The sequence below is a fragment of the Papaver somniferum genome, chromosome 9, assembly GCF_003573695.1.
Source record: "Papaver somniferum cultivar HN1 chromosome 9, ASM357369v1, whole genome shotgun sequence".
Taxonomy (NCBI): domain Eukaryota; kingdom Viridiplantae; phylum Streptophyta; class Magnoliopsida; order Ranunculales; family Papaveraceae; genus Papaver; species Papaver somniferum.
In genome coordinates this window covers 146310286-146382374 of record NC_039366.1, presented here as the reverse complement: position 1 = coordinate 146382374, position 72089 = coordinate 146310286, and the positions used below count along the sequence as shown (strand labels likewise).

The following is a 72089-nucleotide window of genomic DNA, read 5'->3' as shown; positions in this document are numbered from 1 at the left end:
AATATACTCTTTTCCCACTACGCCACATGACGGACTAAACCCAAATTTGGTCTTTTTTTTTAGTCTTTGGTCTTTGGTTATACTCGCACCACTGTGGACGCTCTTATCAACCCAAATCGAGAGGATACACTCTCATTTCTTCTTTTCTCTTCTTCTTCTTCTTCTTCTTATGTTCTTCATCTGTTGAGAGTTCGAGTATAAAAATTAAGGATTTTGAGATCGAATCAAAGAGTAGAAATATCAAGGAAGGGTTCCTGGTGGTGATGATTGTGTTGTGGTTGGTTCTGAGTTAAAAGAAGTGACGAGTTGGAGAGGATTAAGTTAAGGTTTGAGTTTGGGTTCAAGCCATAGAAGAATTGAGTAATGAAATATATATTTGAGTGATTGGTGATGAAGAAGAAAAAGGGTTGGTATTAATTTGTCGATGTGAAGCTGTTCTTATGAAGAATCACAAATCAGGCGAATTAGCGTTTCATAGAAACAACTTAGAGAAGCTATAGAAGATGAGATTTATGTTCTGTAAGAATGATTCGAAATGAGAATTGAATGATCGAGTGAATTAGAGTGGAGTTATAGATGAATTTAACTCTCAGAGGATGGAATTGATGATGATATTTGATAAATTAGGGCTTCGGTAGAATTGTCTTGGTGAACCAGTGATTCAAAAGATGTTAATGTTTGGTTAAGCCTTTAATTGTTTAACTTTGGTATTTTGAGTTGAATTGCTAAGATTATTTGAGTTTACATGTTTGTGTTTGAAGCTGAGGTTGAGATGATTAGATAGTGGAACTGTAACTATTGTTAGAAGCGGTGTTGATAGCAAGTTACTGTTGAATTTAAAGTACAGTTGAAATTGGTGTATGCTGAGAAGGACCGAGTCTGTTCTTGTTGAAATTGTTATAGGTGAAGATTGAATTGTCTTGGGTGCAGGTGTTAGTGAAATGATATGCTGGATGCTGCTGTGATAAACAAGGTGGCTGGGTTATATTAATAATTTGTTATTTGTTTCTGGGATTTGATTGAGATGGCGGTGTAGAGGAATGTTAGGTTGGTTATAGATGGAATAGACTTGGTGTTGGTGGATTTGAGTTGCACATAATCGTCTTATGTTGGATTAGTAGAAATATTGCTAAGTTGCAGGGAGGAGTTGAATCTGTGGTGGTATGAGATTGAGGTAAATGTTGTGAGTTGATATCAGTGATTGTGAACTACAGTTGGGAGTGAAGTGTAGAGTTAATAATAGAACTGGTTTTGATTCAGTTTGGTAGTTGTGCAGTTGAATATGTTAATTTGTCAGAGGTGGAGGTTATATAGAACCTGTGGTTGCAGGAGAAAGTGAAATAACATAGAAATGAGATGAAGTTATTAGTAGTGGATATGCAGTGTTAATTGTGGTTGCAGTTGAATTGCAGGCTAGTAGTTGGTAGTGTTATTGTTGTTGGAGCTTGAGTGTACTTATGAGATGTTTGAACTGGAGTTGATTGTAATGTTGTTATAGCAGAGACCTTAGTAAAAGCCTGCAACTGCAGATCTAGGTAAGCTTAATTAAAATTGTTCTGATTTATAGAATTATGTTAATTTGAATAGTTTCTGTAAAATGAATAGAACCAGGTTGGTTAAGATTATAAAGTTGTATTTGAGTTTTTGGCCTATGCAATAGCCTGCTAGTCATCCCAGTCAGCTCAGCCGACTTAGTGTATCTGACTGAGTTAGCTCAGTGACCAAACCTGACTCAGTGAATCTTGACTGAGTTGAATTCTTTGACCGAGTTGACCTTTTGACCGGGACATTGACTATTAGTTGACCCTTTGACTGTTATTGACCGTTAGTTGACTCAGGTAGACCGGGCCTTAAGTTAATGGAGTGGTTTAGTGGACTTGGGCTTTTGGACGGAATTCTTAATTAGAGTTTTTGGACCACTTATGGTCCGAATAGCCTTTGACTTCTTCTATAAAGTTGTAGATATTCATAAGAATAAGCTAATGGATTATAGAACCAACCTAATTGGATTAATAAACCTTAGATATGCTAAAAATAGATAATTAAAAGGTGTAGAACCATAAATGGGCTTAGAACTATATAATAGACTTGTATGATTCTTGTATGAGCCATTTTGGCTAGATTCTTAAATTTCTTGTGTGATTAACAATTAGTCTTATTAACAACGATCGATTCAAAGGATGAACCAGTGGATCATGGATCTCGAGGTAGGCGTGGCTTGTCATCAAAAGAGGTGGGAATACTTTTAACTCTTTTGAAACCATTGTTGTTTCTTTTACAAAAATTTATGTTTAACAAACTCATGCATTGTCTTTTTGTGCATTTCTTACATTGTTTAGTTTGTATTATGATTGCTCAGTTGATTCTTTGAATCTTTCCATGAATTGGAAAGGACCTGTAATGTTTTGTTGTCAATATGAATTGTTATGGGAAATGAGAATTTCCACGTGTGGTATATAGGATACGCTCCTTCATTTATATCTACATGAATTCAGCTTTTATGCTTATTAGGTGTGGAACAACCCGGCATCAATATAGCTATGTAGGTGTGGAAAAACCCGGCATCACTAATATATATTGTTTGAAGAAGGGGTTTCTCCATATACATGTATGTTTATTTCAAGTGACTTGGTCACTTGTTGTTGTTTGGGAAAACATGTATTGTTTTCCAAATCTTGCTCATGATTTCTTTAAAGTTAAATATTATTCCTGCTGGGCACCCCTTCTAGGGATGATGTGCTCACCCTTTCCCACTTTCAGTTTTAGAGACAGATCAGAGTTGCGCAGCGAAAGCTTTGAGGAGTTGACTCCGTTAATTAGTTAACTTCTACTATGTTTATTATGTTGTTTATTCTATTTGCAAACGAAATGATTATTGTATATGCATCATTTGAGAGAAGTTCTTGTATATATATATTTCTGAGCGGGGTTAGTTTTGGGTTAAGTTTAATAGCATATATCTTAATTGATTGTTTAAGTAAACGATTTAGATTCTTAGTGCCTCTTTGTTTAGTTAATCTCTTGGATTAGTCAGCGGCTAGCTTTGGGGGCGCTACAGTGTTGGTATCATATCTCACTATTAGATCTTACATGGGAAAGGATAGAAATAGCCAGTGCAAGTTAGGTTATTAGATTAGTTTATAGCTGGGTTGGGTTGTGAGATAAATCTTAATCACTAAAAGCTGTCAATAACTAAAGGAATTATTTGATTGATTGATTTGGTTGGTTAGTTGTTTGTTTGTATATGTAATGAAGTAAAAATTGCAGGGTACACCAATAACTTTAGTTAATAAGGATTGAGAATAATTAATTTAAAAAGTATGAACACGAACATAATTCGATATTAGAAAAATAGTGAGATTAGTATTATTGATAAATCATTAAAGCTATATATAAACTTATTGAGCACCTTGGCTTATACTAAGATTCAACAATTTATAATTACATAAATGTTAATAATATTTTTGGACTCAATAATATTTGTAAGAGTAGTTAGAATAATAGTTCAACCAGCAATTATAAAAATATTATAATAGTAACTATAAATGACAATAGTAGTAATAATAATTTTGATAAAGTAGTGTTAAAATTATTGAATATTATATTAATAAGAAGAAAACTAGTCATAAAAACCCAAGGTGACCAAACTTGTGGTACAAAAACCCCACTCAAATGTTGGGATCCATTAAAACTCCATCGTAAACAAAATTGATACAAAAACTCCAAATTTTTAAAACTTGATACAAAAACCACAAATTTAAATGTTGGTTTCATCAAATTTTATTTTGGTTTCATCATCAAATTTGATGAAACCAACATTTAAATTTGGGGTTTTTGTGTTAATTTTGTTTTGATGGGGTTTTTGTGTTACTTTTGTTTTGATGGGTTTTTTGTGGAAGGATGGCGACACCTCTGGGATTATAACTCGCGGACCGTAATAAGAAATTAGAAATATATATTTTGCGTTTAAACTAAATAAACAATATAATACTTATTAGGCGTTAGACTTTAGGAAGTGAAGATATAATGTATAACATACAAAAAACTCAACTTGTTAGTAATTTTGTACCGAAATTATTTTTAAACTAATAAATGACCCAGTAAATCTCTAAAATAAAAGTAGTAATAATAGTATTTGGATGCTTAGAGTAATATTAGAATTAAAAGAAAATAAATTCGTATAATAGTATTAATAGTAATTAGGTTAGTAGCGAATTTATAGTAGATTATATTTGGAAAAAAAATTTATATATGATATTACACTAAAGTTAAAATTATTAAATATTATAAATTGAAGTAAACTCAAATTGGGATTACTTGTATTGGTGAAAGAAACAAATAAATAAATTCAGATGACTAAATTGTTTAAAATGATGTAAATTACTTATATATAAGTTATGAAATAAATTTATTAGAATTACACCAGCTATGATAGAAGTTTAGAGATTAGTTAATTTTAATAAGCTAATACTTAGTTAATCCAGCACTCGGGAATAGTGAAGGTTGTGTTTTCTCTGTTCGTAGGGAAGCATTGTTGGGAATAGCCAACCATAGAAGTTTAGTAAAATTATTTAGGAAACCAATAACTATAAATTCACCTAGAAAGATTCGTAAGAATCTCCCTTATAATTAGAGACTGGTATTTTTATAAAATAAAAATTAGTGTAAGGATCTTAGAGACTAAAACTTATAGTTTTCCATTGTATAAATTAGGTTAAGAACTTGAACTTCCCTATTTTATAGAACTTGACTCTACGTAATTGAACTTAGAGCTACAAATTTTAGATTTTAGTTGTAGAGACATGTAGGTTTGTGCTTTGTTTGTTGTTATTTGCGCTTAGAAAAGAGATAAGTTTATTCTATAAGGTGGGGGGTTTTGAAGACCAGAAGGGTGGTTCGATTTTCGAGGACGAAAATGAATAAGATGGGGAGAATGTAAGGATCCTCAAGCTCTTCAACTCTATTAGACTAGTCAAGAGACGTTTTAGCCGATAATAACTCGATTAGTTTAATACGAACGTTAATTGATAGAAATTAATCTAACAACGATGTAGATACGAAACTAGTATCACTGAATAGGTCTCGAAAAGTTGTGCGGAATGGACTACTCGAATGTGTCAATCAGATACCGGATGAAGAAGATTTATCAAATTGTTTACAGAGGGTAAAATAGTAATTTTGGATATTACCCTTGTGGGTGCACGTGTCGAAGCGAGTGGGCGTCTCAGCAAATTTGGTCGGCCTTATCAACCCAAATCGAGAGGATAAACTCTTCTTTCTTCTTTCTTCTTTCTTCTTCTGTTGAGAGTTCGAGTATCAAAATTAAGGATTTTGAGATCGAATCAAAGAGTAGAAATATCAAGGAAGGGTTCCTGGTGGTGATGATTGTGTTGTGGTTGATTCTGAGTTAAACGAAGTGACGAGTTGGAGAGGATTAAGTTAGGGTTTGATTTTGGGTTCAAGCCACAGAAGAATTGAGTAATGAAAGATAGATTTGAGTGATTTGTGATGATGAAGAAGAAGGGTTGGTATTAATTTTTCGATGTGAAGTTGTTCTTATGAAGAATCACAAATCAGGCGAATTAGAGTTTCATAGAAATAACTTAGAGAAGCTGTAGAATATGAGATTGATGTTCTGGAAGAATGATTCGAGATGGGTATTGAATGATTGAGTGAATTAGAGTGGAGTTATAGATGAAGTTAACTCTCAGAGGATGGAATTGATGATGATGTTTGATAAATTACGGCTTCGGTGGAATTGTCTTGGTGAACCAGTGATTCAGAAGATGTTAATGTTTGGGTAAGCCTTTAATTGTTTAACTTTGGTATTTTGAGTTGAATTGCTAAGATTATTTGAGTTTACATGTTTGTGTTTGAAGCTGAGGTTGAGATGATTAGATAGTGGAACAGTAACTATTGTTAGAAGCGGTGTTGATAGCAAGTTACTGTTGAATTTGAAGTACAGTTGAAATTGGTGTATGTTGAGAAGGACCGAGTCTGTTCTTGTTGTAATTATTATAGGTGAAGATTGAATTATCTTGGGTGCAGGTGTTAGTGAAATGATATGCTGGATGCTGCTGTGATAAACAAGGTGGCTGGTTTATATTAATAATGGTTGTTATTTGTGTCTGGTATTTGATTGAGATGGCAGTGTAGAGGAATGTTAGGTTGGTTGTAGATGGAATAGACTTGGTGTTGGTGGATTTGAGTTACACATAATCATCTTATGTTGGATTAGTAGAAATATTGCTAAGGGAGGAGTTGAATCTGTGGTGGTATGAGATTGAGTTTGAGGTAAATATTGTGAGTTGATCTCAGTGATTGTAAATTACGGTTGGGAGTGAAGTGTAGAGTTAATAATGGAACTAGTTTTGATTCAGTTTGGTAGTTGTGCAGTTGAATATGTTAATTTGTCAGAGGTGGAGGTTATATAGAACTTGTGGTTGCAGGTGCAAGTGAAATAAGATAGAAATGAGATGAAGTTATTAGTAGTGGATATGCAATGTTAATTGTGGTTGCAGTTGAATTGCAGGCTAGTAGTTGGTAATGTTATTGTTGTTGGAGCTTGAGTGTACTTATGAGATGTTTGAACTGGAGTTGATTGTAATGTTGTTATAGCAGTGGCCTTAGTGAAAGCCTGTAACTGCAGATCTAGGTAAGCTTAATTACAATTGTTCTGATTTATAGAATTCTGTTGATTTGAATAGTTTGTGTAAAATGAATAGAACCAGGTTGGTTAAGATTATAAAGTTGTATTTGAGTTTTTGGCCTATGCAATGGCATGCTTGTCATCCCAGTCAGCTCAGCCGACTTAGTGTATCTGACTGAGTTAGCTCAGCGACCAAACCTGACTCAGTGAATCTTGACTGAGTTGAATTCTTTGACCGAGTTGACCTTTTGACCAGGACACTGACCTTTGACTGGATGTTGACTGTTAGTTGACCTTTTGACTGTTATTGACCGTTAGTTGACTCAGCTAGACCCAGGTAGACCGGGCCTTAAGTTAATGGAGTGGTTTAGTGGACTTGGGCTTTTGGCCAGAATTCTTAATTAGAGTTTTTGGACCACTTATGGTCCGAATAGCCTTTGACTTCTTCTATAAAGTTGTAGATATTCTTAAGAATTAGCTAATGGATTATAGTTACAACCTAATTGAATTAATAAACCTTAGATATGCTAAAAATAGATAATAAAAAGGTGTAGAACCATAAATGGGCTTAGAACCACAGAATATACTTGTATGATTCTTGTATGAGCCATTTTGGCTAGATTCTTAGAGTTCTTGTGTGATTAACAGTTAGTCTTATTAACAACGATCGATTCAAAGGATGAACCAGTGGATCATGGATCTCAAGGTAGGCGTGGCTTGTCATCAAAAGAGGTGGGAATACTTTTAACTCTTTTGAAACCATTGTTGTTTCTTTTACAAAAGTTTATGTTTAACAAACTCATGTATTGTCTATTTGTGCATTTCTTACATTGTTTAGTTTGTATTATGATTGCTTAGTTGATTCTTTGAATCTTTCCATGAATTGGAAAGGACCTGTAATCTTTTGTTGTCAATATGAATTGCTATGGGAAATGAGAATTTCCACGTGTGGTATATAGGATACGCTCCTTCATTTATATCTACATGAATTCAACTTTTATACTTATTAGGTGTAGAACAACCCGACATCAATATAGCTATGTAGGTGTGGGAAAACCCGGCATCACTAATATATATTGTTTGAAGAAGGAGTTTGTCCATATACATGTATGTTTATTTCAAGTGACTTGGTCACTTGTTGTTGTTTGGGAAAACATGTATTGTTTTCCAAATCTTGCTCATGATTTCTTTAAAGTTAAATGTTATTCCTGCTGGGCACCCCTTCTAGGGATGATGTGCTCACCCTTTCCCACTTTCAGTTTCAGAGATATATCAGAGTTGCGCAGCGAAAGCTTCGAGGAGTTGACTCCGTTAATTAGTTAACTTCTACTATGTTTATTATGTTGTTTATTCTATTTGCAAACAAAATGACTATTGTATATGTATCATTTGAGAGAAGTTCTTGTATATATATTTCTGAGCAGGTTAGTTTTGGGCTAAGTTTAATAGCAGATTTCTTAATTGATTGTTTAAGTAAATGATTTAGATTCTTAGTGCCTCTTTGTTTAGTTAATCTCTTGAATTAGTCAGCGGCTAGCTTTGGGGGCGCTACATATCTGCTCGGTCTGGTGAGATATGACCAACGGAAAATGATAAAGGAACCCTCCCAAATGATATGGGAAGTCAGGTCGATCTAAGTTATAAAATGACTATTTTGCCCATCATATGTATCTGATGATATCTTCTCCGACCGGTATCCGAATGACACGTTCGAGTAGTCCGTTTTGTAACTTTTCGAGATTTATCCAACGGTACTAATTTCGTATCTGAATCGTTGTTAGATTAATTCCTATTAATTGACGTTCGTGTTAAACTAATCGAGTTATTATCGGTTAATACGTCTCTTGACTAGTATAATGGCGTTGACGAGCTTGAGGGTCTTTACATATATTTCCTGAAAGAAATTACGAGAACCTTGATAGCAGAAAAACAAGATCAGGATACACAAACTATCAAGGTAAAGATAGTCGTACTTGGCTTCACGAATCCCCAAATGAAGTGAAGTCCTTAAGTCGCAGGCCTAATTATGTTTCTTATAGGAAATCTAAGTCAATAGAGGATGACTCTAGCAATCAACTAGGATACAAAGTGCTAGGGATTTAATTTCCCAGTTGAATGAGTCCAGCTACTTATAAATGTTCAAAACTGAGGGTTGCTTAGAATTCAAGTTAAGATAACTTGAGATTCAGGCAAACACTTTCTCTATTTAGATGAAACTCCAATTAGGGTTTCAAGTAATCATGTTAGAAATTTGTATTGAAATCACGTAGAAGACTATACACAGTGGTCCGGGTACGTGAACCGTGTATAATGATAGTTCTTGAAAAATATGCCTTTTGAATTAATAAGCAAAATCATTTTCATTTAAACACTTAAAAATTTAATCGTGATGCACATACACAAAGGGTTTTAGTGACCATAGATGTCTTAGAGGTGTTTATGAGAGTCATAACAATGCTAAACATGTTTAAAAAATAAGTCTTTGAGCATCTGATAAAAATCCATTGGGACCATTAGTGAAATGGTTCGCGAACCGTTAGACAGTTCATGAGTCAGGGTGCTACAGTTCGTGAACCGGGTTAGGCAACCATTATTGACTCCTGAACTCCGGGCGCTATGGTTCGTGAACTAGGTTCGCTAACCGCTGGACCTTTTGTTAGAGCATAGCTCGATTGAACTTACCAAGCGTTGGTATGTCAAGTTTGGTTTCCATATTTTAGTATCAAAACCCATCTAGAGTCGCTTGATAAAATACTAGAATCAACTTCGTCTAGGTTAGACTAGAAAGTCTAGGAATGTTGAGACATACAAGTATTAATCCGAAGACCTGAATAATGTGAAGAACTAGTGAACTACAATGACGTCATCATCCTTCCACTTGAGGTTAGTAATACTGACTTGAACTTGTTTCATTCCTAACGTATCTTTTAAGTCGTGCTATATTGAAAATATAACTGCGAAGCTGTATATACTGTAATATTGTATAATACTCTACTGATGTGACATGATCATAATAGTATGATCATCGTATTAGGGAATTAGACTACGAAGTATAAAGATTATCTTTTGAACTTCGTAGATATAACATCGACGTAATCCTGTATATATTGTTATGATTATGTGAATAGGTTATGGTGAAGATTTCATCCTAGGAAACAATGTTTTACATTTGTTTAAAGGAAATACATTCATGAACTTGTTTTATGAATCGAAAGGAAATCATGAAGCTTATTGGTCCGGCTATTCATTGCAAATATTTGGATGACCAATATATGTGAGATGTTAGAACCGATCTTAACTTATGTTATGTATCTTGGTATAACTAATCACAATGCCTGACTTATGGTTTGGTATGAATAGTTTTTATTTATTGGTGTAACCAATCCTAAGTAATCACCATGTGATGGTATGATCGATCCTTGTAATTGGTGTGACTGATCCTAGTAATTGGTGTAACCGATCCTAGTAATTGGTGTGACCGATCATGAGTATGTGTAATCGAACCTTGTAATTAGTTTAATCGGTTCTGGTAACTGGTGTGACCGATCACAAGTAATTCCATGTTTATATGGAACTGATCCTTGTAACAGGTGTAACCGATCCTATTGACTGGTGTGACCGATCACAAGTATTTCCATAATTAGGTATAACCGATCCTAGTGATTGGTAGAACGATTGAAACCATGTATGTGATTTGGTATTTGATCGATCACATAGTAGTCTTGGAATACAGGTGAACCAATTCTAAACTTGTTTGGAAGTGTGGTATAACCGATTCCAAGAATGAAAATCCATGCAAATATGAAATAAGAATTTGCAGTGAAAAGATGTCAACGTACGTTAAACACGAGCAGTAACTCTGATCATTTATTGTTCTAAGATATTCCTTAGTACTCAAGTGATTCTATGCCGAAATAAATTGAGAATCTTTTAATTAAGGTTTTTGGTTTTATATGCTTTAATTACCAGCAATTAAATACATATCTCTAAAGAATAAAAATTAGTAATGTGCATTTACTAATTGGAGATTCTCAATTGAGAGATTTCAGAAATATTGGAAAAGCATTTATTGGAAATTTGAGAACCGAATTTTGCCATTGCAAATCTTGAGAATATTTTCGGTTTTGGAAATTCCTTAGTGTCCGAACATCCTTGGTCTATAAATACGTAAGTTTGCATTTCTAGCAAACTATCCTAAGAGCCAGGCAAACTTCATTTCTTGTTGTTTCTGGTGGACCACTCTATTCGGAGAAGAAAGTATCCTAATTAGTTGAAATCTCTTACGACCGCTCGTTTGAAGACTTCTGTGGGATCAAGAAGCTCTACGAGTACCGTTGGTGGGAAACTAGATAATTGCAGTGTTATTAGTTTTCGATTGATTTGATTGTATAATGGTTGTTGAAACTTTGATTGAACCTAGTTTGTTTATTCTTGGGAATCTTCTCTTCTGATATAAGATTCACTCAAACTAGATCGAAGTATCGACGGGATCTTTAGAACTATATGGAGATTCTAAAGACATCTTGTGATAATCCATTGTTAATAGACTACGTTCTGTGCGTGATTGATCACAAGAGATTCAAGTGGTGTTGTGCAGGTTATTGAAGATTAAAGAAGACGAAGAAGATTTCTTATTGGTTTTCGTATCTTGTGAATCTGTGTGCACAAACCTTGATCGGCTGGGATCCAACTAGAATCGGATTTATTCGATTGATTAGTTGCGTGAGATCGGCATTCTCAATATATATCTTTGAGATTTATTTTGATTGAGTGTGAATCTATACTTGACTATTTTGGTAGTTAAAATTAGATTGAATTAAAACAAGAAAAAGGAGTTTATTATATTAAACAGAAGAGCCTTTGTCAACGACTCATCTATATCTTGTATCAAAGATTGATTAGAGTGGTTACCAAACAAATTCTTCCTTTGCTGTTTGGAATACGATACAAAGGACTTGTTATTCACGTGCGTGACTCTAGAAGTCGAAGGCGCGGGGATACTGAAGGAACTAAATAGCGAGGGGTAGTCTTCTTGGTCTCAACTATACGAAGTTGGTTTAGATTTTGTATAGCGGCTTAATTCTGAGAGTATTCAAAACTGGACTAGGTCCCGTGGTTTTTCTGCATTTGCGGTTTCCTTGTTAGAAAAATCTTGTTGCGTCTTTTACTTTGATTTCCGCATTATAATTGTTATTATAATAAAGTAAAATACACATATTGTTAAAGCACTTCTCGGTCGAACTCGCAAGCGTTGCTATCTCAAGCTTGTTTGTCAAGTTTAGGTGATCAAAACTATAAGCCTTGATTTCTAGTCTACTTATAGTTATGTCTCGGACTAGGATGGAATGTGTAGTTGAGCTTTAGGCTTCACGACGTTTATCGATTGAAGACGAAGATCTACTAAGGAGAGCTTGGAGGAACTTCATCAACAAAAGGTATGTGGAGACTAAAACGTATCTATCACTCAGAAGTCTATTCTATTCTATCTCCTATTGGGACTAAGTCGTATAGCTATATAGACTTTTACATTATACACATTTGATATCTTTCTCGAGCTAAGTTTAATTCGCTTATATCTTTCTCGAAATATATGTTGAAAGCTTTTTCTTTAGCTACGTTCATCATTATTCTTGACGAGTTTAGTTGGAAACAATTTATTTGTCGGAAACTAAATAATAAGTCAAAAGATGATCATGTGATAATTGCTTTGAAACATCTTACATGATTTGTGTGAGACAGTCATTTGATGTCGACTCGGAATGTTTCATATTGATCATTCGATCACTTGAAAATTACTTATAAACTAATAGTTTGGGTGAGACAGCTATTGTCGTCTTCTAAGCATGTTTCAGTGATTGAAATGGGAGTTTAGAACAATTAACCATTGTCTGGATATAACATAGTAAGCATACCAGTATGCAAACTGTTGTGGAATGATTTAGGTCTGGAAACCAAGTTTGCATACCAGTATGCGAATGTTTTTAACTGTTAAAGTCTGGGAACCAAGTTTGCATACCAATATGCGAACGGTTCTACCCGAGTTAGGCCCGGAACAACAGTATGCATACCGGTTTGCGAACTGTCAGACATGACCAAAGTCCGGAACTTAAGTTTGCGTACCCGTTTGGAAACTGAGTTGGTTTAAGTTCTAAAATCGGTTAAGTATGATTTCATACTCATGAACAAATACATTTATAAATTAAGGAATGCAATCTCTACAAACCGTGGCTTAATGTTCATGAATATAAACAATTGAACAACTCTATGAGTAACAGAATTAGATTCATTTGATTATCATTTGATATAGAAGTGTTAGATAATTGTGGTTAATACAAAAGTGTTCATATGGCTAACTTCGGTTAATTATTGTTGAGCCAACTCAATATACACGTTTAGGTACGGTTAACCATATCTAAATGAAGGTATATTTCATTTGTGTGTGACAAGCTAAGACCATCTAATGGTGGAGAGATATTTCTTTGGTTTTAAGCAAACTTAGCTTGAATCTTAAATCAGGTTTTCATCTAACGATGAATATTGATTGGTTTGTTTCAAAGCTATCAAACCCTGATTTGAAGACTATAAGGGAGAACTCTAGCAACTGGGAAACCTAATCCCCACACCTCATGTGTGATATTAGTTGCGTACTAGAGTCGATTCTCCTTTAACCTAGGTTTTTCCTAAAACCATTACAGGCTAACGACTTAAAGACTTCATTGGGATTCTGAAGCCAGACCCAACTATTCTCTATGTAGTTGAGTGTATGATCTTACTTGTTCTATCGTATTGATTACTATATTCTCTAAGAATGGCTCGAGATTTATCTCCGATAGGTAAGATATAAAAGTAATCACAAATCTCTTCGTCTCATTCTTTGCGATTCCACAATAACTTCTTCTACTACCATATAGTTAAGTTATTGTGAGGTGATGGAGGTTTCTAGGCTGTTCTTCGGGAATATAAGACCATATTATTAATTGGTTCCTGTTCACCTTGATTTATCAAAAGACGGAACAAAAACTGCGTAGGTATTTTTGTGGGAGACAGATTTATCTATCAGAATAGACTTTTCTGTGGGAGACAAATTTGTCTCTTCGAATTTGGGTCGTAGCAACTCTTAGTTGTGGGTGAGATCAGCTAAGGGAATCAAGTGTGTAGAGTCCTGCTGGGATTCGAAGGCGTAAGGAATGCGATTGCACCTTAATCGGTGTGAGACTTGGTTAGGGCTCAACCACATTCCAGTCCGAAGTTAACTTGTAGTAGGCTAGTGCTTGTAGCAGCTCAATATAGTGTGGTATTCAAAATTAGACTAGGTCCCGGAGTTTTTATGCATTTGCGGTTTCCCCGTTAACAAAACTTCTGGTGTCTGTGTTATTTCTTTTCCGCATTATATTTGTTTATATAATTGAAATATCACAGGTTGTGCATAGTTCAATCAATTGGTGAATCCAACCTTTGGTTGTTGATTGACACTTGAACATTGGTTTTTGATACCGTTCAAGTTATTTCTCATATCAATCAAGGCTCACATATTTCTATCTGTTCGATTGCAGATTGTATTGAGAAATAGAGATACAACTCTTAGATATATTTCCTTGATTGAGTCTGACTGTCTAGTTCATTCTCACGGAATTATATTGGAGTTGTCCATACAGATTGTCGAACGAAATATTGGGTGTGGTTGTTAGACCCCCGCTTTTTCACATACATTAACTCCGCATTACTTGATAGTGATCCTATAGAGTCTGGTTATTACTGAACCTATTATCAAGTAACATACTTCGTTGTTGTATTTTCTCGATCTTGTATCCATAGTCAATTACACAAGTTATATTGTTGTTTATTGTCTCGATCTCGTATCCATAGACGATCACACGAAGTGTGAACCGAATTGTCATATTGTCTCAACTCTGTCCATAGACAATCACATTCGGTAGAGGACTTATAGGTTGAAACAAAATGATTGTGGTGTATTTGGGTACCCTCATATTTTCAATTAGTATCAGAGCAGGAAAACACGAAAAGATATAACAATATGTGCTTGGTACGATCCAAACTATAATAATTGAATCTAATGGCTGATTCAGTTAACGTAATTGCAAGATTTGATATCCAGAGGTCCCATGGATGGTTGAAGACACGAATGAAGGATATGAAACTCTTTGCTGGAACTGTTTCAAAGTTTGTTAGAAACTTACGGGTTCTCAAGAAAATGTCTCTTAGATCTAAGAGACAACCCACTGATTTCCTCATGTGATTGATCTTTCAAACAAGGAAATCAATATAATTCAACAAGGTTCCATAATGTTGACTTGGATGGGTTACGAAATATCTCCTCGGTTGCTTCTGTTTCTCACTGTGAACATATCACTAAAAGAAATTGTCATACTAAAATCTTAAGATTTGTGAATCTTACTTTTGGTCCTGTATCATCAATATTCACATACAATCCTGTTGGATTAGATTTTAGAAGCAACCATATGGAAAGCTATTTTGAAATAGAGAATCAAATAACTCGAGACGTTACTAATAAAGTAAGAATTCTTATTGTATTAAAAAACAGTATTGTAATAAAATCCTATTACAATATAATTCAAGTTAAGAAAATACTTCAATCTTATGGATTTAAAAAAAAAAAGTTTTTCTCTACTTCTCTATGGAAAGTAGTCACATGCACTCTTCACACAATGGTTTCTTTGAAACTGGTGATAGGCTAACCTTAATAAGTTAAGTTATTTTATGCTTAAAATTTCCCATAACATAACATATAACTTATGGTTCGGTTTCAGGGCCTATGGACAAATTCGGGTCTTAAAAACCCATGTGTGGATCGGTATCACGTCAATCAAAAGGGCTTGTTTCCGAAAATATGTTTTCTTAATAATAGATATATTTTCAATATCGGAAATACAAACTTGGGTTATTCTGCAAGTTTTTGAAATATTTTCGAACAAGATAAATATTCTGAATTCTCAAAATATTCATCTTAAGGTTTTTACAAGTAGGCTTTCAAAGATGATATCGAATGAAGATATGAGGAGGATATTGACATCTATGATTCTCACCAACAAACTTGCTCACATGTTTGAAGGAAAGTGTTATCAAATTCTTTATATGGTGAATGGAATAGTCCGCGGGGAGTTTGCAAGTGCTCACTGTCTTCACAAGATTGAGAAATATCTCGATTCTTTAGAATCTGGCATACTAACTCTATGCAACAAGACATGCCACCATTGAATTCAACTCACTTCCTATTCAAGGGTTCATGCATCCAGTTTACTCGATGGTGTACTAGACCTAATCTGAATAAGAGTTTTGCTTAATGAAAGAGTTGATGCTGAATGGAAACGAGTACTCTCCTATAAAGAGTTACTGAAAACAGCCCATGAGAACTCCTCAAATGATGTCATACATCTTACTAACATTCTTAATCATTATGAGGATGTTTCGACGAGTTCAAGTTCAAGTCTCTACTCGACGAGATTTCCTACTAAACGGAATTTTCGCTAAGGGGATTAAAAGAACTCTTGCATGGAAGCTAGTAGAAAACAATAAAAAATAAGATTAAATTATTATTTAGAGAAAAATAGACATCAATGTTTTGATTTATTTCAATCATTGAATAAGGTCTTTTTTGAAAAACTATAAATTATTTATGAATAAAATTATTATTTTATAATTTTCTTGTGATAGTTACCGATTACGTAGCCTGTGAATGAATGCTTATACTTTTGCTATGTGTATTCGGTTTATGAGATGTATGATCTCGGTTTTCATTAACCTTAATATTCGATCTCATATGAATGCGACCCTTATGGTTTGTGTGGCTTTTTGATTTAACGGGATTAAGTTCTAGCCGTGTTAGTTAGCCCATGTTGGTAGGCTTTATCAAAGGATCATAAGGTGTTCTGATTGAAACCCATATGTGAAAATTCATAATATGTTGAATCAATTTATGTTTACATGAATTGTGTTTATCATAACATATGTGTTTCGGGTTTTCAACTTTTGCTATTGGCACGCATTAGTTAAAATCGTTTCAACCTTTCTCTGGTCAAGGTTGCTCTTGTTGTTGTTCTTTTGTTCTTGTGAGAGGATGACAACACACTGGGGGAGAGTTCTTATTTGAACTTGAGCTTAATGATATATCTTTCTGGGGAGAAGAGGCTGCGGAATTTGAGGTAACGAATTTGTTCGTTAATTGTTTTCATGTTTAAGAAAAGCCTGTTTATATTGCATATATTTTGCTTTTCCTAAACAAAATTTCGGTACAATTGATATGTTCCATCATATTATGTATGGATGTGTGTGTGATTCAATTGTTTCCGGTTAAGAAAAACTGTGTCAATTTATTTGGCTTATTGTTTGGTATCTTCTTTATTGTTGGGTATCAAGTGTTTTTGCTTAACGAAATTCGGTAATTGCGGTTCTATAATGTTTATTTTTGTTTCAGTTGTTTCCGGTTAAGAAAAAACTATGCAAGTCAATTTATTTTGGTTTACAGGTATTGTTTATGGCTTAACAAAATACAGGATCATTTGTTTAGTCCAAATTGATAAGAGAAACTAAGTTAATTTTGATCTTATGACTGGTGTGACTGATCACAAGTATTTTCATAATTAGGTATAACCAATCCTAGTGATTGGTAGAATCGATAAAACCTATATATGTGATTTGGTATTTGATGAATCACATATTAGTCTTGGAATTCAGGTAAACCAATTCTAAACTTGTTTGGAAGTGTGGTATAACCGATTCCAAGAATGCAAATCCATGTAAATATGAAATAAGTATCTGCAGTGAAAAGATGTCAACATACTTTGAACACGAGCAGTAACTCTTATCATTTATTATTCAAAGATATTCCTTAGTACTCAAGGTGATCCTGTGCCAAACTAAATTGAGAATCTTTTAATTAAGTTTTTTAGTTTTATATGCTTTAATTACCAGCAATTAAATACATATCTCTAGAGAATAAAAATTAGTAATGTGCATTTACTAATTGGAGATTTTCTATTGAGAGATTTCAGAAATATTGGACAAGCATTTATTGGAATTATGAAAACCGAATTTTGCCATTCATTGCAAATCTTGAGAATATTTTCGATTTTGAAAATTCCTTGGTGTCCAAACATCCTTGGTCTATAAATACCTAAATTTGCATTTCTAGCAAACTATCCTAAGAGCCAGGAAAACTTCATTTCTTGTTGTTTCTGGTGGACCCGTCTATTCGGAGAGGAAAGTATCCTAATTAGGTGAAATCTCTTACGACCGCTCGTTTAAAGACTTATATGGGATCATGAAGCTCTACGAGTACCATTGGTGGGAAACTAGATAATTGTAGTTGTGGATGGGGAAAAACGATTTGCTGGTTTTCATGGGATTGATGAGACGAACGTATGGAGGAGACTCCTTGAACCGAGCGAAATGTTCAACCTCTAACAGATGCACTGTAAGAAGGGAGTGCTTTGAATTCGAGAGATCAATCTGTAGTACTTCGGCCGAAACCAAGACAATGGTCGTTCCAGAGTAAATTCGGTCACAAGAGAGAATGGGTTGATCTGTAGGAGGAAAGCTGATAAATGTGTGGAATCAATGGTAATCAAAGATTGTGGGTATGTTGTGAATTCTGAATAAGATAAGTTCTGAATGATTGAAGTTGCTCAGTTGAGAGTAATTGCTCAATTGATGAGGTGTTGATCTCGTGTTGTCTTTGAGACGTGAGATTCTTGTATATTCAATCATGATTTCAGAGACTTATTTATATTACTGGAATTGTAGACACCATGATCCCATGAAGTGTGACAGTTGATGGAATCAAAGAATGGGGAAATGGAAATCGTGTTTGAAACCAGTTGTTCATCGTGCGGAGACTTGGTCGATTTTCCATCCACTACTATGTTAACTCCTTCAACTGATTGCACGACTTGCTCACACTCCATCGTGTGTACGAACACACGTGCCGTAGACCGCCAGACCAAAACCCTAGTTAATATCCCCCATGTGACAAGATTGACGTCTCGTGGTTAATTATTCAGTTGTTGACTTCATGATTTTATGAGACGATGAGTCCATGTATTTGCGAGTTGAACATGATTTTGCAAAATGTTATGAAACTCATGAATTGAACGTGTCTGTTGAGATAGAAGTATAATTCTCACGTTGATAGTTGAGGCGAGCAAGTATTGCTCTGAATTGTTGAATATTGATAGTTGAATCAATATTCCTTGATTTGATCAAATATTGCTTATCTGAACAAGTGTTGCTCGTCTGATGAATTATTGGTAGCATGACCAAAATAAAATGTTAATTAGAATACTGGTAGTTGAACCGAGCATAATTAATAAGAATACTGATCATGAGATCATCGTAAAGTTATTAGTGTTCGAATCTGGAATTATGATCCTTGGACTCAGAAACCCTAATTTTATCAATTGATGACCAATTGATGGTTTATTTCAAAATCAACCATGGAATGAAGGAGGGATCGGCTACATGGGATCATGGATCGACCATGTAGAGCCCATATGCTCATGTGAGCAAATACCAAGGTCTCTTGAAGAGTTGGTGATTTGTTGATGAAAGAATGATTAAATGCTGGTTTAATCATTTATTCGAAAAATGCTCGTCTAAGCCTTAGGTGATAAAACCTAATTAATTCTGAAGAGGTGAGGGACCGACCAAGGGGTCATAAAACCGTCCCTGGGTCATCACGGGATCGACTGACAATCACTTCATGAAATTCCAAAATTATTTGGAAGAGTTTTGGACCTAATACGTGCAATTGCGCAAATTAGGTCAAATCGTGAAAATATGTGGGACCGGCTTCTTACAAGACAAAGAGCCAACCTTGGTCGGTCAAGGTAACATGCTCACGTCGCCAACACGTCCGTGTCTCAGTCCTGAGAATTTTAATATTTTCTGGCGTGCGTTTGAGTAACCATTCGAGAAAATATGACAAAATCAGGGTTTTACTGAAACTGAGGAAACTTCATGAGATGAAGGAAAATAATTATAAATGAAGGAATGTTGAAGCATGGGACCTCTAAGGTCAAGGCATGGCTGGCCGTCCAGTGACCACGGTCCCGTGGTGCTTTTTCTAATTTTATATTATTTTTCATGAATTTATGAAAATATCATGAAATAAAGGAATTTGTTGAAATTAAGGAGTTTCCTTGAAGTGAAGGAGTTTCCATGGTATCAAGGAAGCAAATAATATTAAAATAATAAAAATAAGGGCGTGTGGGACCGGCTAGGGCATGTCCGGCCGGCTTGGGCCCGGTCCCACGAGTTTCCCTAATTTTATGTAATTTTTGTGTATTATTTTCCATGATTTGAAGGAATTTTCATAATTTGAAAGAAATACCATGAAATCAAGGAATTTTATGGGATCAAGAAAACCTTAAAATAATAATAATAAAATAAAAGGACGTGTGGGACCGGCTAGGGCATGGCCGGCTGGCTTGAGCCCGGTCCCACGGACTTCCCTAATTTTATATTATAGTTTTCATGGATTTATGAAAATACAAGGAGATTAAGGAGTTTTCATGAGATTAGGAAAATAATAATAAAATAATGAGGAACCATGAGGTGTGGGGCCGGCCGGGATCAAGGCATGGCCGGTTGGCCAATAATCACGACCCAATAATGTTTTTCCCAATTTATATTATTTCTTTGGTGCGAAGGAAACACCATGAAACTGAGGAGTTTTCTCAAAACGAAGGATATTTATTCAAATGAAAGGATTTTCATAAGATCAAGGAAAATAACAAAGAAAATGATAAAATATAAAACTGGTGTGGGATTGGCCACGGCACGGCCGGCCGGCCGGTGAGCCCAATCCCTCAGCACCTTGATCAATATTTAATTATTTATTATTTTCCTTCCTATTTTGCATAGGTTCATCGTTTCGTCGTATTTTGAAATACTCATTCGTGCGGTGATTGTTAATGTATCATCGTTGAGTACACTTGCACCTTTCGAGCCGGGGCTTACTCAGAGGTAGTTCAGATGCCCGTGCGTTGAATATTTATTACTAACCCATGGAATTATGCTGGGAAGAACCATAGATTGAAGTAACGAAATACGGAGAAAATATTTGAATATTTTCGGAAATTCAGTGGATGAATCCAAGAATTTAAGAAAAATTAACTTATGGCTCTATACTAGCAGAGCAAGCTTTCTAGGAGCATTAATTATTCTGACATGAGCTTGCTGGAGCTTCATATCCTTTATATAGTCAGGGAAACTCGTTGTTTGTATCCTGAAGACGTTATCGCTCTATACTAGCAGAGCAAGCTGTCTAGGAGCCGTCATTCTCGTGATTCTATATAGAAATAATTACTGAAATGTTCAGTGTTCATGAGATATGCCGTTGTCCAGCCGAGAGACTACATATCTGCATGTACTCCGAGAGAAATTATTCTCAGTCAAAGGATTCGATGATAGACCCGTGTCTCAATACTCACATCTGATTGGTGGATCAGGAGTTCGTATAATTATGGGTTTACGATTTTAGCCTTTGTCGAAAATCCACCATCTACATTAAGTCCCCTGCTTAGTGAGGAAAGCCGTGTTCCTCAGTCAGCATTGAATGGTGATTTTCCGGTCATAAACAATATAAGTAATTGAATTTAGTCGTAAGTTAAGACGTTACCGGATTTTGATAGTGCGAGCATACCATGACTTGAATGAAGATCTCAGTGGCATGATAGAGCATCGTTGGATGAGCATAAAGTGGTAGCACCACTGATTTGGTGATGGAACCTTGGTCGTTTAGGATTCGCGGGCCGGGCCCAAGAAAGGAATCCGTTTTAGCACGGACGCTCGTTCGTTCGTTAGTTTAAGAAACAACAAAATAGACCTGAGTCTAATGATAAAAAATTTGTCGATGAGCTTTCACGAAAAACAAAATTTTATTTTTTAAATATGTGAGATTTCACAAAGTGGAATAAACTCTCGTTTCAAAGGTGGATGCTCTCGTACGAGAGAAAAGTTTTTTTTTTTTTAAATAGAAGTGCGTCTGTTAGTAATAAAATTTTGTTTATGAGCTTTCATGAAATTTTTTTATCTCGAGCTTTCAGAAATCTTTGAGAATATACTCTCGCTTCAAAGATAGATGCTCGTGCGAGGGAGCAAAAATATATAGATATATTTTCCAAATTTACGTGAGTTTCACATTAAATATTTATATAATTTGTAAAATCATGTTTTGATTTTGAACAATTGTTGAATGTAGACCATTATACATGGTAAAATAATGTCTATATGTGATTTTTCACAATCGTAGAATGGACGTCTGTCCATATTTTGAGAAACCAATGAATGTTCACATTGTAAAATTTACGTGGGTTGTTCACGGTTTTATGAAAATCATGTCAGAATTTTTCTCGTCTTAGCAGGTTTGAAGGAACTAGCAAGATTTGAAGTATTAACTCATGTATTGTTAGTGGAATCGTAAACAGGTAAGAGTTGAAAGTTACCATTTTTGCAGACGCTGATGTGAGCATCTTTATTCCATGATTCGTTGTTTTGTTGAATCCCGCGCTTTGAATGATGCGCTGAATATTATGCATCTGTCACAGCCACTTTGCAAGAATGACTGACTCCCATGATGACACTTTCAAATACGATTTTTCCAGGGATGACATCTCCGCGGGTGCAACTTCAAGAAATGGTACTTCTGGGACCTCTTAGTGATGGTGAGAGATCCTTCATACTGAGTTGTACTCCTGGTTATTTCATCAACTATACCACAGGATGATCGTGTAGTGAGGTTTCAGATCAATGTAGACTCCTCGGAAATGGAAGAAAGTCTTCGGGGCGGAGCACCCAGAAGTAAGGACTACAGGATGTTAGCAAATAACATGCAGTCCCCAGCCGTTTCTTTGGTGAGTTGTTAGCGCTCCTTGTGTCATGACTTTTTCCTTCCTGTGCAGTTAGGATCACGAGACCAAGGTTTTGTTATTTCTTTTCAGACCTTTTCTCCATCGATTGACGGTCTTCAACTTGTTCCCAGGCGAAAAATTCAGGAATCCAGTACTGATGAAGAAGTCGATGTAAATATCTCTTTCGTGCAGGTGATCGCGGCATCTCCTTGAATGAAATAATAATAATTTTTGTTGATGAATCCAGGAAGAAACCATTGTAGATAAGAATCATGTTGATGAAGCGCACTCTTCTTTGGGACATGGGAATATGGAGAATTCCCGAAATCTCGAACCGAATGAAGATAGCGGTGTTGTCAACGGAGATTCTGGCATTGTCGAGGCTTCAAATGATTTAGAGACTCCCTTAGTATGTATATCTCCTGTAATTTTTCAAAGAAGTATGATATCTCTGATTCGTGAATGAATGAATGAAAATACATGTGAATTCATGGATAACTTTGCCGAAATACGTCACCAGAAAATTTCAGACTTCAGATTTTACTAGAAACTCTGTAGAATCCTCGTACGAAGTCAGATTTTCTCGGTTTGCATATGTATCTTCAATCCCAGGAAATTTCCAAGATTTAGAAAAGAATATCTTTGAAGTTTGAGCATGTTTAGGGCCTGAAAAAGGAGAAATAGTGAACTTTCAGGAGACCTTCAGAACTTTTCCAGATTGCATGTTGTCCGATGTTTTGGCCACATCTGTTAGCTCGTTCATCCGATTGCTATGAAATTTTGATATGTTGTAGTAAACATATATACGAAGAGAATGGTATATGATCCAACCTTAAATTTCTTATCAATTTCTCCCAGTTCTCCGTTGAATACATGGAAGTGTAAAATCTCTTCAGCTGAGCTTGTTTGAAAACGTGTTTCATGACTTCTACACTATTTGCGCATGTCTTGGGTGCATAATAAGGTACTTAGATGATGTTAGTTCACTTACATTATGAATTTTATGGTTGTGTTGGGTTTCCACGCTTGAATCATTCTAATCCCATGTAATCTTCACATTAGGTGCCAAATGCTGAAGTTGGGAATAATGGATCCAACAATGATGACTTGAGAAACTATGGAGCCGTTGATAATGAGACCTCCATCCCTGTAACTCAAGGTCATGGAAAGCTTGTTGTTGATGCCATGGAGGTGACTGAAACTCCAATTTTGCGTGGGATGGTGGAACCCGAATCGAGAATGGAAGAAGCTGCTTCAACCGAAGTTGTTCCTATGATTGTTGACGCTGCTCCAGCGACTGAGAACCGGATAATAGTGCATGAGTATCCCAACGCAGGGACTGCTTTTACTCCTTCATTTGGTGAGCTACTTCCATATCGCAGGTTTGTTGGTGGATTTAGCGTTCCCATTAGATATGCTTCTATGTAAAAGAAACCGTGGAAGACGTATGGGCACATCGTCGTTACCAAGGATCTGGAGCATAGTTATTTCTTGACGAGGCAAGTAGAAGTCATCTTGCGTGTTATAAATGATATCCACATCACAGCTGGAAATACTGTCACCCGGGATGTACTCTTTGATTAGGAGTACAACTTGAAGAAAGCAGAAGAACTTGGCTTCAATCTGAAATGACTTCGTCAAAAGATTGATGCTATCAGGAAAGCAGTGGAAGGTGACACTCCTTTCACCACAAGTGATTCCGTGTTGAAGAAGATGGATGAAGTTGCTGAGTTGACCAAGAAGATGGAGGCGGAGAAAGCTGCTTTGCAAGTCTTGGAGGATGCAGAAAAGCAGAAATCTTATTTTGCTGACTTTCTTTAGTTTTCTTTCCATGATATCTTAAACCTTGGACTTCTGAGAGATGTGAGGTTTTATTCTGGTCTTGATTTCTTGGTTGGTTTTGGATTGTGAAATCGATCGTCTTGACCAGTGGACCGTCAATCCCCGGCATTTTGTTGAATCTCTCTCTTTCGTTTTCCCTTCTTCTGACAGGACCTAAATAGAGGATCCGGGTAGAGAAATTGATGTAAAGACCCAGGTAGTAGAAATTGGAGGTACCTGGATGAAGGACTTAGCGAAAAGACCTGGTGGACACCGATCGACTGTGGAAGTCATGAATCCCGTCTAAGAATTGTTGCTTGCATGTTGTATGCTCAGGAAGCTGTAGGAACCTCATACGACGTCGGAATCTGATGCTTGACCCCAATTTTTGAAGCTAAGAGACTGAGTTGTCACATGAGAAAAGAATCACTCAATTCGGAGTTGTAGAGGTTATCCAACGAAGCGTGCACATTTGTGATTTGTAATCCCGTACAGATTTTTCATATTTCATAAACCTGACTATAAAGGCCATATCTTTCAGCTCGTATGTCCGATCAATGCGCCCTTTTGGTATGTTGTAGAAGATACATAGACGAACATCTTTAGTTGAGGAAGCATTGTCCCATTCCTCACCCATTGGTACGTTTTTGCAAACCCATGGCCTGAAATGTGTTGTATCTCATTTGTAGAGGTGATGAGAACATCTTGTAGAGACTTTGGATTATGCCCACCAGTCGTGCCAGCTTTGGGAAGACTTTCATGTGAGCATGTTATCATGTCTACACATATTGATATGAATCATTGGTTCTTAGAGGAGTCCGCTTCATGTGTAACACTTCAGAGAATGATTAGTTGATGAAGCCCTGAGGATGTTGCTCCTGAGACCGTTGTTGGTGCTGAGACCATGATTACGCTCCAGAGATCCTTGTCGATGCTGAGATAATGGATGGTGTTCCTCTAGAATTATTGTTGATGTTGATACCATGGCTGAAGTTGCTCCAAAGACCGAAAAGGCTAGAACCATGATTATAGATATAATCTTTGCTACTTCATCCAGTGAGCCTTTTACATTCACGAACTAGTTGATGAGTTGAGCGTCTGTAAGATGAAGGTGTACTGAGAGTTCAACCTGAATGCTCCTGAAAGTATAACTTTACCACGAACTGGCTTTGTCAGTGAGTCGACATTGTTGCGGTAGATGGCATCAAGATTTTTCATACTGGATGTGATTGGTGAAGAGAGAAAGTTCCTCAATCATGCAGGGGCTCGTGACATAGCGAAAACCCGTTGATGAAGTTTCAAGGAATCACGTCAAGTTTCCCGGTGTATATTGAAGGAGTTAGCGCCATCCATGATGTTGCATATGCTTCATAAGTCTTATCATGGGATAATGAAGACTTATCGTTTAGTTACACTTTGATCATGCTAATGTTGAATCAATGTGTCATCGTCGAGATATTTATGTTGAAGCTGTACTCTTTGATTGGGAGTACAATTTGATGGCTTTTTTAGATGCTTGAGCGTTGAAGCGTATATTCCTTAAGCATAGAATGTCTTAGGGGTTTGATTGTCTCGGCCCTGGAGTATCTTATGTTGATTCAGCATCCCTTTCGTTGCAGTAGTGGGATTCGACACTTGTGCAGACATCACAGCTTTCTGATTTTGTGGAACACATGGACTTGCAGGAGAAACGCCCAAAGTGTTCTTTTCCATGTTTGGATGTCAATAATGAATATTTCAGTGCTTGATTCGGAGAAACGTCAGATTCAACTACTTGGTAAAATACTAATACGGTGAAGCTACCATTCATAACGTCTTGTAGAGTTGCTAGCATAATTAAGTCCCCATGCTAGGATAGCATGTGCGGAAATAAATGACTTAGACATGGAATGAGACTTTCCTGAGCGCGGAACCTCTTGATGAATGTCTATGCATATATTGCAGGTTCTTGCTTCAACCTCGTCGAAATTACTCAAAGTACTCTGATGAAGGAATGTCCGTCAAATCTTCTGGATTAGAACTTTCTTCATTGGAGATATGTGTAACCAAAGGCGCTTTGTAAGTACTCATCTTTTCATCATGGATCCACGCTCGTCTGAAGGACATGTCATATCCTGGATCTTCTTGATTGATTATGTGAAATTTGGTTTCTGTACAGGTTGAACTTATGTTCACTTTGAGAATGATGTAGCCATAAGTATTTCCGAGCGCTCCTTCAAGGTCTCTGATTAAGATGGAGCATGAATATCTTCTTGTAGATTGATGCATGTGGATCCGATGGTTTTCAGTGGAATGTTGTTGATGGAGGTGTCAGCATCGATCAACGTTCTTCCAAATTCGTTTCTTCTGAGATTTTGACTGTGGTAAGCAGTCCCCAGTCGTACATATCTTGGTATGTGGTTGGAGGCTCAAGAAGTATTTTCGGAATGGACTTCTTAACACGATGTGGTTCAGTACTGTGAGTGAACATGTCTCTCCTTTGTGCCTTCGACAGATAACGCAATTCATGTTCGACCAAGGATTGAGATGCCTCTTTGATAGGTTGTTCAGAGAGTGTAAGGTTTTGACTGGGAGAGGATTCTTGTGTACTCCTTCAGTCCCCAGTTGAAGGTATTGTGGATCAATCTTCTCTTTGAAAATGTGCTTCAAAACTCCGCAGTCGCTTGTGGGATGATTGACGAACCTGTGGAAGCGGCAGTAACGAGGACTTTCCATGTCTTCTTCAGTTGGTTCTTTCTTGACATATGGAAACTTGATTGCACCATCTTGGACCCAGACATCCAGGAGTTTGATTACCTCTTTAATGGAAAAAGGAAAGTCAGGTGCTTCTTTATCAAGAACTCTTGTGCGTTGGTTAGAGGCTTGTGCATCTTGCTTATCCTTCCTTTGTGCTTTTGAAGGAGCTGAGGTATGCTTGCGCGGCGGTTTGGATTTCCATTTTCCCCTTATGCAATAGTGTTTGTGGAAGGATGGAGGTTTTACTTCTTCTTGATCATACGTCTGCTACCTCGAGTGTTTCGCGGTTCTTCAGCCTTTGAAGCTTTTGTTCTTTCCAGTAAAGCGGGTGCAGTAGTTTCCGATATCTTCGCCGCTTCATGAAGCTCCGAGAAGGTCTGGAAACGGATATTTTCCAATAAAGCTCTATAGACCGGGATCATGCCGTTGAAACACAAGTATACCAGTTGCTGCTCCGCGACGTTCGGATCATGGCAATCCAACGCTTGAACTCTGAACCTTTTCACATAATCGTTAAGATGTTCGTTGTTCCTTTGAAACATCCTTCCGAGATCAGAGAGGGTAATTTTCTCTGAAACGAAGAAATACTTCCTATAAAAAGCATTAACCATTTCTCCCCAACCGTTGATAGTTCCTGGTGCGATGTTGTTGTTCCAGGTGTATGCTCTCCCTTTCAAGGATTTTGAAAATTCTTTGAGGCGAACAACATGGTTATGCTCATGTTCACCCAAAGCTTCCAGGAACCGAGAAACATGTTCCCGAGCATTGTCGGTTCCGTCGTACAAAGTAAAGGTTGGAGAGATATAACCTTTTGGAAGAGGAATCCTCTGCGTAGCAGCAGGGTATGGAGGCTGGTGACGATGGACATATGGGGTCTTGTCTTTTCCACGGTTCTCCAGAAGGTGTTCCACATCCTCCCGAGTGATGAAGTTTGATGACTCCTTCGCCGATGGATCTTCTGCAGCTTTGCGGACTTCATCATCATCTACTGTATGAATCGGAATTACCTCAGGATCAGCATCTGAGGATTTTTCCTTCTCTTTTCCTTTTCCTTGGGTCTTCCCTGATATTGTATCAGTGAGAGCCTTCAGTTGATTAAATAGCTCCTTCTGTGTTGTAGCCATATCAGTTTGATTCTTTGCAAGAGTCTCTTGCACTTTGATCAGATCAGCAATGGTAGGTGGGTTTTCTCTGATTTCCTCAAGGGAACGACTAAACAGGGGATGTGCTCCAGTCTGATGAGGAGTGACGCCACCGCCATTGTTGGAAGCAGGAATGGTTTCTGGAATATCATCATTAGTGTCTTTGCTAGTGTTAGCATCATTTATGTTAGGATCTGCGATCTTGCGTGGCCTAAGATTAACCATCTTGTGAAAGCTTGAGATTTCAACCGAGAGATTAATCTCCCACTGTGGTCGCCAATCTGTGGATGGGGCAAAATGATTTGTTGGTTTTCACGGGATTGAGGAGGCGACCGTACGGAGGAGACTCCTTGAACCGAGCTAAATGTTCAACCTCACACAGATGCACTGCAAGAATGGAGTGCTTTGAATTCGAGAGATCAATCTATAGTACTCCGGCCTAAACCAATACAATGGCCGTTCCAGAGTAAATTCAATCATAAGAGAGAATGGGTTGATCTATAGGAGGGAAGCTGAGAAATGTGTGGAATCAATGGTAATCAAAGATTGTGGGTGCGTTGTGAATTCTGAATAAGATAAGTTCTGAATGATTGAAGTTGCTCAGTTGAGAGTAATTGCTCAATTGATGAGGTGTTGATCTCGTGTTTTCTGTGAGACGTGAGATTCTTGTATATTCAATCATGATTTCAGAGACTTATTTATATTGCTGGAATTGTAGACACCATAATCCCATGAAGTGTGACAGTTGATGGAATCAAAGAGTGGGGAAATGGAATTCGTGTTTGAAACCAGTTCCTCATCCTGCGGAGACTTGGTCGATTTTCCATCCACTACTTTGCTAACTCCTTCAACTGATTGCACGAATTACTCACATTCCATCGTGTGTACGAACACACGTGTTGTAGACCTCCAGAACAAAACCCTAGTTAATATCCCCCATGTGACACGATTGACGTCTCGTGCTTAATTAGTCAGTTGTTGACTTCATGATTTTATGGGACGATGAGTCCATGTATTTGCTGAGTTGAACGTGATTTTGCAAAATGTTATGAAACTCATGAATTGAACGTGTCTATTGAAACAGAAGTATAATTCTCACGTTTATAGTTGAGGCGAGCAAGTATTGCTCTGAATTGTTGAGTATTGATAGTTGAACCAATATTCCTTGATTTGAGTAAATATTGCTTATCTTAGCAAGTGTTGCTCGTCTGATGAATTATTGGTAGCGTGACCAAAATAAAATATTAATTAGAATACTGGTAGTTGAACCGAGCATAATTAATAAGAATACTGATCATGAGATCATTGTAAAGTTATTAGTGTTCGAATCTGTAATTATGATCCTTAGACTCAGACACCCTAATTTTATCAATTGATGACCAATTGATGGTTTATTTCAAAATCAACCATGGAATGAAGGAGGGATAAGCTACATGGGATCATGGATCGACCATGTAGCGCCCATATGCTCATGTGAGAAAATACCAAGGTCTCTTGAAGAGTTTGTGATTTGTTGATGAAAGAATGATTAAATGTTGGTTTAATCATTTATTCGAAAAATGCTCGTCTAAGCCTTAGGTGATAAAACCTAATTAATTTTGAAGAGGTGAGGGACCGACCAAGGGGTCATGAAACCGGCCATGGGTCATCACGGGATCGACTGACGATCACTCCATGAAATTCCAAAATTATTTGGAAGAGTTTTGGACCTAATATGTGCAATTGCGCAAATTAGGTCAAATCGTGAAAATACGTGGGACCGGCTTCTTACAAGACAAAGAGCCAACCTTGGTCGGTCAAGGTAACATGCTCACGTCGCCAACACGTCCGTGTCTCAGTCCTGAGAATTTTAATATTTTCTGACGTGCGTTTGAGCAACCATTCGAGAAAATATGACAAAATCAGGGTTTTGCTGAAACTGAGAAAACTTCATGAGATGAAGGAAAATAATTATAAAATGAAGTAATGTTGAAGCATGGGACCGCTGAGGCCAAGGCGTGGCCGGCCGGCCAGTGACCACGGTCCCGTGGTGCTTTTTCTAATTTTATATTATTTTTCATGAATTTATGAAAATATCATGAAATAAAGGAATTTGTTGAAATTAAGGAGTTTCCTTGAAGTGAAGGAGTTTCCATGGGATCAAGGAAGCAAATAATATTAAAATAATAAAAATAAGGGTGTGTGGGACCGGCTAGGGCATGTCCGGCCGGCTTGGGCCCGGTCCCACGAGTTTCCCTAATTTTTGTGTATTATTTTCCATGATTTGAAGGAATTTTCATAATTTGAAAGAAATACCATGAAATCAAGGAATTTCATGGGATCAAGGAAACCTCAAAATAATAATAATAAAATAAAGGGACGTGCGGGACCGGCTAGGGCATGGTCGGCCGGCTTGAGCCCGTTCCCACGGGCTTCCCTAATTTTATATTATATTTTTCATGGATTTATGAAAATACCATGAGATTAAGGAGTTTTCATGAGATTAGGAAAATAATAATAAAATAATGAGGAACCATGAGGTGTGGGGCCGTCCGGGATCAAGGCATGGCCGGTTGGCCAATAATCACGGCCCCACAATGTTTTTTCCAATTTTATATTATTTCCTTGGTGCGAAGGAAACACCATGAAACTGAGGAGTTTCCTCAAAACGAATGATATTTGTTCAAACGAAAGGATTTTCATAAGATCAAGGAAAATAACAAAAAAATATGATAAAATATAAAACTGGTGTGGGATTAGCCACGGCACGGCCGGCCGGCCGGTGAGCCCAATCCCTCAGCACCTTGGTCAATATTTAATTATTTATTATTTTCCTTCCTATTTTGCATAGGTTCATCGTTTAGTCGTATTTTGAAATACTCGTTCGTGCGGTGATTGTTAATGCATCATCGTTGAGTACACTTGCACCTTTCGAGCCGGGGCTTACTCAGAGGTAGTTCAGATGCCCGTGCATTGAATATTTATTACTAACCCATGGAATTCTGCTGGGAAGAACCATAGATTCAAGTAACGAAATACTGCGAAAATATTTGAATATTTTCGGAAATTCAGTGGATGAATCCAAGAATTTAGGAATAATTAACTTATGGCTCTATACTAGCAGAGCAAGATGTTTAGGAGCATTAATTATTCTGACATGAGCTTGCTGGAGCTTCATATCCTTTATATAGTCAGGGAAACTCGTTGTTTGTATCCTGAAGACGTTATCGCTTTATACTAGCATAGCAAGCTGTCTAGGAGCCGTTAATCTCGTGATTCTATATAGAAATAATTACTGAAATGTTCAGTTTTCATGAGATATGTCGTTGTCCAGCCGAGAGACTACATATCTGCATGTACTCCGAGAGAAAGTATTCTCAGTCAGAGGATTCGATGATAGACCTGTGTCTCAATACTCACATCTGATTGCTGGATCAGGAGTTCGTATAATTATGGGTTTACGATTTTAGCCTTTGTCGAAAATCCATCATCTACAGTAGTGTTATTAGTTTTCGATTGATTTGATTGACTAACGGTTGTTGAAACTTTGATTGCACCTAGTTTGTTTATTCTTGAGAATCTTCTCTTCTGATATAAGATTCACTCAAACTAGATCGAAGCATCGACATGATCTTTAGAACTGTTTTTAGATCTAAATACATCTTGTGATAATCCATTGTTAACAGACTCCGTTCTGCGCATGATTGGTCACAAGAGATTCAAGTGGTGTTGTGCAGGTTATTGAAGATTAAAGAAGATTTGAAGACGAAGAATATTTTTTATTAGTTTTCGTAACTTGTGAATCTGTGTGCACAAACTTTGATCGGCTGGGATCCAACTAGAATCAGATTTATTCGATTGATTAGTTGCGTGAGACTGGAATTCTCAATATATCTCTTTGAGATTTATTTTGATCGAGTGTGAATCTATACTTGACTATTTCAGTAGTTAAAGTTAGATTAATCTAACCAGACAAAGGAGTTTATTAGATTAAACGGAAGAGCCTTTTTCAACTACTCATCTATATCTTGTAGCAAAGATTGATTAGAGTGGTTACCAAAAAGATTCTTCCTCTGCTGTTTGGAATACGATCCAAAGGACTTGCTATGCACGTGCGTGACTCTAGAAGTCGAAGGCGCTGGGATACTGAGGGAACTAAGTATCTAGGGGTAGTCTGCTTGGTCTCAACTATACACAGTTGGTTTAGATTTTGTATAAAGGCTTAATTCTGAGAGTATTCAAAACTGGACTAGGTCCCGGGGTTTTTCTGCATTTGCGGTTTCCTCGTTAACAAAATCTTGTTGTGTCTTTTACTTTGATTTTCGTATTATGATTATTATTATTATTATAAAGTAAAATACATTAACTCCGCGTTACTTGATAGTGATCCTATAGAGTTTGGTTATTACCGAATCTATTATCAAGTAACATACTTCGTTGTTGTATTATCTCTATCTTGTATCCATAGTCAATCACATAAGTTATCTTGTTGTTGTATTGTATCGATCTCGTATCCATAGACGATCACACGAAGTCTGAACCGAATTGTCGTATTGTCTCGACTCTATCCATAGACGATCACACTCGGTAGAGGACTTATAGGTTGAAACAAAAAGATTGTGGTGTATTTGGGTACCCTTGTCTTTTCACCTTTCACCAATTTCAGATCACCACGGTATGTGAACCGGGTTGGTGAACTGTCTCATTCTGAACTTGAGGTTCGGGAACTGGTTCATCAACTTTCCTGTATTCAGGAAACTCAGATATCTATGGTTTGTGAGATGGTTCGCCAACCTATCCTGAAATTAAATTACAGAAGTTCTGAATTTCTCTCTTTGATGTTTGAAACCTTCCCAAATGATAAAATCATTGCTTGGGAAATTTTCAAATGATCCACAATATTAATTCTTGAACAATAAATTGTTTCGAAATAATATTGCTAAGGACCAATAAACATCCATTACTTGAATCATATTTCGAGATGTTTATCAAGACAAGCTTGACACGAAATTTCTTTTTCCAATAAATCTATTAGAAGTCATACGACATAGTTTCAAATAGATAGAATGGTATAGCTTGCGAGTAAATAGAATGGTCCAGTCTTCACATACCTTGTTGATGAAGTTCTCCAACTGTCTTCGTTGATCTTTAGTCTTCGAGGGCGATGTCTGATACCCAACTACCAACTTCTATACCTAGTCCGAGACTTGACTTAGTAGATTAGAAATCAAGATATAGTTTTGTTCAACTAACATTGACAACAAGCTTGAGATAGCAAAACTTATGGGTTCAACGAGCAGTGCTCTAACAAATGTTATATACCCAAATATTTTTTTTCAAAAACCTTATTTTTAGGGCTACATGATAAAATGTAATAGGTTATTATGAAGTAAATCGAATAACCCCATATCCAAATACTTTCGATAATAACTAAAATTCCCTCACTTAATCATGTTTTAATGATCTGAATTAGTTGCGTTAATTGAATGTTAGTTGTTAAATCGGATTAATGAGAATTAAATTATAGATTAAGAACTGTGTGAATTTTTAGATAATATTTTTTTTTTTACTTAAACCCATTATGAAAATGCTTATGAGGCAAATTGAAAGTCAAATGAAGTGTATGAAGAATCTAATGCTGCAAATACTCATGTACATCTAAAATGCATACTATCTACATCATAATCTAACGTAAATAATGTGTTATACATGATTGCTGCAAATACTCATGTATATCATTACTTTCTTTATCCCAGAATTGGCTAGGTTGAGTAAACATTCCAGCAGATTCCACATAATCGGACGGGAAACTCAAAAACAACTAGCCGATTATGGATGGTGTTCTTCATATGTGAATTAGACGATCAAAGTCGGCTAGGAATTAATATCTCGACCTGGCCGATTTTAATGTTTTTGAGCTAGAGATCAAAATATTTTTTTTCTAGCAGATTCTATAACTTCAAATTTGTTGCATGACATTTCTTATAAAACCGAAATAAAAAAATATATTTTTCCCATAATTGGCTTTTATATGGTTATGCACAAAAGTAAATATCATCCAAAATCGGTAAGAATATGTCATGCAGAAAAATAAAGCAAGATTTATTTATCCAATTATATCATCAAAATTCGGATAACAATTTGGGAAGGGTGGGCTTCCCCACCTCTTCCCCATTCTGGATAACAATCTGGGAGGGCTTCGCCACCTCTTCCTCATTGGAAGGGCAAACAAAAGGGCCAATTACAAAATGGTCCTACTTTTTATAATTCGTTTACAAAAAGATCATACTTTTATAATTGGTTTACAAACTGGTCATGTTCTGTCCGAGATAACAGTTTGGGGAAAGACGGTGTTATTTGTCTCCAAAATACCCTTCTCCCTAACTCAAGCTCAGTTAAACCACCAAAGCTGGCAACCAGACATGTGTGCAATGCTGACACGTCAATGCTGAATTTGCAGTTGATGGTGTTGCCTGTGAAGCTAACGCTGAAGCCTTTGTAACCGGAGACAATGTTGCACCAAATAGAGTTGATGAGCTCCTTTTCCTCCGCTGCTCCTCCTACTTAAGCTCTTACTTGTACTTGCACTACTGATTTGGAATCCACTGTCCCCGTAAGCACTGCCTTATCCCATCATAGCACGAACATGATCCTGTACACAACGGCATTCATCAGTTTTGATTGTAGAAATATTACTGATATGTTCCTAAACCTATTTAAGTGATTGATTACTGGCTTTCATTAATAAACATGTGACTAGCATACTACAATACGACAACACAAAGGAAATTTCAGAAGATTGAACTATGGAATTCATGGTTTCAAAATGAAATAACAAATAGACTTGAGAATATCTGGCGTACCGCAAACATAGGGAGAACTTGCGATAATCCACGAAAGGCTTGCTTCTCAATACTGGCTCAAACATTCACTGAACAAGTGTGTTATACTAGGGGTTCTTTCGAAACAATATGGCTTGCAAGCATTAAACCGCTAACCTAAGAAGAGATCATGACGAAATTTTAGAAATGTTGTCTATACCTCTGGATTCTTTTGAAACAAAGAATGTCAGCATCACAAAATAGCTAATTGAACCTATAAACACTCAGCAACAAGATAGAACTTACTGGTGGTATTGTTGTAGAGGTGAATTGGCAGGTGACGATGCTACGCGGGTGATGGGTAATAGAGCCTAATCTCTCCATACAGCGCACCAACTACATAGAAGAACATCGACAAGCTAGGTTCTCTCCAACTAATTTTCCATCCAAATTTTCACCCCAAAGTCCTGGAATCTCGAACACAACAAACTTACTCAAACACACCACAAGATCTAAGAGAACTGAAGTTACACTGCGGCCTTAAACTTCAAAATGGATTACATTGCAAGTTGCACAAATTGGTTCTGTTACAAAAAATGGAGTAAATGAGAAAGATTCATCACCAGACATAAGAGGCAAACATAATTTTGGTTCAAATCAAAAGCATGAGTAGCCAAATTTAACATGCGTCAAGTATCATTTCCTTTTGTTTACTAAAGCTTGAGTACCGAAATTTAATGAAAATATAAGGCCTGCGTCAACAATCATGAGTTTCAAAATTTAACATCTAATAAAAGGGAAAACCACAATTCATTTCCTTTTTTTTACTAAATCAAAAGCAAATGGAATATACATGACAGATACATCTGAAATCCAAGTTTTTAGGGATCGGAATGAAACTGGTAACTCAGAAATAACCATTTGTCATATGAGTTTCTTCTTAATCTGCAATTTCGAATCAGGGACAAACCCATTCTCCCAAACTTACTCAAATACACAAACACCTTAAATTTTTATCATTCATCACCAAACTTGTAATCAACACAACCAAAAATTAGGGTTTCAGAAAATACAACTTACACAATTAATTATTAACACAACAAACAATTATGACAGTAGCATTTAGTATTAATCCCTAATTTATAAAAATTAGGGTTTATAAATAAAATCCCTAAAATTCAAAAAATTAGACTTTCTGAAAATAATTCAAAATGCACAATATGTTAGCAACCTAGAATAAAAAGATAGAAAAGTGATAGAAATCCTTTGATTGGGGATTAACTACCGTAATAACAAACTTAAAACTGATTATATTTCTTGTGATAATTCAACCCTAAAACAAACTATGAATTTATATAAAGAATCCTAGCTTGAATCCTAAGCAAATAATAAATAAGGAAACACAAACTCATTCCTAAAATAACTAATATTCCTAATCGGTGTTGGTATCCCAACATCCCCAGCCTCATGAAATGCAACTTGTCCTCAAGTTGGATTGGTTGAATAATTCATTACGATAACATCATTAGCGTCGGCTCCTTCAAAAAGTAGTAATTGACCTTCTCATGTTCCTTGGCACCGATGACCTGGCCTGTAAACTTGGTCACAACCAAAACATAAACCTTGCTTGCGCTTTTCTTCTTGCTCGAACCTAGAAATTCGACGAACAGGAGTTGTGGTAGACGTAGTTGCCACAATGGGTGTTGATGCATTTTTTGGAGACTCTGCAGCTTTAAAACTTGATGTTGCATTAATAGCATCCTCTTGAAGAAGTGCCAATTCAAAAGCTTCTGATAAGCTTCTAGGTTGACGCATTCGAACACCTGCTCTTATATCTTCACGTAGAGCAGAAAGAAAAATACTAATTTGATGCTCTTCGGCCATCCCATGAACAAAATTCAATAACTTTTCAAACTCAGTAATAAGGTTGCGAACAGTATCTTTTTGTGACAATATAAATTACTACATGCATCAATATGTTGTCGATTACCGAAACGAGAACGAAGTGCATGCGAGAACTGTTCACACATTAATTATCCTAAAGAATCTTTGATCCATCGATACCATGCATTAGCATCACCATCAAGATGTGCTGCAGCTATTGGTACCTTTTGAGCGTCAGCTACCGCATGAAGAGAAAAATATTGTTCAACTTTAAAAATCCATCCTTCCGGATCATCTCCACTGAATGCATGGAATTTCAGATTGATAGTACCTCCACGATTGATAGGACCACGATTAGCCCCATTGTTACCTTGATTAGCACCACCATTATCCCCATTGTTACCTTGATTAGCACCACCAGCAGGTTGCAAACGAAGTAGAAGAGTTTCAATGTTTTGATTAGTAGTTTGCAGTTCCGTGAGGAGGTTCTCTTGAGTTTCCTGGAAGGTTTCAAATCTTGTGTTGGCAGCGGTACGATCTTCCCGCATCTCATTAATCAGCGTCGTCAAAGATGTGTTGACAGTTTCAATTCGCTCAGCTAATTGAGTATTAGTTACACCAGTCATCTTCACGGATCAATATGGTTGATGGTAACAGAAGCAACACACAGTCGTTGTCGAAAACAAAATCTAGTATACTGACGTATATCTTATGATGCTTGTAAGTGACTTGATATAATTAATTAATGAACCAAAAGACCACAGTATACGTGGCAAATCTTAAACACCAGAAAATACTCACCCGAATCAGAAAAAACCGATAATGCCTTTCGTGTCGTCGTCCTCTTGATGTGAGCTCTCTGCGGCTGCAAACTCGGATAAGGATTTTTTTTTTTTTTTTTTTTTTTTGAGAATAAAGATTGAATGACGTTTTTCGATTGATAACGAAACGACAATCACACTTTTTTTTTTAACGGCGACGCTTATTCGATTGATAACGAAGCGACACAGTGATAATGGTATTGCAGCGGAAGGTAGGAAAGAAAGAACCGGATCTAGATGCCATATGGTAGCAACCTAGACTAAAAAGATAGAAAAGTGATAGAAATCCTTTGATTGGGGATTAACCACCGTAATAACAAACTTAAAACTGATTATATTTCTTGTGATAATTCAACCCTAAAACAAACTATGAATTTACATAGAGAATCCTAGCTTGAATCCTAAGCAAATAATAAATAAGGAAACACAAACTCATTCCTAAAATAACTAATATTCCTAATCGGTGTTGGTATCCCAACACAATATGGGTTCAAGATTACCAACCCCATTATGTTTGTAACTATGTTGACGGTCTTTTGTAAGAAAACTAAGGTTTTCAACAACCAGTTACCTGTTTTCAACCCGTATCAGTCAATCAAATACCATGAGAGTGAAACAAAACCGTAAACACCAACTATGTGAATAAACACCTCACTATTGATGATCAACCTCACTCGAAATCATTTCTTCTTCACTCAATCGACATTGTTGCACTTGCAGAAGGTTAGAGAAGAGAAATGGAGAAAGAGACGACGGCAAATAATGAAGAAGAGATGAGATAACCTACCTATTATATGCAGATTTTCTTGTGGCTAACTGATAGGTGTCTAAAACACCTTAATATTTATCTACTGTTTATGCTTTCTTTGTTAAGTTTTCTTGTAAAATATGTATCTTGTGGTTGCTTTTGAGTGTTTAGGTACTTTGGAGTCATTTGAACAAAAGAAGAAGAAACAGGGCAAAAGGTGCAAATGTTGTTGGCGGATTATTTCTCACTATATGCTTTTATTTTTTCATCTCTGGCTGAAAAGCATGTCAGCTTTGGTGATGCAAATTTTGTCTGAAAAGCATGACAGCTTTAGTGATGTATAGAATTGAAGGAAAGAAGTGGATCTGAGAAGTAAAGGACGGCTGCTGCTGGTGGAAGAATTCAAGAGAAGAAAAGAGCGTTCATTTGGAGCAAGGAAGGCAGAATCATCGTTACACAAGCAAGCACTATTGGGAGTAAAGCCAAGGACAAGTGGAGGATCAGCTGAGTCTGCTTAAAGGCTGTTCATTTTGGCAGCCCTTATCAGGGTGATGGTGTCTAGATAAATCCCACTCATTACCAGGCCCTAGACTTCAGCAGAAAATTGTTTCTCAATCATTTTCTTTTGAGTTCAGAGAAGAGTGAAATAGGATGAATGGTTGCGGAGAGAAACGAGATTAAAAGGGGTTTATCAAGAATCAGAGATGGGTGTTTTAGGTTTGAACTGACTGCTACAGGTTAATGAAGATGGTGGATTTTGTTTTCAGGAGAGACTCGAATTCAAAAATAAAATGTGAAGAATCCGTGATGAATTAGAGATGGGTTTGAGTCTGATTTCAATATGGAGGTGAATTTGTATGTGGTGCTGCTAGGGATCTGACAGTAACGAGATGAGTTTGAAATAGAGTTTGTGCTGCCAAGAAGAATGGTTTTTGTTAATCTAGAGTTACAGAGAGTAAGGCATGAGTACAAATGTAGGTTAGGGTTCTTGAGATGGAGGAAATACAGGAATGGTATGAGTTTATTGAATTTCTGGGTTTGGATGAATGTTTAGGACAGGGAGGAACTCTGGTGGCCATCGATTCATGGTTGTATTCAAGATTATGATACCAACATAGAAATAAAAACTGGTGATGATTCAGATGGATACAAATTACGCACATGGTGCTTGTTTAGTTGCCTGAATGAGTTGTTTTTACATCAAGAGCATCTGCAGTTGGAAATTGAAGTTGTTGAAGTTACAGGTGAAAATGCAAGTGCAATGGAGGAACTCGAATCTGGAGAATTTGGCAGTGATAATGGAACTTGCTGTGTTGGTGATTGCAGCTGTGTGTTTTGTTGCTGCAATGGAAGAGATGCAAGTGCAGGTGATGCTGCCATTGAGAATTGCAGTTGGTGATGAAGATTTGTATGGTGATGGCCTAATAGTGATACAGGGAACTGGTGAATTCAGAGATAATGAAGCTAGGATTGAATGGGTTTTGCATCTGCAGGTTAAGCTGTTGATGTTGTTATTGATACATGGAATGAAGATTTACCGAAATTGGTTTGATGATTGACCGAAATTGGTGTTGTGTTGATGGGATACAGAGTTCGCAATGGCCAAGGATGCTTGCAGTGTGACATGAACTGAAATGGAGCTACAACCGTGATGGAATTAGTGGTTACAAGAATCAGTGAGGGAAAGAACTGAAATGGGTTTGTGTTGCTGCTACAGAATGACGCTGCTTCAAGGAACTGTAAAGGGTAGTTAATAGTGTAATGGCTGGTGGTTATTGATTCCATGATGAAGAGACTGTGTTAGAATATGATGAGCAATTGCATACCAAAGTGGTTTGTAGTTTATGTGCTTATGGGTTGCTGAGCTTTCCAGGAATTGCAGAAATGGGTGCAGAAAATGGGAGTTGGTGTTGCGGCAATGTAGAGAAGGAATGAAGATGAGTTTAAAAAGTTAGGGAAGCGTTGCTCGCAGTTGCAGTTTGAAAGAAACTGATGCTGAAGATCAAGTTAAGAGATGTTGTTGTTGATGGAGGCAATAATGCTTTGCAGGGGAGCTGTAGAAATGGCCTGGAGACGGCCAGAATTCCTTTCTGGTGAGTTGACGCACCTGACCCGGTTTGACTCAGAGAAATACTTGGGCCTGTATTGATTGGGTTGTAACTTCTATTGGGATTCGAATGAGTTTTCCGAGGATTTTGGCAGTGACTTATTTAGAACTTTGCAACAGTATAAGAGCCGACATATCTCCACCAGGGAAAATAGATCTTTACTTATACTCTTTTGTTCTAGGGTTTAGAAACATGAGTTTTCTTTTTATTCTTGTTATGAACTCCATTAACATGAGTAGTTAATCTTATTATTGATTATGGAATAATTGGATTTCACAAAGCATGTTTCTTGTTCAATAAATTAGTTTTGTCTCCATTTATCGATTATGATTTACTATTTATATTGTTACATAATTTGAATGCTTGTTTGATCGAGTCGCGAATCGGTTGAGTTTGTTTTCATCTCTATTGTTAGATTAGGATTTGTTATACGCAAAAGTGATAGATTCCTGATTACAAGTAGCATAAATATGGTTATAGCTTGTAGTGATGCATCCTTGTAATCATATGTGAACCATAACCCTTGTTAAATCGGATTAGTGCTTTTACACGTTCGATTGCTTTGATTGGCCTGATTTCATAGAACTTAATGCATCTAGGGAATTAAACTTGATTAGTGCTTTTACACGTTAGGTTGTTCTCTAAGATAGAATTCATATTCCCATCTTTTAATGTGTTTGTTGATGACAAGAGGAGATTTGCGGGATATACTTGCGATCAAGGTATCCTAGGGCCTTTGATAAAATAGAGATTAAATATCAATTCTAGTTATTGTTAAAAAGCATGTTTGTGAATGAAGATGAATCCTTAACCAATATCTTTATATTATTGATTTGATTGTTTATTTCTTTGTTTGCTTTTATTTTATTTTATAAAAATTATAAAACCCCCCATTTTTATTGTAGGAAACTGAAACAAACGACAACCTAAACCTCTCTGTGGGAACGATCCTTTCTTGCCCTTGCTATATTTATATTTTTAGTAGTAAGAAAGTGTAATTATTTTTGACGCCTACGACAGCGATCAAATTTTGGCGCCGCTGCCGGGGAGGCAGCGGTTGTCACTTGTTTTTGGTTTCTTATTTTTAGTTTTGTTTTTAGTTTTTATTATTTTCTGTTTTTGACGTAGTTTTGAGAACTCTTGTTTCAGGTACTTATTGTCACATGGAAGGAGCATACTGGAGCAATGGATACGGTTTTCAACCTCCTCAACACAATGACGATTTCCCACCATCTACGGAATACGATCGGAACCAATTTATTGGCTATGATCAATATCCAAGAGCTTATGGTGATTTTCATACATACCAACAACAACCTTGCAGTGGGTATGTAAGTCAAGCACCTAGGTGGGACAATTCTACTTCCAATTTGCTTTATCCGAGATGTATGAATGTTATAAATGGACTGAACATCGCACAAACCGATTTCTACAACACTTTTTCTTACCCGACTCCGGATCGTAGTTATGATCATTCACCCATTCAAAGGGAAGAGTCATGGGAAAGAGAATCCATTGTAGTTAATGGAGGTAAGCGTGTGAATGTCAGGAAACTTGCACAGAAATTATACAAGTTGGAAGATGATGGAGACTCAGAAGAGCTTGTTGAAGAAATTAGTAGGACCATACAGATGGAACTTAAACGACGTCGTGATAAAGGTTGGGAAACTGACGACGATTCTTATTATGGTGAGTCTGAAAATGAAGATGATTGTGTTGAAAATGATCAACCTTTGGAGATATTTGATGACATTAGTGTAGTTGACTCAACTCTTGATCTTTATAATGATCAAAAACCTATTCAAAAGGTACATGAGTATGATGAAACTAGTGTTTTACAGAACTTCCTTGCAACATGGTTTGAGTCTAATGATGACGAGTGTGTTGAAAATGAGACCGTTATGACCAATATTGTAAAAGACCCAATTGAGCTTGCAAAGGATTGTAATGATTATGTTAATGCCGAGAATTTAGTTAAGGTAGAAACGGATGAAGAATGGTTGGAAGGTTTGATAGAGGACCATGATATACAAGAGGTGAATAATTCACTTGATTTTTTCAAGGATGAAGAGGATTCCGTGATACAAGAGATTGTGATAGGTTTGTCTAACCCTTTGCATATTGTTTCTTCTCCTTTACCTCTTATTGGTTTGAATGTATGTGCTTCGAGAATATTGTTGAATGATTTTGTTTCTCGATTTCCGCCATTAGAGATACTTGATTCTCATACTATGCAGGTTTTGGAACAAGAAACCGTGGAAGTTCCTGAATTTTATATTCTTTACCCACTTCCAAGTGTGGACAAGAATAAGTGTGGGGGAAACTTTTATTGGCTAATAGCTTCATTTTTGTTTTATATTACTAATATGTGTGCGAAGCTAGTGTTTGCAAAACAGGTGCTATGGGTGGATCCCCAACTTTTCCGATTATTGGTGTATGGAGAATTCGTCTTGCAAGTCGGGCTAATGACTTTAAACCAAGCGCTAAGTGGGAGGCAACCCATCGGTTTTGTATCTTTATCTTTATCTTTTTATTTTTAAGCATTTTATCTTTGTTTTTGCATATCATTTGAGGAATTTCCCACCTTGAACTTTACTTTGAATGACTAAATTTTACATTGAGAACAATGTAAAGTTTAAGTGTGGGGGAGCATTTATATGTTTGTATAGTTAGTTGATTTGATGCCTTTAGAAAAAAAATAGGAAGAAAAAATTGTTTTATGAACTCCGAAATCTAGCAACTTGTGCCTTACACTAATGAAAATATAGGAGTTGAGGAACCCATTAGTAGAGTCTATCATATGAAAACGAACAAAATATAAAAATAAATAACATGTTAGTTGTCACCATATCTCGGAGTCGTCACCATGTCACGTTCTATTTTTATTTTTCCATATTTATATATTGTTTCTCTAAGTGATTTGGTGGGGCACCAACATCGAATTGTTATCACTGCTAGGATGAAATAGAGTGATTGAGTTACTACAAAAAAAAAAAGACCAGACCAATTTGACCAAATGGTGTACATATAAAAAAAAATTGACACTTGGATAGCAATATGTGTGTGTTCTCCCTGTCTATGTCGCCTAAGCAAGCGTGGAATGCAGGATCCATGGGAATTACCATGTAATCTGCTGACAAGAATCATGCGCTTGGATCCAAAAGATCCAATCATGTTGTCGATTTGAGAAAAAAAAAGGAAAAAAAAAATTGGAAGAAAAGAAAAAAAAAATATTATTATTGTGTTGAATAAAATCGATCATTGGTTCCCTTGTATATGTCAGTGAATTGATCTAGAATTAAGTATGTCGACCGCTGGTTCCCTTGTATATGCCAGTCGTGTTGATATTAGTTTTCAGACCAGTACCTCAATCCAATAGGATTTTTAGGTTTATCTTGGCAGTGACCTTCAGACAGATATGGGAAACACCGTTCACTTTAGTCAACAGTCCGTCACCATCTACTTTCTATATCCATCTTCTTAATATTTTCATGCGATTGTGGTTGATTAGATTCCGAGTATTGTGGTTGTGTTCAACTTTCCGGATAAAGCTATATTACTAATTTATGAATTGGATTTTTATTGAAAGTGGGTACTTTCTCCTGTAATCATCGATAGTATCCCAATTACAAAATGTTTTAGTGTCATTTTTAGACTTTTCACAGGTAGATGGATTTTGGAAGTAAAGGTTTTGTAGGTACACCTCTTGTAAACCTTCACGAGACTATAACTCGTCCACTAGGGACACCTAGAGGTTTACAGGCTTGTTATTTATGCTAAGAGTAACCGTAGCCTCGACGAGACGGAGTTGTATTTATGTTTTAGAATTAATTTGTTTGATTTGCTCGAGGACTAGCAAAGTCTAAGTGTGGGGGAATTTGTTAGGTGTCTAAAACACCTTAATATTTATATATTGTTTATGCTTTCTTTATTAAGTTTTCTTGTAAAATATGTATCTTATGGTTGTTTTTGAGTGTTTAGGTACTTTGGAGTCATTTGGAACAAAAGAAGAAGAAACAGGGCAAAAGGTGCAAATGTTGTTGGCGGATTATTTCTCACTATATGTTTTTATTTCTTCATCTCTCGCTAAAAAGCATGTCAGCTTTGGTGATGCAAATTTTGTCTGAAAAGCATGACAGCTTTAGTGATGTATAGAATTGAAGGAAAGAAGTGAATCTGAGAAGTAAAGGACGGCTGCTGCTGGTGGAAGAATTCAAGAGAAGAAAAAAGCGTTCATTTGGAGCAAGGAAAGCAGAATCATCGTTACACAAGCAAGCACTATTGGGAGTAAAGCCAAGGACAAGGGGAAGATCAGCTGAGTCTGCTTAAAGGCTGTTCATTTTGGCAGCCCTTATCAGGGTGATGGTGTCTAGATAAATCCCACTCATTACCAAGCCCTAGACTTCCGCAGAAAATTGTTTCTCAATCATTTTCTTTTGAGTTCAGAGAAGAGTGAAATAGGATGAACGGCTGCGGAGAGAAACGTGATTAAAAGGGGTTTATCAAGAACCAGAGATGGGTGTTTAGGTTTGAACTGACTGCTACAGGTTAATGAAGATGGTGGATTTTGGTTTCAGGAGAGACTCGAATTCAAAAAGAAAATGTGAAGAATCCGTGATGAATTAGAGATGGGTTTGAGTCTGATTTCAATATGGAGGTGAATTTGTCTGTGGTTCTGCTAGGGCTCTGACAGTGACGAGATGAGTTTGAAATAGAGTTTGTGCTGCCAAGAAGAATGGTTTCTGTTAATCTAGAGTTACAGAGAGTAAGGCATGAGTACAGATGGAGGTTAGCGTTCTTGAGATGGAGGAACTACAGGAATGGTATGAGTTTATTGAATTTCTGGGTTTGGATGAATGTTTAGGACAGGGAGGAACTCCGGTGGCCATCGATTCATGGTTGTATTGAAGATTATGAGACCAACATAGAAATGGAAACTGGTGATTATTCAGATGGATACACATTGCACACAGGGTGCCTGTTTAGTTGCCTGAATGAGTTGTTTTTACAGCAAGAGCATCTGCAGTTGGAAATTGAAGCTGTTGAAGTTACAGGTGCAAATGCAAGTGCAATGGAGGAACTCGAATCAGGAAAATTTGGCAGTGATAATGGAACTTGCTGTGTTGGTGATTGCAGTTGTGTGTTTTGTTGCTGCAATGGAAGAGATGCAACTGCAGGTGATGCTGCCATTGAGAATTGCAGTTGGTGATGCAGCTTTGTATGATGATGGCCTAATAGTGATACAGGGAACTGGCAAATTCAGAGATAATGAAGCTAGGATTGAATGGGTTTTGCATCTGCAGGTTAAGCTGTTGATGTTGTTATTGATACAGGGAATGAAGATTGACCGAAATTGGTGCTGTGTTGATGGGATACAGAGTTCGCAATGGCCAAGGATGCTTGCAGTGTGGCATGAACTGAAATGGAGCTACAACCGTGATGGAATTGGTGGTTACAAGAATCAGTGAGGGAAAGAACTGAAATGGGTTTGTGTTGCTGCTACAGAATGACGCTGCTTCAAGGAACTGTAAAGGGTAGTTAATAGTGTAATGGCTGGTGGTTATTGATTCCATGATGAAGAGACTGTGTTAGAAGATGATGAGCAATTGCAGACGAAAGTGGTTTGTAGTTTATCTGCTTATGGGTTGTTGAGCTTGCCAGGAGTTGCAGAAATGGGTGCAGAAAATGGGAGTTGGTGTTGCGGCAATGTAGAGAAGGAATGAAGCTGAGTTTAAAAAGTCAGGGAAGCGTTGCTCTCAGTTGCAGTTTGAAAGAAACTGATGCTGAAGATCAAGTTAAGAGATGTTGCTGTTGATGGAGGCAATAATGCTTTGCAGGGGAGCTGTAGAAATGGCCTGGAGACGGCCAGAATTCCTTTCTGGTAAGTTGACGCACCTGACCCGGTTTGACTCAGAGAAATACTTGGGCCTGTATTGATTGGGTTGTAACTTCTATTGGGCTTCGACTGAGTTTTCCAAGGATTTTGGGAGTGACCTATTTAGAACTTGGCAACAGTATAAGAGCCGACATATCTCCACCTGGGAAAATAGATCTTTACTTCTACTCTTTGTTTACTTCTACTCTTTTGTCGTAGGGTTTAGAAACATGAGTTTTCTCTTTATTTTTGTTATGAACTCCATTAATATGAGTAGTTAATTTTATTATTGGTTATGGAATAATTGGATTTCACAAACCATGTTTCTTGTTCAATAAATTAGTTTTGTCTCCATTTATCGATTATGATTCACTATTTATATTGTTACATGATTTGAATGCTTGTTTGATCGAGTCGCGAATCGGTTGAGTTTGTTTTCATCTCTATTGCTAGATTAGGATTTGTTATACGCAAAAGTGATAGATTCCTGATTACAAGTAGCATAAATATGGTTATAGCTTGTAGTGATGCATCCTTGTAATCATATGTGAACCATAACCTTTGTTAAACCAGATTAGTGCTTTTACACGTTCGATTGCTTTGATTGGCTTGATTTCATAGAACTTAATGCATCTAGGGAAATAAACTTGATTAGTGCTTTTACACGTTAGGTTGTTCTCTAAGATAGAATTCATATTCCCATCTTTTAATGTGTTTGTTGATGACAAGAGGAGATTTGCGGGATATACTTGCGATCAAGGTATCCTAGGGCCTTTGATAAAAGAGAAATTAAATATCAATTCTAGTTATTGTTAAAAAGCATGTTTGTGAATGAAGATGAATCCTTAACCAATATCTTTATATTATTGATTTGCTTGTTTATTTCTTTGTTTGCTTTTATTTTAGTTTATAAAAATTATAAAACCCCCCATTGTTATTGTAGGAAACTGAAACAAACGACAACCTAGACCTCTCTGTGGGAACGATCCTTTCTTGCCCTTGCTATATTTATATTTTGAGTAGTAAGAAAGTGTAATTATTTTCACTAACCCTGTACGTCGAAACGATCCTCGAGATGTGACTATACCCGATCCATGGTACTAGATTTATTATAGTTAGGTTAAGGACAAATAGGTAAATTGAGCACCTGGTTTAACTCTGAATTTGTAGGCCCTACAGATCTAACGCTGCTACAAACAGAAGTATGACTGTTTTGTAAATTGTTTGTAGCAGTGTGACTGTTTTGCAAATCGGGTGTTAATTGTGCGATTGTTTTATACATTTCCCCAAACAAAATGTGTAAAGACAAAGAAATTAGTGACCTCTTCCCAATTCTGGATAACAATTTGGTGGTGTCGTAGGGCAAATAAAATGAGTAAAAGATAGAAATCGATGAGTTTCTCGATTTAATTAATTTGTACTTTGGTATCAAGCCGTTTCTCGAAAAAAGCTATTATCACTTTTCTATTTAACCTCAAAATAGATCAGAGCAATAACTCTTTTAAAAAACGGAGAGAGTAATAATTAAAGAATACTCCCTCCGTCCCACTCCTAAGTGACCTATTTGAAATTTGCACAATTTTTAAGGAAAGCAAGGAAAATAGTATTTTTAATCATTTTTTACAATTATACCCTTATGAATAATAACTAGTGAAATTTAAAAATGGTTTATCTCTCAAAATACTCCACGGATGTTCGCAAATTTCATACAATTGAAAAGCATTTTAAAACACCTACGTAACGAATATAAACATGCCTATCAAATTATACATATTTCATATATTATTTATAATTAACTAAAAGGATAATTCCGGAATATCTCATTGTTTAGTGATATAGGTCACTTATCATTGGGACAAAATCTAAAATCAAATAGGTCACTTAGGAGTGGGACGGAGGGAGTATAATTCAGTCATTTCTCAAATTTTAAACACCCCTTACCCACTGTCATAGTAAAAAACCCTCTGAATGTGCTATAGGGCCTGTACCAACTAATACAAAGTATATCAGCCTGTACATGCCTATAAATAGTAGGTAAACTAAGTGGTACACTAAGCGCCAACACTCTCTTTGTGGGGAGGCCTGATTGATCATATAGAGAAACTAAAACACTAGAAGAAACCCAAATACCAAGTTTTCATTTCCAAAACGGTGACAAGAGAAAACAAGACAAAAACACCCTTAGCATTACATCCCCTACTTCCCAAAACACACAGTAGGGCTTGAGCCCAATGTTAAGTTAGTCATCAAGAAATGTAACTAAACATGAAGCACACTGAAGACAAGACGAGAGAACAATAGACAAGATAGGTTGCAACAAAGTGATAATTTACGCGTTTTCCATAATGCAAATAACTCTTCACTAAATATACTTAACTCAACTAGCTCCCTCTCCCCCCTAAATCAACGAAATTATAAGACTCAAGACACTGATAACACCTCCTCAATCCTGAATTTTGCCACTACAGCTGTAAGAATACTTGAGATATGGGAGTCCGACACATGGTGGTGAGATCAAAAATCTTCTTGTGATCGTCTCACAATGCGGCTAACTTTCTTTCTAAAATCATCTCTCTTATCCCTCCATTCTTTCTGCAAATTACGAACACACATACAGAGATCAAAAAATGGATGTGGTAACAGTCAAATCTTTTATGTGGTTGCCTATTGTTGTACTTGGAGTTAACTGAAGTCATCTTTTATCTTTATCAGATAATTAAATCATAGTAATATTGGTGAATACTGCATTCAGCTAAGCTCAGATGTAAACTTAATAATTAAATAAGTACAAGGAACAAGAAAATTCTAGAGCACAGAATATGAAACAACAATGGTGGGAGAATATGTACAGAAGACTGGCGTCAAGTTATAAAGTTATGAACTCACCGCAGCTTCAACATTTGCAGGCGATTCATCATTAGGACTTGAAAGCATGGATATGATACTCAAAACTATGCTTTCGACCTGCATTCAAAAGAGTCTCAGAGGTAGGTAAGAATATGTCATGCAGAAAAGTAAATATCATAAATTTTATGAAACAAAAGTTATGGAATAATGGAATGACGTTATATTGCCTTGCACTGAATATACGGATAAATCCATGCCATGCAAAAACAACATTTGCTAGGAAAGTTTTATACTAATCGCAAATTATTTTATCCAGGAAGTTTACTCGATATAAGAAAAGGGTAATATGTGGTATCTTGCAAAGTTGATTCTCTGCCTATATGATCATTCCCCTGCCCTGAGCCCTCTAAAGCAGCTTTTATTTTGACGAACTAAACAAATATCGGATGGCATTACTGTTCTCGTAATTACAAATCTGTTTCTGTTTTTTGTATAGAACGCCTACCAGGATTTTTTGTTGAACTGTTGCCAAACATGATCCATATACTTATAACAAGAACATGTGTAGCTCGTAATGAAGGTACTAGTAAGTTGGTGTTTAGAAAGTGTAACTGTGCATGAGTCTAGCATGTGATAAATGCAACGCGAAGTGGTGAAAGCCAACGGAGGTGTTCAAAAAGAAAACAATTAGACAGTTGATGAAGCACTCTTTGAACACAAACTGATCGAGTGAGTGACAGACAGCAAGATAAGAGAATTAAGTTGTATAGGCTAACCGTCTCTAGACGAAGCTAGTATATATCGAATTAGAGGAAATACATGTATACAAAATGAGCATATACTGAAAATATAGACATGTAATCTTTTTGCAGCAAAGAAAGACGACGTATATGGGGCCTCAATGCTACTAAGATCGCACTAAAAGAAGGCTAAAAGAGGAAACCTCAGTCGACAAAATAGCAGTTAAGGTCAGAGCTCTGCTGGTTTTAATAACAACAATGTTGGTCAGTAGCAATTTCTTCATAAGAACGGAAAGAAAAGAAATCATACCGTATGAACTGGCATCCATCGCTCACTTGCAAGTTCATAACCATTAGGGTCATCACCCGGAGCATGAAGAATAGATATGCAGACTCGTCCATCAGGATAAACTGCGTTTCATGAAGAAGTCAAGAATAGTTCCAAATTTTATATAAACAATTTACCAATCAGAAATTTACCAACCATTAGGATGCCACATTTCTGAAGTAAACTTTACTGTTGGAGGGCTGTTAGGATAATTAGCAGGAAAGGTCATGATAGCATTAAAATATCCTCCATCACTACAAAACATACAGACTCAACCTCGTTATCAATTTGATTGTGATAAAAAACAAAAGTATGTCAATATCTGCAATTAAGCATATAGATAAACCCTTATGAAACCCACTTGAAAGGGGGTAAAACAAAACCAAATCCAATCCCCAAAACAGCTACCATTACAAACCAATTGGAATTCATACATGCATAATCAAGTTTAGACACACACCCGAATCGTGAGAACAAAACAAATACATGCAAAAAGAAAAAACAAATTGAAACTTTAAATTAAGAATAGAAAAATAAACTCACTACAGAGTATCGGGAGGTCCAATAATCGTGACACTCCATTCAAAAATATTGTCATCCTTGACTAACCCAGCAGAAAACCCATCAACTGGGTTTTTCATAAGATCTACAAAAACAAACAACAATAACGGATCATCATCATCATATAATAAAAAAAACCCTAGAAAATTCTAATTGATTTAATAATTCGATCTAAAATAAGAATAACCAAAACCTCTGAGCTGTTTCTGAAGGAGAAGGCTTGCTTGGGTTTTTACAGCCATTACTAACCGCGAGCCTGATGATCAAAAGTGAGATAAAAAAAGAGAGAGGCTTTTCCTGGCTTTGCGTTGAGCGTATTATTTATATTCAGAAGGCTGCGCCGAGAATTAAGAGTAATAACAATTTTAGAGAGCAGGGGATGGGAATTTAAGCCGACTCGTTCGACTAAATCGAACACAGAATCTTGTATCTCTTTTTTTTTTTGTTAAAATGGATCGATCTTTTCGATTAAGATACCAATACCAAAACTTTTAAGGATGCGTGTGTGCTTTGTGATCTGTGGGTCCCACTAAGATATTCGTCGAAATCAGATTAGCATGTGCTCAATTTTGGTTTGTTGGATACTGCCATGCTGGATAGGCTGTTCTGGGCATTTGTTGCCCAGAGTACAAATAGGCCCCACTGTCATAGACTCATTAAAAAGTTGGGCTTGGCCTTTTAGGTAAGATTTGGGCACTAGTCACCACCCCAAATTGGTTTGGGGCTACCCGATAATGTCGTCCACTCTATTTTAGTAAGTTACTCTTTGGGTTCGGTTGGAACAAAAAAAAATCCTGATCCAACATATGATTCAGTTAGAGTAAAACACAAATGCAAGAATCTTTACGAATCCGAGGTTCTAAGGATGGAACACAAAACACCTTGCCTCAAGCTTTTATAAAATAGATTGAAGAAGAAAAAAAAGCACTTTGTCAGGTGATATGACAATAAATCCATTCAAGCTTGCTAGCTTTCGTCAGCTGCTGGATATCTTTCTTGCATGATGGAGCTGGCATATCCTGTATAGTTCGGATTTTTAATAGACCGGCCTCGATTTCGTTTCTTGTTATCATGAAACCAAGGAATTTACCGCCATGAACTCCAAAAGCACAGTTAGATGGATTGTAATGTCTCAGGACAAAGAAAGTTTTAACAAATTACGGTGGTGATCAATCTTTTTCAAGATTTTGACAGCCATATTGTCAGCATAATATTCCATGGTGTCGCCAATCAACTCTCTGAACATCTTATTGATAACCTTTGATAGGTCGAGCCTGCATTCTTCAGACCAAACGACATTGCCTTAAAGAAGTATAATCTTATGTCTGTTATAAAAGATGTATGCTCTTCGTCAGTCGGATGCATAAGTATTTGATTATATCCAGAGTACCCATCCATGAAAGACAGGCGAGCATACCTTTGCATTTACTCTACCAATCTATCCATGTCAGGAAGTGGGAAGTTATCCTTGGGGGAGGCCTTATCTAAGTTTCTGAAGTCGATACAAACTCTAACTTTCCCATTATTTTTCATAACTACAATGATGTTAGAGATCTAGATGGTGTGTTGATATTCCCTTATAATGTTAGTCTCTAACATTCAGACGATGTTTGGGTTCACTGAATTGTACAACTTATATGCTATCTTTCTCTTTTTATGTTTCACAGGTTTGAAACTTTGATCGATATTCAGAGAGTGTCATGCAATAGTTGGATCAATACCTAGCATGTTAGACATTTTCCTGGCAAAAACTCGATGTTCTTTTTTAATAGATTTTAACACACTCTGCTTCTCAGCTTGTTATAAGTCTTTACCTATGAAGATTATTTTTTGATCCTCAGATGTTATGAAGTTATTTTCTTCGAGGAGTTCGACGATCTCATCTTTTAATTCTCAATCTAGAACTCCGGGTAACTCCTTTTCAGTTTCAGTAACTTAGTTCCGCTATATGTCTTTGCAGTGTAGCTTTCCTACTTGGTAACTTTAATTTTTATTCTCTCTGTCTTACTGAGATAAAGATAACACTGTGAGCTCTTTAGAAACTGCCTGGTTTCCAGGGTTACATATTCTCTTGAGCTAGCAATGAACTTAATTTTCTGATGATATATTGATGGAACTTCCTATCGCCAATCCCTTCTCAGGATCACATTGTAAGGTGATCTGGTGTTAAGGACCAAGAAAGCTACATTAGTCTTTATCGGACCGGCTTCAACAGTTAGAGTTACTTCACCCATTAGGTAAGTTTTAGCTCTTAGAGCTCATTCCTTTGTAAGGTTAATTTTCTCGACTGCATGTTGTTAGAGCATTGCTCGGTCGAACTCACAAGTATTGCTATCTCAAGCTTGTTGTCAAATTTATTTGCAAAAACTATATCTTAATTTATAGTCTACAATTAGTTAAGTCTCGGATTAGGATAAAAGTGTAGTTGAGAAATGGACATCACGACACTCATCATTGTGTTTTACCGTTTGAAGGCTAAGATCAACCGAAGCTTTTGGAGAACTTCTTCAACAAAAAGTAAGTGAAGACTGAACCACCTATTTCTCAAGTTATATTTATATCTATGGGACGTTATCACGTAACTAACTAGACTATCGTAAGCATATCAAGAATTTTGAGTCAAGTTTATCTTGTAATTAGTTCTCGAAATATATATGACTAAGCTTAATGAACATTTGTTCATACTTGATGAATTTTGGTTAAGAACAATTTATTGTTCGTAATCTAAATTATGATTCAAGATTATCATTCGAAAATAACTTGGAACAGTGATATGTGTCGTTGATGATATTTGAATGTTTCGAATTGATCTAGAGAAGAATATAGAACTACTAAAAATATGGATACATGACAGTATGCATACCAGTTTCACAAACTGGGAAAACTGTTATAGGTCCAGAACAGTAGTACATGTACTCAGTACACGTACCGACATAGTTATAGTTTGGCAGCGACTTAGTGGTGCGCGTACCCGGTATCCATACCACAAAAAATCTGTGAACTCGTGAACCTGGAATAGTACGCATGCCTAGTATGCATACCGAAAAAGAACTGTTGGTTATTTAACCGGTGTGGTATCCATACCCGGTATGCAAAACGAAAAAGTTTTGTATGTTCCCGGAACCTATATTTGTCTCAAGGGTACACATACCCGGTACATGTACCATGACAAATATAGTCACGAAGAAGGATGAAGTACACATACCTGCCCTGTCGAATATTTTCAGATGCACATAAAATTATTTCTGTGAGATAATTAGCATTTGAATAAATCTCTAAGAACACTATATAGACATGATTGATCACATTATAACCTATGGTTGTGACTCAAACTCAAAGTATTAAGCCTTTTATGAAAATGATTAAGCTTATGGTTCAATCGGCTAGTTTCGGCTAATCGTTTATGAAAAATGTGTTTGTACACGGTTCAGTTACGGTTCATCCTAACCAGAGTGTATATCTTGATATGTCAATCATATTTCAAAGATTCATCTAATAGTGGATATTGTTTACTTGGTTCTAAAGTTATCTTAGCTTAAACCTAAAGCAACAGAACAACTGAGATCTTTGAATCCCGACACTACTTTTGTGTCATAGTAGTAAATTAGAGTCGTCCACTTCTTAAAACCCTTTTAGGGTTTAACGACTTCAATCACATTTGAAAGATTCATCTAATGGTGGATATTGTTTTCTTTTTTCCAAAGCTATCTTAGCTTAAACCTAAAGCAACCTATGGTTTGAAAGTCTATAAAAGGGGAACCTCAAACAACTAGGATCATTGAATCCCGAAACTACTTTTGTGTGTCCTAGTTGTAAACTAGAGTCGTCCTCTTCCTAAAACCCTTTTAGGGTTTAGCGACTACAAAGACTTCATAGGGATTCGTGAAGCCAGGTACAGCTATTGTTTATCTTGATAACTCGAGTATCCTGATCTTGTTTGATTGTTGAGCTTGCTCCATCAATCAAGATAGATAGAAATCATCAAAGTTTTATCCGTCTCATACTTTGTTGATTCCACAAGTTTAATACTTGTGAGGTGAATAATAATCTAGGATGCTCTTCGGGAAGCATAAGTCTGGATTTTGAAGTTAGCTAGACTTTGTCTATTCCTATCGATTTCCAGTCTCACCTTGATCTACGATCAAAAAGGAAATCACATAAATAGGCAGATTGGTTTAAAGTCTCCAATTAAGTTGAAGAAACTCTTAGGCTGTAAAGGACGTCAGCTAAGGAAATCAATTGCACAGAGTTTTATTGGGATTCAAGAGGCGTAAGGAGTGCAACTGTAAATGAATTGCTGTGAGGGTTTGATTTAGTCTCAACTACATTCCAGTCCGAAATTAATTGGTAGTAGGCTAGTGTCTGTAGCGTCTTAATACAATTTGGTGTTAGCGTCTTAATCAAGTCGTGCACCAAAACTTGTCATCCCAAACTATCATTCTTTGGATATTTGTCAAGTATTTGTTTTCCAACTTCTGTGTCTATAAAGGATTCGGTTGGAGCTTTGGTTGGGGGTGGACTGAAAGTTAGTTGCTTCCAAAAAATATCAATGATATCAAACGGAATTCCTCCGTGGTACCTAGCAATCAAGTGACGACACATGAGTCATATGGTTGTCATCGTCATACATGAACATACGATCATGTTGCTTCCCATCTTGTTATCCTCATAAAACTTGAAATCCTTTATCATAAAAAGATTTCTCAGTGAGATACCCTATAACTCATACCTTTAAGAAAGTGATGGTAATCCTTGTAGTTGGTCAGAACTTTCATCCTGCTCTCTTCCATTTGTCTCGTTATCTTGATGATCTCATCCTTGGTGTATTGATGAATGGCTTCTTGTACCATAACCACATTGTTTTAACTCCCATTGAGCAGGCTCTTCAAACGTCCATGAGACCCTTCCGCGATACTTGTCGCCTCATTCTTGTACTGCTTATGTTGGTAGGTATATGTGTTAGAGCATTGCTCGGTCGAACTCAAAAGTGTTGTTATCTCAAGCCTGTTGTCAAATTTAGTTGTCAAAATTATATCTTGATTTCTAGTTTACAATTAGTTAAGTCTCAGATTAGGATAAAAGATGTAGTTGAGAAACGGAAATCGCGGTAGTCATCGTTGCGTTCTACCGTTTGAAGGCAAAGATCAACCGAAGCTTTTAGAGAACTTCTTCAACAAAAGGTAAGTGAAGACTGAACCACCTATATCTCAAGTTATATTTCATTTTTCTATCTATGAGACGTTGTCACATAACTAATTAGACTATCGTAAGCATATTAAGAATTTCGAGTTAAGTTTAACTTGTAATTAGCTGTCAAATTATGACTAAGCTTAATGAACATTTCAAACTTGATGAATTTCGGTTAAGAAAATTTTTATTGTTCGCAATCAAAATCATGATTCAAGAATTATTATTCGAAAATAGCCTGGAACAGTGATATGTGTCATTGATGTTATTTGGGAATGTTTCGAATTGATTTAGAGAGAAATATAGAACTACTATTATTTTCAGATATAAGACAGTATACATATCAGTCTCATAAACTGGAAAAATTGTTACAAGTATTCAGTACCGTAACGGAGTAGCTATATGTCGACAAACATATTTTTGGTACGCTTAGTATACACACCTTAAAAAGTTCGTGAACTCATGAAACCGGATTGGTACGCAAACCAGTATGCGTACTAGAAAAGAACTGTTGGTCCCGGAACCGGTTTGGTATACATACTGGTGCACGTACCAGAAAAGTTCTATGAACTCCGGAACTGGTTATTGTCTTAAGGTATCCATATCAGTACACATATCGAAAAAAGTTATGTGAACTCCGGAACTCGGTCATGTCATAAGGTATACATACCGGTACACGTACTTTGACTTAATTTTTCACGAACAGGTTAATTATTCGTACCTTGTACATCTACTTACCATGTCGATCAAATTCATATGCACATAAATTATTTCTATGAGATAATTAACATCTGAACAATCTCTAAAACCATAGACATATTTGATCACATATTTGTGACTCAAGTTAAGTCAGTGTTTTATCAAAATGCTCAAGCTTATAGTTCAGTTGGCTAGTTTTAACTAACCATTCATGAGCGTGGTCTTGTACACGGTTCGGTTACGGTTCATCTTAACCAGAGTGTATATCTTGTTATGTAAATCAGATTCAAAGATTCATCTAACGGTGGATATTGTTTGCTTGGTTCCAAAGCTATCTTAGCTTAAACCTAAAGCAACTTATGCTTTTAATGTATATAAAAAGGGGAACCTCAAGCAACTGGGATATTTGAATCCCGACATTACTTCTTAGTGTGTTCTATTTGTAAACTACAGTCATCCTCTCCAGAAATCCTTCTAGGGTTTAGCGACTACAAAGACTTCATAGGGATTCGTGAAGCCAGGTCCAACTATTGTTTATCTTAATAACTCGAGTATCCTGATCTTGATTTGATTTTTGAGCTTGCTCTATCAATCAAGATAGATGAAAATCATCAAAGTTCTCTTCGTCTCAGACTTTGTTGATTCCACAAATTTAATACTTGTGAGGTGAATAATAATCTAGGCTACTCTTCGGGAAGCATAAGTCTGGATTTTGAGGTTAGCTAGATTTTGTCTATTGATATAGATTTCCAGTTACCTTGCACTACACCAAATCAACTGTTTTGAGAGATTTATATTCGTTGTTGCGAATTTAAGAGACACATATAAGTGTCTCAAGTGCGTCCGGAATCGCTTGAGACGCCTAAAGAGACACTTATAATTAATTTAAGGGACATATATATGAGTCTCAAAATAAATTAGTTTTAGAAAAAAAAATCATCAAAAGGGAATTCCCAAAATCAAAATTATTTCATATTATAATTTTTTGCACCCCAATACAAATCGTAATTTTAATATTAACACTAACAACATTTAGTATCCAAGGAAAATAATAAAAACTAAAGCTGAGATACAAGATAAGATGTTGAAAATGACTAAACTGACTTATCAGGGATAGAATATTTGAACATAATCAGTAACAAAAAACTTAAAAGCCAAAGACTTGGTAATCGTCTAGTTTGGAGCCTTGGCAGAATGGGAAATCCAGGATGATACATTTGAGTTCCTTGTTATCTCACAAATAGTACAAGCAACGAGCTTTCATACATGAAAAAACAATGGAGTCCTGTAAGAAACATTGACAATTATGATTCATGGCCAAATGGCAACTGTCAAGAATCAACTGAAAAGAAATGAAGGGCGCCTGCTTCAGTAAGTTTGACAAAATTTTAAAGTACATTTACACGAATAATATCCCGATCCCTGAAGCCTAAACATCTATATGAAGATCCCTTGCAAGTTCATAGACCAAGAAAAAGTTGTGAAGATTCCTAGCAGCGAAAGACACTAAAGGTAGAGAGGGTGCTGATTCGTTAACCTGTTTCATATGAATGTTTTGACAAGATTTTAAGGGACATTTAGTTTTGTTTACTTACTACTTTTTAATTTTATCCTACCATTTCCTTTTAGCAATGTGAGGCAACGCTTTGAGCCCCCAACAAGGCACAAAAATATAAGCCAGATCCCCAAGAACTTAACACAAATTGAGTACCAAAATAGTCTACAGAACATTAGAGCAACGAAAAATACAACACCAAAATACTCTATATAATAACGTAACTGAAAGTATTCCTAGAAGTTTCAAAGCTAACTAATTACTAAGTACGTAAAAGTACTATATTATAGTAAAACAAACGAGCAAACTAAATCTATACAGAGAGTTCTTGAACTACAAAACAGTAAAGTTATATGTTATTATGCAGTAAAGTCACTGTAAAAATCTATGAATGGATTGTATGACTAATTACATCTTCCAAACAACTAATTTACATGGATGCATACATTTTACCTCCAACAACAATGATTTCTTCCTTGGTAGATGTGTCAGCAGATATTCTAAAATTTAAGAACATGATGTACTAATTCTAAAATGTAAGGGAGCAAATACATGAAAGTAAAGCATTTTGAACAGATATTTTGTACGCACCAAAAAACATGGTATAATCTATCTGAGCATGAGCTTCACTGTCCGTAAGTATATTTTCAGGTTTGCGATGTCGGTGCATGATTCCCCTCTCATGAAGATGTCAAACAACAGAAACAATCTTGGCAGTATAAACCCTTGCTTGAAGACATACCCAAAAGCCAGTATCAAAGATATGCATAAGACGTACGCCTATAGCTAGTGGAGCAAATGGTCAAACCTAATAATATACCTCAAGGTTCAACTCATAGAAACAGGGGAAAATAGGGTAAAAAACACAGGGGATTTCTAATTTTTCAATTTCCTTTGTCTAAATGACTAAATTATTCATACATGTGGTTTCATTGGTGATAATTTTTAATGAGACATTAAAATTTTCTATTAACCATGTAACTTTGAGATTATTAGATGATTGGCCATTCATTTACTACTTAAGCTGCCATGCTACTGAGATTATGAACTGCACCATGCACTTTACGTAAATATGCAATCAATTTGAAGTTTTGAACAAAGAAAACTGGCACAATTCATCAAAAGCAAATGACAAGTTCGAGATTCTACTTTGAGGTAAGAAAACAGAAACTTTTCGTAGCAAGTGAGAGGCCAAAAATTGATACTACCACTTCCTAATGGAGTTTTAATGCTACTGGAAATTATAGTTCGGCGAAAGAGAAACAATAGCTTTTGAAAATCTAATTGATCTGTGGTTTGAAAACATACCAGTAATATAGATAAAACAAAACAACCAACGTCCCTTGATCGATGGAGGTGAGTTTAATTGAATTATAGCATCACCTGGACAGGTGCATAACCACCAGTTGGTGGTAGAGGGATGGGTGCAATTGTCGCTAGTGGAGGCGCGGAGGGTCCTCCATATATGGAAGAGGTAGAGCCATGTACCTAGTGAATTTCATGTAAGCATGGTTAAATAAACATGTGCTTATACCAAATATAAATTGAATGAGGTCCTATACTTTTGATTGTGATTAAAAGGCACCTTTAGAATAACAAAAATTGAAAGATACCCTTGGTGCCCCAAACAGGTGGAGCAGGAGGAGGGTGATAAGGAGATGAGCTTGCACAACTTGTGTAATCACCACCAATTTTCAAGCATTTACGTTGATCAAAAGAACTTGCACCAGCAACAAAATCTACAGATCAATGTAACTTCGATATGTGACCTGCACATTGACAACACAAATCCTGAACTTTTTTATAATTGCAGAAGTATGTTGGTGACTGGAATCCATGATATATTATCGAATGCAGAAAGAAATGCATTTGGCAATCTCTATATGGCTGATTTATTGCATTCAAGAGACACCAAATAGCCAATCGTGTGAACCAGCAAAAGCACATAAAAACTATTTGATTGTCAAGAAAAAAGAAGGAAAAATAATATGGTAATTATGTCATTAAAATGTTAGGACAAGAGAGACCAAGACATGCGCAGAAAGAACGTTTCAAATCTTGCTTGACAAAAACTGCAGAGGTATGAATGAGGGGGCTCGCTTCTTCGCAGCACATTGAAGCAATCAACCTGAGAAGTAAATCAAAGCAAGTAATAAGAACATGTGTATGGATAGCTGCCAAAGAAAGCATACATAGCTTACAATAGAAGTGTTCTTTCAATACCAAGAGCTAAAAGAATATAGCTAAGGGTGAGTAAACTATGTGTATAACCATCATATTTCACAAAATAATATCTGAAAAACCTAATTTTACCAATACACATATCACCTTCCATGGACAACCAAAGCAAAAACACCAGATTTCAGTCTCAAAAATTTCCTTAAGACTCAAATCTACACAGAAAAGACAACAATATTCAGTTGAACCTTAATATTAACACCTTTCTCAGCTCATAAACAAAATCGAAGACTCGGAATCTTTAATGACAACATAAACAAGAAAAAATTAAAATAGATACCATCATATTACGATTTTCAGTTGAACAAAAAGTTAAAATCAACTTCAGAGACATGACCAAAAATAAAAAATCTTACTTCATAAAATTGGAATTATTAGCATACCCATGCTTTAAAATTCCATAAAATCAACTAAACAAGAACATAAAGTTTAAAATCTAGAGCGAAAAATACAATACAAGCTATATTATTCACAGAATAAGCTCAAATCAAAACTGAAAAACAAGTAATAAAGTTAGGGTTTTACACCTGAATCTTCTTGGATTTTTGTCCCTCAAACTTCTTCTGCAATTTCAAAATCAAAAGTTAAAAATCTATTGCTAGGGTTTACGAAATAAAAATACACAAAATCTGTAACAGGGTTTCATACCTGAGATTAGGTTACTCAAACAATGTAAAAACGGGTACTAATTTCTGGTAATAATATGCTTAAGACGATTTCTGGTGGATTTAGGTTTGGAAGAAGAAGAAGAATAGACCTGAGTTCTAATAGGCTTAAAGGTATAGATCTAACAAGGAGATTTTCGATCGATTTAGGTATGAATCTAGCTTTGATATACTCTGAAGAGAGGTTTTGTATCTTGGTCTCTCACTCGATTTCTCTCTTTCTGTTTTGAGATGAAGTGAAAAGGAACTAAAAGACAGAGAGAAGAAAAAAAATAAAAAAGAGAAAAGAAAATAAAAGAAAGAGTTAACAAAAAAATGTGAAGAGTAAGAGTTTTATCAAAAGAAAATTAATAATATGTCTTTTAAAAAAAATAAAATAATAATAATAATATCACTATTGTGAAAAATGAATAAATGGAGGGAACCTAAGAAAAATGTTAGGAAAGAAAGTTAATCCTGTAAATTCAGTTTCAAACCAATTTGGTGTGAGATAATGATATGGGGGGAAATTTGAGTGGGAAATTATGCCAAAGAGATTAGCAAATTGGAAAGAGAGGGAATTTTGGGATTTGTGAGGGAAATTAAAATAGAATTAAAAAGAAAAAAGAAATGTTAAATTGACATATATAAAAATTACAGAAAGGTCTTGTAAAGTAATAAAATTCTAAGACATTTGTAAAGAATTTAAGACACTTATAAGAGTAGTTGAAAAATCAGAATTAAAGCAACTCATATTTTTGATTTGAGACTCTTATATGAGTGGAAGCATTAAAGACATGTATATGTGTCTCGTACCCAAAAATCAATATGTCTCAAATTGGGCCATATGGTGTAGTGTTGACCTGTGATCAAAAATGAAATCGCACATATAGGCTTATCTGTGGGAGACATATTGGTTTAAAGTCTTCAATTGAGTTGAATCAACTCTTAGTGTGACGTCAGCTAAGGAATCAATTGTGCGGAGTCCTACTGGAATTCAAGAGGCGTAAGGAGCGCGACTGTAACTAAATTGTTATGAGGGTTTAACTCGGTATCAACTACATTCCAACCCGAAGTTAATTGGTAGTAGGCTAGTGTCTGTAGCGGCTTAATACAGTTTGGTGTTCAATCTGGACTAAGTCCCGGGGGTTTGCTGCATTTGCGGTTTTCTCGTTAACAAAATTTCTGGTGTTTGTGTTATTTATTTTTCCGCATTATACTGTTTATCTTTATAATTGGAATATCACAGGTTGTACATAAATCAATCAAAGTAGATACATCCATCCTTGTTTGTTGGATACGACTTGATTGATTCTTGGATATTGATTTTTGAGATCGTCCAAGAACTCTCACACATAAATCATATTCACAGATTTGGTCCTGTAAACTTCTTAATTGTGAGAGAAAGAGATATAACTCTGAATATTATTCCTCGATTGAAATTCATTAAGTTGAACTCTCGGAATCATATTTAAGTTTGTCCATACAGGTTTCCTAAGAAAAAGTTGGTGGTACCCCTATGTTTTCAATTGGTATCAGAGCAGGAAAACATGTTTAAGACCTAAGAAGTATGTGTTTAAAGCAATCTGACTATATGGACAAGAGTTCAATCTTGATAAACGTACCGCCAGCATTTGATGGATCGAATTACTTATGGTGTAAAATTGTTATGCGTTTCTTTTTGTTAGAGCACTGCTCGGTCGAACTCGCAAGCGTTGCTATATCAATCTTGTTTGTCAAGTTTAGTTGATAAAAACTATACTTGATTTTTGGTTTACTTATAGATATGTCTCGGATTAGGATAGAAGTGTGTAGTTGAGCTTCATACTTCACAGCGTTCACCAATTGAAGAAGAAGATCTACTGAAGAGCTTGGAGGAACTTCATCAACAAAAGGTATGTGGAGACTAAAATTTATCTATCACTCAGAAGTATATTTTATTTTATTTTCTAATGAGACTAAGTCGTATAGCAATATAGAATTTTACATTATACACATTTGATATTTCGAGCCGAGTTTATCTCTCTTATCTATCTCTCGAAATATGTGTTGGAAGTTTTTAGCTTTAGCTAAGTTCATCGTATTCTTGACGAGTTTAGTTGCAGATAATTTATTTGTTGGAAACTAAGTATTAAATCAAAAGATGATCATGTGAAAATTACCTTGAAACAGCTTATATGATTTGTATGAGACAATCATTTGATGCCGACTTGGGAAGTTCCGTATTGATTGATTAATCACTTGAAAATTACTTGAAGCTAGTGGTATGTGTGAGATTACCATTGTTGTCTTCCAAGGATGTTTCAATGATTAAATGAGAGTTTTAGAACTACCATGTTTGGATATATTATAGGTTGTATACTTTGTATACTAACTATGTAAGTCTAGTTCAGGTCCGGAACTATTGTTCGGGAACTCTGTTTGCGAACTGGTTTACCTGTGAAAAGGTCTGGAGCTTATGTTCGTGTACCATGTTTGCGAACAGACTAGACATGGCCAAGTCCGAAACTCCTCTTCGCGTACGCTGTTTGCGAACGGCTGGACAAAGCCAAAGTTCGGAACTCTTGTTCGCGTACTCAGTTTGCGAACAAAGCAGTTATGTTCTAAAATCGGTAAAGTGTGACTTTCATACTCATGAACTCAAGACTCGTTTGCGAACTTGTTTGCGAATTAAAATCTCTAGAACTTTAATGTATTAAGGTATGTTAACTAGTTTTACAAACCGTGGCATTATGTTCATGAATTGGTTCTTGTATAAGTACTTTGTACAATTACAAACCAAACTGATTTTGCTTCAAATGGTTCATATACATATTCCTATAAGATGATGAACATTTGAACAACTCTCTTGAAACACATTTTGATTCATTTGATTATCTATCAGGATTAAGGCTGCACATGAGCCGGTACGGTCCGAGTTTCTGATGAACCCGGTACATGTACCTGGAGTTGACTGGTACCTCATTTTGAGGACTGGTACCTGTACCTGGGCCTGTAAGACCGGTCCGGTACAAGACCGGTACTGGGTTTTTACCTGAATTTTTAGACACACAGTAACATACTCACAAGTCACAACAAATTCAACCAACAAAATTATCAAAATATAGAAACTGATTGTTCTTAAATAAACAAAGGTATAAACAAGCTACATACTTAAGTTCAATGTTCAACATTACAAAATAGTAAAAACAACATTTTCATAAGTCGGTCTACGACAAGAAATGAAATGCAATCATCTTGCAAAACATCCAATATATCTGCAACATGCAACAAAAAAGGATGGGGGACTTCTCAAACAATGGCATTGGATGCACAGCCTGCACTTGCAATCCTAGGCCACAAATCTGCACATTCTTTTCCAGTAGAGCCAGTGATAGCACAACATGTGAGTATTACAACCACAAACAACAAGCAAATACATAAGAACTACAGTTGAATTCATACAAAAATAAGAGAAGGTTAATGAGAAAACTTGCTAAATACGGATATCAACAGTCTCACAAAGAAAATCATGCGACAATTGAGGCAATTTGCCAATAATCTTAATCAACAAAAACATGCTGGCCATGAGGTTGCCAAACTGATAGGTTGAAGTTATACCAAATTGATAAAATCAGGTGAGGCAACTGTCTCTCATTTAGCGACCCAAAGAACCAATTCATATAGAATCTACTGCGGCTAATAATAACGCTTGCATATTCAAACGGAATTCCATCTATAGATATACACAAAAACCTGTGTATACCAAGGATAGCCTAGAATCCCCACTGATTGATGGGCCAAGTTTCTCACCACAGAATGAGAACCAGTGCAACGAAATAAGAATTAACATATAAACACAATTCTCTTGAGTTCTTGGCTACCACCCAAACTTCACTATTGTTTTCGGATATACTTTTTACATTAACCCAAACTGCACTAATGTTATCCAACCAAAATATATTGAGTATGTGTATGCCATCTTGAAGTAAATATACTTATTTCTTAACATGCAAGAGAGAACAAGATAAAAGAAAGCTACCAACCTTCCATTTCTCCCTTTGGGTTTGTAATAAGTCCGCGATAAGGAATGAACTTCAAGCTTCTAGCAGAGAATCCAATATGACTGCAACATGCAACAAAAAATTAAAATAAGAAAGTAAGTACCAATACAAGAAAAGTAAGTACTACTAAATAAAACAAAAAAGAAGAAAAACTAATATATTACCTTCCGCATCTTCAACATTATCATTAGGTATATAATCACATAGAAGATCAAGAGCAATGGGTTTTTGTAAATAGCTTTGTGTACAGAGCAATGCCTCAACTGTCTTTGTAGATAAAGAAGCTCTCCATGGAGTAAGCACGCGCTTCCCGGTGCTAAAAGCTGATTCAGAGGCAACTGAAGACACATGCATGACTAATATATATCTTTCCATATATGACAGTACCTTATACCTGTTTGCATTAACCTGCCACCAAGCCAATATGTCAAACTGGTCATCTTGATCTACTTTACGCATTCCACCATCCATCACATCTGTCAAGTACCTATCCATCTTTGTTGTTCTTGCTTCTTCAACACAACTTGGGTTGTCCAAATGTTGTCTCTTCCTTGATTGAATTCTAGCTTTCAAACCTTGAGATTGCACACTAACTGAATTAACAACTATTAGAGCAACACTAGTTGGCCCCTCCTCATGAACTGAATACACTTACTTATACTCTTCAAAGAGTTCTTGAAATTCTAATTTCACCTTTCTCATAACTCTTTGAACCTCCCATGAATTGTTCTCATACAAACAATTAAGAGTAAATTCCAACCCTTTTTGTTTCTCTCTTAGATCCAAAGTTGAGCAAAAAAACATAACAGAATTCATTGTTTCATACACACCCCAGTATTTATGGTACTTAGAAAAAATAAGAAGAGAAATACATGCAATAAAGGGATTTGATGCTACATTATTTTTAAAGTCAACTAATTGTTCATGGATGAGTAACAATTCCCATAAGAAAGTATGAGTAGTGACTTGTGTAGAAGCAGAAAAATTGACAGTAGCATCGAAGAATACCTTTAAACACTTCACAAGACCTCTAGCATATTTCCAATCTTCTTTATAAGGAGCATGTAGACGAGGAATCTGTTTCTTCTTATTCTTCTTCTTTGCCTTGTTCTTGCTTGTTGGATCTAACTCCTTAACCTCTTCTTCCATATCCTTAACCTCTTCTTCCATGATATCATCACTAGCTATAGATTTATCAATATCAGCATCACTAGGTAAAAATATTCCTTGTCTTGCTCAAAAATAAACTTATGTTGAAAGTCCTTATCAATCTGTGCTATCATTGCAAAAACTTTTTCATATTTTTCAGCAGCATCTAGCATCAAGTAAGTGTTATTTCATCTGGTGTACAAATCTAAAATCAGTGCTTTCGTGCAATCTATCTTTGCTAAGGAAGCACATTGTTTAAATTTTTCATACCTAAAAGGAGAACTAAGAACATATTTTACAACTGACCTTATCCTTTTAACCGATTCATTAAAGAGCCGAACTGCATCTTTTATGATAAGAAGAAGAACATGGGCTGCACACCTCACCAGATAAGGAATAATCAAGAAAAATTAGTCAGTTATAGACTTCACATTTACAATCAAAAAAATTAAATAAGCCTGAGAATCTTACATGTAAATATTTGGCTATAATTGGTGATCCTGTCAAGTTAGTAACAACTTTCTTCAAATGATCAATAGCTACTGTGTTGGCGCTGACATTGTCTAGAGTGAAACTAAATACATATTCTAGACCCCAATCCTTCAAACAATCCACCAACTTCTCACCGATTGCATTACCCGTGTGACCTTCAACTTGAAAAAACATGAGTATACTCTTCTGTAGTCTCCAGTTCTGATCAATGTAGTGAACGGTTACACAAATATAATTAAAATTATTTGGTGATGTCCATGAGTCCGTTGTCAAATATTCCCTCTGCTTAGATGTCAAGAAGTAAGTTTTTAGTTTATTCTTCTCTTCTACATAGATCTTTAACATATCCATATAAATTGACAAACGTCCTGGAACCTTCAACCTAGGCTCTGCCACATGCATCATTGCCACAGACCCTGACCCTTCTACTGCTCTAAAATCTATTTCATCCTTAATTATCCACTCAACAAGATCCATTCTTAACCTATCATAACTGTAAGTATGACTAACTAGTTTACCATCCTGACCCGGTCTTGGGGGTGGCATCAACAAAGTTTGTTGTCCCTTATCTTTCTTCTTGTTAGTATATCTTGGACATCTATTCAAATGCTTTCATAATCCAGAAGTGTCGTTTATGTCATTATTAGCAGCATATGTTTTGTGGCAATGATGAAATTCATCTTGAGTTTCACTTATCCTGGTCATTTCCAACCAAACATCAGATCTCACTTTGTCGTGCTTCTTTTTGCTATCACTAACTTCAGTTGTACTTGTTGGCGAAGCTTCAGCTTCATTTGTGTGAGATGCAGCTTGAGAGGATGATCCAACTTTTGTTTGTGGAGTTGCGTTTGATGTGGTCATCTAACAAACATTAAACATAAACACAATATTAGACTTGATGTTATAAGCAAACCCGAAAAACAACACAACATCATACTAGTAAAGAGGGATATGCTATCAAATATACACAAAAATAGTGATGTTCAACATTAAAAGAGGGATATGTTATTTCCATGTAAAAGAGTAAAGACTACATTATGTAGATAGAACAAAACTAAATTGCAAAGAAACTCATATTTATGAGTATCTGTCCAAAAAAATCTAGATAGACCATGCAAAGATTAAAATCAAGTTGATATTCAAATTTTTGTACCACTTTTGGTGCAAAGATCAAACTGAACAAAATAGACTATTGTTGGAGAGCCAAACTACTACCAATATGGTCAGCAAATATACTATAGTCCTGAATCCTGATTAGCAGAACTACATTATGCTATTGCCAGGGTAAATCAATCATTGGAACTGAAAGAAATTATTTAAACCCTAACCATGAAAACAGTAGAAATTGATAAAATTAGACAAAATTAAACAGAACCCATTAGATAGATTGCTCCTTTGAGTAAGTCTAAATCAATCCATGAGAGTTACAAAGATTGAAACAAATCGAACAAGAAGAAAAGAAATTATTTAAACCCTAACCATGAAAACAGTAGAAATTGATAAAATTAGACAAAATTAAACAGAACCCATTAGATAGATTGCTCATTCGAGTAAGTCTAAATCAATCTCAAACCCTAAATCAATACATGAGAGTTACAAAGATTGAAACAAATCAAACAACAAGAAGAAGAATAACTAAAGTACCTGACTCGGTCAGAGATGGTGAAGAAGAAGAAGAAGTGAGGAAATCGAACTCAGTTAGACTTAGAGATTGTGAATCGGTGATAGTCTGATAAAGAGACGAGAGTAGGCTGCTCTTCAGAGAAAAAAAGAAGAAGAAAAATGACGAGTGAAAGTTACTCTCGATAGATAATAAGATTCTCTATACGTAGGATGAACGGATATGAATTAAAATGATCAAGATCTCAATGGAAGATATTAACCGTTTTTCTGGTCGGGTACAAGCCGGTACTCCCCCATAACCAATACATGTACCGGTCTACACCGGTTCTCACATTTCATTCCCGGTCCCTGTACCGCCTACAGCGGTTCCGGTTCAGTTCGTGTCCGGGTTTTCCGGTTCCAGACCGGTTCTTATGCGGCCTTAATCAGGATTGATTGATCATCATATTTGATCTAGAAGTATTATATGAATATGGCTAAGTTATGAGTGTTAGTATGGCTAACTTCGGTTAACTATTATTGATCCAACCAGGTATACACGTTCGGGTACGGATCATCCAAATCTAAATATAAGTATATTTCATTTGTGTGTATCAATCTAATACCATCTAACGGTGGAGCTTGATTGCTTAATTTCTAAGCAGACTTAGCTTAAACCTAAAATCAGGAGTTCATCTAACGGTGAATATTGAATGCACTGTTACTAAGCTATCTTAGCTTTGGTTGAAAGCAACCCTGATTTGAAAGACTATATAAGAGAGAACTCTAGCACAGGGAAACCGTACTCCTGACACTTCCATGTGTCCTAGTTGCAAACTAGAGTCGATTCTCCTTTAACCTAGGTTTTCCAAAACCATTATTAGGTTAACGACTTGAAGACTTCATTTGGGATTCGTGAAGCCAAATCCAACCATTTTCTCTGTAGTTGTGTATTCTGATCTTACTTATTCTATCGAATTGAGTTTTATCTTCTCTAAGTGTTAGAGCACTGCTCGGTCGAACTCGCAAGCGTTGCTATCTCAATCTTGTTTGTCAAGTTTAGTTTTCAAAACTATAAGTCTTGATTTCTAGTCTACTTATATCTATGTCTCGGGTTAGGATAAAATGTGTAGTTGAGCTTTAGACTTCACGACGTTCATCGATTGAAGACGAAGAACTACTAAGGGGAGCTTTTGGAACTTCATCAACAAAAGGTATGTGGAGACTTGAACTCATTTATCACTCAGAATTTTATTCTATTCTATCTCCTATTGAGACAAAGTCGTATAGATATATAGACTTTACGTTATACACATTTGATATTTCGCGCTGAGTTTAACTCGCTTATATCTTTCTCGAAATATGTGTTGGAAAGCTTTTTGATTTAACCACGTTCATCATTATTCTTGACGAAAGTCAAAAGATGATTATGTGAAAATCACATGGTAACATCTTACATGATTTGTGTGAGACAGTCATTTGATGTAGGCTCGGAATGTTTCGTATTGATCATTCGATTACTTGTAAATTACTTATAAGTTAATATTTTGTGTGAAACAACTATTTTTGTCTTCTAAGAATGTTTCAATGATTGCAATGGGAGTTAAGAGCCAAAACCCATGTCTGGAAACATTACGGTTTGTGTACTTAGTGTACAAACTGTTTTGACGGAATTCAGGACCGGAAGTTTGCATACCCGTTCGCAAACTGATTTAACTGTTGAAGTCCGGGAACCAAGTTTGCGTACCCGTTTGCAAATTGTCGGCTTGTGACCAATGTCCGGAACTTAAGTTCGCGTACCCGTTTGCAAACTTAAGTGGTTCAAGTTCTTAAATCAGTTAAGTATGATTTCATACTCATGAACAAATACATTTATAAATTAAGGAATGCAATCTTCGTAAACCGTGGCTAAAATGTTCATGAACTGATTCTTTTGAATCAATACGATTTTCCTTCAATTTTGTCTTGTATACTTCTATGAGAATATAAACAATTGAACAACTCTATGAGTAACACAATTAGATTCATTTGATTATCAATTGATCTAGAATTGTTAAGATGAACAAGGTTAAGAGAAAAGTGTTCATATGGCTAACTTCGGTTAACTGTTATTGAGCCAACTCAATATACACGTTTAGGTACGGTTACCCATATCTAAATGAAGGTATATTTCATTTGTGTGTAACAAGATAAAGACCATCTAACGGTGGAAATATATTAGCTTGAATCTTTAATCAGGTTTCATCTAACGATGAATATTGATTGCTTTGTTCCAAAGTTTTCAAACCCTGATTTAGAGACTATGTAAGGGAGAACTCTAGCAACTAGGAAACCTAATCCCCATACCTCATGTGTGATACTAGTTGCGACTAGAGTCGATTCTCCTTTAACCTAGGTTTTTCCTAAAACCATTATAGGTTAACGACTTAAAGACTTCATTGGGATTCTGAAGCCAGACCCAACTATTTTCTCTGTAGTTGCGTGTTCTGATCTTACTTTGTTCTATCGTATTGAGAACTATCTTCTCTAAGTTTTGCTCAAGATTTATCTCCGATAGGTAAGATATAAAAAGTAATCACAAATCTCTTCGTCTCATTCTTTGTGATTCCACAATAACTTGTTCTACTACCATATAGTTAATTTATTGTGAGGTGATTGATATTTCTAGGTTGTTCTTCGGGAATATAAGACCGGATTATCAATTGGTTCATGTTCACCTTGATTTATCAAAAGACGGAACAAAACTTTGTAGATATTTCTGTAGGAGACAGATTTATCTATTTAAATATAATTTTCCGTGTGAGACAGATTTGTTTATCAATTCTCCGACTTTGGGTCGTAGCAACTCTTAGTTGTGTGTGAAATCAGCTAAGGAAATCAAGTGCGTAGAGTCCTGCTGGGATTCATAGGCGTAAGGAACGCGACTGTTCCTTAATCAGTGTGAGATTGGTTAGGGCTCAACTACATTCCAGTCTGAAGTTACTTGTAATAGGCTAGCGTCTGTAGCGGATTAATACAGTGTGGTGTTCAAATATGGACTAGGTCCCGGGGTTGTTCTGCTTTGCGGTTTCCTCGTTAACAAAATTTCTGGTGTCTGTGTTATTTCTTTTCCGCATTATATTTTCTATATAATTAAATATCACAGGTTGGACGTAGTTCAATCAATTGGTAAATCCAACCTTTGGTTGTTGACTGAAATCGATTGACGCTTGGATATTGGTCTTTGGCACCATCCAAGTTATTTCTCATATTAATCCAGCTCACAGATTTCTATACGTTCGATTGCAGATTGATTTGAGAAATTGAGATATAACTCTTGGATATATTTTCCTTGATTGAGTCTGTCTGTCTAGTTGATTCTCTTGGAATTATATTGGAGTTAGTCCATACAAATTGCCTAAACGAAATATTAGGTGTGGTTGTTAGACCCCCGCTTTTTCACTAAGATTTACTCGAGATTTATCTCTGATAGGTAAGATATAAAAAGTAATCACAACAGTTGTTCGTCTCAGACTCTTGTGATTCCGCAGTAA

At 36.1% G+C, this 72089-nt stretch overlaps 1 protein-coding gene and 1 long non-coding RNA gene across 12 annotated transcripts; both read right to left on the bottom strand.

The window, feature by feature from the left end:
- Nucleotides 1–48585: 48585 nt before the first annotated feature.
- LOC113313104 (ubiquitin-conjugating enzyme E2 7-like) lies at nucleotides 48586–51400 on the bottom strand. Its single transcript, XM_026561824.1, has 6 exons — nucleotides 51141–51400; nucleotides 50930–51032; nucleotides 50543–50640; nucleotides 50369–50469; nucleotides 49358–49435; nucleotides 48586–49063 (listed from the first exon to the last, which is right to left on the bottom strand). Exons 1-6 carry the CDS (start codon nucleotides 51187–51189, stop codon nucleotides 48986–48988), a joined length of 507 nt encoding a protein of 168 aa, XP_026417609.1. The 5' UTR covers nucleotides 51190–51400; the 3' UTR covers nucleotides 48586–48985.
- Nucleotides 51401–57785: 6385 nt separating this feature from the next.
- On the bottom strand, nucleotides 57786–61587 carry LOC113310600. Of its 11 annotated transcripts, none has more exons than XR_003341261.1 (7): nucleotides 61275–61587; nucleotides 61154–61189; nucleotides 60702–60781; nucleotides 60416–60516; nucleotides 59974–60157; nucleotides 58980–59876; nucleotides 57786–58118 (listed from the first exon to the last, which is right to left on the bottom strand). It is a non-coding gene; the product is annotated as an uncharacterized LOC113310600 (long non-coding RNA). The 11 variants fall into 11 exon arrangements; XR_003341259.1 differs by having other exon boundaries at nucleotides 60717–60781; XR_003341262.1 differs by having other exon boundaries at nucleotides 60422–60516; nucleotides 60717–60781.
- Nucleotides 61588–72089: the final 10502 nt, after the last annotated feature.

What these genes read in the sequence shown, in the direction of transcription:
- LOC113313104 (XM_026561824.1), bottom strand. Translation starts at nt 51,189, where the DNA reads ATGGCTGTAAAAACCCAAGCAAGCCTTCTCCTTCAGAAACAGCTCAGA. An exon ending in GGACCTCCCGATACTCTGTA is followed by an intron (nt 50,641 to 50,929) that starts GTGAGTTTATTT and finishes TATGTTTTGTAG; the next exon opens with TGATGGAGGATATTTTAATG. An exon ending in AGAAATGTGGCATCCTAATG is followed by an intron (nt 50,470 to 50,542) that starts GTTGGTAAATTT and finishes CATGAAACGCAG; the next exon opens with TTTATCCTGATGGACGAGTC.